This window comes from Cydia pomonella, chromosome 10 (assembly GCF_033807575.1).
Source record: "Cydia pomonella isolate Wapato2018A chromosome 10, ilCydPomo1, whole genome shotgun sequence".
Lineage (NCBI taxonomy): Eukaryota > Metazoa > Arthropoda > Insecta > Lepidoptera > Tortricidae > Cydia > Cydia pomonella.
In genome coordinates, this window is record NC_084712.1 from 10,295,678 (window position 1) to 10,367,766 (window position 72,089).

Sequence of the window (72,089 nt, forward strand, 5' to 3'; positions counted from 1 at the left end):
TGTCGTGTCCGTAATTTTAGACTACTCTATAACATATATAAATATAAATCAAATCAGAACCGGACAGTTGGGTACCTTTCCTTGTAAGTAGAGAGACGTACGGGTGCAATTTTAAGCAAAAAAGCTGTCAAATAGGGAAAGACCGAGGCGAATCGGATTAGGCTAAAAATTCTGTTGATATTTAAAATATTTCTTATAATTCACATCACAGACTAGTTAGTTAGTTAGTGCTTCTGGACATTTTCCGCAAATCGACAACCATTGTGCCTATTTTGCGTGAAACGAGGTAGCGCTACTCTAACCACCCCAGCTCCTCCACGAAGCCTAGCAAAGTTTTCAGGTTGCTAATTGCCTCTCCTAGTGTGCACGGAGTCCCTAGGTATTTGTTCCTGTATACTTCTACCTGTTTGCAGTCTAGGAGAATATGTCTTGTTGTTTCTTCTTCTTCCATGCATGCTCTGCACATGGGGCTGTCTGTTTTACCCATATTGTGTAGGTGTTTGTTAAGTGTGTTATGTCCTGTAATTAATCATACTATTTTACGTAGTTGCTGCCTAGGTGTTTTCAGTAGTATTTTGGTGAGTTTGTGGTTCAGTTCCGGTAGAAAATCCTTGGTCTGCCTGCATGTGTCCATTTCCTTCCAGTATTTATTGTGCAGTTGTCTGTGATGTAGGTCTAGTTGGTTGTGTATATAGGATATTGGTAGGGGTATGATGGGCTCGGGTCCATATGCCGGCGTTTCTGAGCCTTTCCTGGCCAGTTCGTCCGCTGCATCGTTTCCTCTTGATCCACTATGCCCCTTTATCCATTGAATTGTTACTTTGTTGCCTTCTTTGCTCACTTCCGTGAGACTTCGATGACATTCGAGTATGAGCTCTGAATTAAGTTTGTCGCTGCATAGCGCTTGTAGTACTGATTTACTGTCTGACAGTATTAGTATATTTTCGTGTTTCACTTGTCGTCTTGTTATAGCGTTGCAAGCTTCTATTATTCCCACACATTCAGCTTGGAATACCGTGTTATGTTCTCCCAGGGGTTTTGAGATGTGTATGTTCAGGTCCTCCGAGAAGACACCACATCCTGTCCCTTCATATGTTTTTGAGCCATCTGTGAATATTCTTAGGTTGGTTTGGTCTAGTCCTTCTTTAGGATCTTCTGTTAATGATATGGCGTATTCTTTCCAGAAGATCATAGTTTTTGGTGTTTTGTCGATGGGCGCCTCCAGCATGGGTAGTTTTGAGATCATATTTTCATAGATCTTCTTGTGCGATGAGCTGAAGGATGTCCATAGGTTTAGCTTTTTCAACCGAAGAGCCGTGGCAGCCGCTTCTTTTTGTATGTATATGTGTAATGGTAGGAGTCCTAGCATTATTTTTAGCGTCGCAGTCGGAGTAGTTCGCATACAGCCCGTCGCAGCCACACATGCTAGTCTTTGTGTTTTGTTTAGTTTGTCTATTACCGTGGTTAGTTGGGTGCGGGGCCACCATACGACCGCGCCGTAGCTGATCATTGGCATTATTACCATTTTGTATAGCCACAGTATGATGTGAGGAGCAAGTCCCGATCTCTTGCCCACCATCCTCCGGCATTGCCAAAAGGCTACTGTTGCTTTGTTTAGTTTATTGTCCAGGTGTTTGTTCCAGTTCAGTCTATCATCCAGGATTATGCCTAGGTATTTTACTTCCTTTGAAAGTGTCAATCTTGTGCCAAAAAGGGTTGGCAGTTCGTATGTACCCAGTTTTCGTTTGTATGTGAAGAGAATTGTGTCGGTCTTTTTTGGGTTAACCGATAGGTCATTCTCCTTGCACCATTTCTCTACTATTTTCAGTACTGTCTGTGTGAGATCACACAGTGTGTTTATTACTAGGCCGCTGATTAGTATTACTAAGTCATCTGCGTACCCTATAGTCATAAAGTGTTTGTTGTTTAATTTTGTTATCAATTCGTTCACCACCAGGTTCCAAAGCAGTGGTGAGAGTACTCCTCCCTGGGGGCATCCTCTCATGACTAGTGCTTGATGAGTTTGGTTTTCGGATAGTCTTATTATTCTCTGTCTTAACATATTCATTATCCATTCGGTTACGAGTGGATTGGTTCCATGTCTTTGTAATGCTTGCTGAATGCTGCTAAAGTTTGTCTTGTCAAAGGCTCCTTCTATGTCGATGAAGGTGCCTAGGCATGAGTTCTTCCTTGCTAGCGCATTCTCTATGTTGCTTACTACAGCATGGAGAGCTGAGTCAGTAGATTTCCCTTGACTGTAGGCGTGTTGATTTGGATGGATTTCTATGTTTTTTAGGGCCGTGTCCTTCAGTACTCTGTCACATAGTTGGTCTGAAAGATTTGGGATCCGAGTAATCGGTTTTGCCTGGCTTTGGGAGGAAAATCACTTTCACTTCCCTCCATTTATGTGGTATATATCTAAAGGCTATACAGCTGCACAGTAGATTGGATAGATGTTTGATTAATGTATGTCCACCCCATTTTACTAGGGCTGGGTAAATTCCGTCTGTTCCCGGCGATTTAAAGTTATCAAAACTATTTACCGCCCAGGTCGTTTTGTTATGTTCTGTTATACATTCTGCTGTTCTCCATTCGCTTTCCGTTGGATTATGGTTCATTGTATCCTGTTCTGGGTCTTGCTCATTTACTACTTTGCATCCTGGGAAATGGGTCTTCACCAGCAGCCTTTCTGTCTCAGCTGGGCTGCTGGTGGTACTATTATTTTGTCTCCTCAGGGTACCCAGTAGTTGTCTTGGTTGGTCTGCAAGGATTTTCCTTGTTCTGTTTGCTTGAGTTACTGTGGGTTATGTTGTCGCAGAAGTTTCGCCATGTGGCTGATTTTCTGTATCTTAGTCTTTTCTTGTAGTCTGTTTTAGCTGTTTTGTACCTGTCCCAGTCCTCTTCAGCTCTTGTGTTCATTGCTCTGTTAAGTAACCTTCTCATTCTTGTTCTCATTCGTTCCAACTCCGGTCCCCACCAGCTGTTGTTGTTATTGTTACTGCCTTTTCCTCTAGCTGATGGAGTCGATAGCGGACATGTGTTTTCGTAGCTTTCAGTTATGTTTTTAATAAGTAAGTTTACCTGTTCCTCCAAATCCTTCGTATTGCTAGGTCTGTCAGTGTGTGTGTTATTGTGTAGTTTACCTTCCAGAAGTTCCTTGTACGCCGCTATGTCCGTGCGTCTCGGGTTTCTTCTAGGTGTGGATGTTTGGATGTCAGCTGTCAGGTCATACCGAATCCATCTGTGGTCGAAGCAGGATAGCTCGTCCGACACGTGCCAGTTGGATATGTGTTGAGCTGCCAGTCCTGTGCTTAGAGTAATGTCAATAATAGTATTACACCTACGAGTGACAAAAGTTGGTTTGGATCCTGTGTTTAATATATCTAGGTTAGTTGACATAAGGTATTCAACAAAATCGTTACCTCTTTTGTTTTTGGTTTCCATTCCCCATAGGTTGACATCACAGACTAACATGGAAAGGTACCCAGCTGTCCGGTTCTGATTTTATTTATGTTTATATATGTTATAGAGTAGTATAAAATAACAGACACGTATTTTTTTTAGCTGCCCAAAATCAACCTATTGGGAGAAATCGTCCTCCAAAGTACTAAAAAATTACTAAATCTTTTAACTCCTATAGAAAGTGATGCTCAAGCAACTTGCTAGTTAATGGCTTCTTTGAGTATATTTTGAGAGCAGGAAAAAATAATGAGCACGTGTTTTGTTATATCGGCTGAAACTATTTTTGTCCTAAAAAAAACTACATTCGAAGTTTTATAATATCTTATCGCTAAAGATACACATAAAGACGGGTGTTTATTTAGGAAAACTTAAGTTTAAGCCGATATAACAAAACAGGTGCTCATTATTTTTTCCTGCTCTCAAACATATACTCAAACCAGCCATTAACTAGCAAGTTGCTCGAGCATCACTTTCTATAGGAGTTAGAAGATTTAGTATTTTTTTGTACTTTGGAGGACAAGTTCTCCCAATAGGTTGAGTTTGGGTAGCTAAAAAAAAACGTGTCCGTTATTTTAGACTACTCTATAACATATATAAATATAAATCAAATCGGAACCGGACAGTTGGGTACCTTTCCTTGTAAGTAGAGAGACGTACGGGTGCAATTTTAGTGTCCTTGTGCAATATTTGAAATATCAACGGGTTTTTCATGATCCTCGTGATCGCCTCGGTCTACCCTAATGATCAAGGTAACTTTCTTTAAATTTACTTTCTTTTAAAATATTTATTGTTTGAAATGCATAATTGAGTCATCAAATGCTCGTAGCGTCATTTTTTAAATATTTCTACTTTGCCTTTAGCTTAAATTTTTATTTTCACCTACACCACTTGCCTTTTTTACCCGACTGCCAAAGGGAGGAGGGTAATGTTTTTCGAGTGCATGTATGTATGTATGTATGTTTCTTTGTGGCCTCCTGTAGCCTAAACGGCTTGATGAATTTTGATGTATGAGGTATCGTTAGATTCGTCTTGATCACGAGAGTATGATAGGATTTTTTTAAGGATCCCCCTCCCTCGTTTTGTTAGGATCGTCAGGTATAAACGCAAGGAGCCACCTTGAATCTGGTCGTCGTCGTAGAACTTTCAAATGGTACTTACTTACATAATAACCTACAAAATTTTCGTTAAATAAAAACAACTAAAAAATTATAAGTAAATATTTTTTTTTAATAAAAAACAAAAAACCCGACTGCACACTAAAAAGAGGAAAACAAGCCCCACAAGAATATTGTGGGGCTTATGGTAAGTATCGCAGGCGGGGACTGACTTGACCGCCACCAACGAAAATACCTACCTCAGTAACATTCTGCTAAATGATGAACTTAAGAACTCAACCAACAACCAAAATGACTATCTAACCCTCTGTTGGTCCCCGCCTGCGATACTTACCACAAGCCCCACAATATTTTTGTGGGGCTTGTTTTCCTCTTTTTAGTGTGCAGTCGGGTTTTTTTTGTTTTATAATAATTAATTTTTTGATCTCTCTTATACAACCAATGCACACAATACTATTCAAGAATACGGTTAATATCTCTATTTTGTAACGCATTTTTCAATAGCAATACTTCCATGAGCCTCAGATACATTAACCTCGTCCTGCCCAATGTTCAAAATTAAGAACATCTTTGATTTGGTGGTTCCTGTCCGAGATCTTATTGTTCTGGTAAATATATTTGTAATATAACACCACTTCCAACACGGAAAGTTTACCCAATGGCTCGCCAGATGGCGCTAGCGTCGAGTTAGATCGCGCAAGCGTTAGTCTTTCACAGTTTTATGGCATGTATTAAAACATTAGTATGCAAGTCGTTCGCTAGATGGCGGTGACGTCGAGATAAAACGCGCATACGTTTGTCTTTCATAGAATAGTTAAGTTCTAAGTTAGATTTTAGACTGGAACGCGCCATCGATCCCGCCATTTACAAACTTTTAAAACATTTCCCTACTTCTTTACTGTTATCTGTCAATTATACATTCATGAACACGAATATAAGAACCTTGTACAATCGCTATAACGATACTGTGACTAATGGCTACTAACCTAACAAAATAAAATGTAATACAGTTACAAAATATTCATTTGGTTGCATAGTAGAAACAATTGCTTCATACGTCAGAAACACGCATGTGATATAGCAACACCCATAGACCATGAAGACCGCTTAGCGTTGCTTGTTAGTCTCCATAGGCTACTGTGGCCAAAATCTAAAAACAAAACAGTCCATACATTTAATTTAGCAAAGAGCAAGTCCTAAAAGAGGCCTCATGACTTGAGACGGTGTCGACTGAGTAGACTGAGAAGGTGTCGCAGACCAGCCGGGCCGGGCGCGTAAGAATGTATGCTCGCGTATCTTAGCTGTATACTTTTAATTTGTCTACCTATATGATTCTACATTAAACTAGTATTATTTTTGTTGACTCGTAGGAAAATTATTGTATGCAACGTTGTATAAGTAGGTCAAAAAATGCTCGTGGCGTATTCCTTTACAATGTTCGCCTACGCTTTCGGCTCCGGCTCACATTGTAACTGCCACTCGCCTGTTTAGACCCTTCTTGTACAACTGTTGCATAAAATATTATTAAAACACAATACACTTAATCTAAAGTATCCAGACTAATCTTAATATTTCATAAGAACGGTCAGTTTTTGGGGAACAGCCCATCTCTAATTACATACGATTGTCTACGTACCCACAATACAAATACAAATGTGGACAAACTCACGAATTAAATTACTTTAACCCTAAACTCTTCCTTTCACACAAGGATTCATGACATGTCAGTTACGTCGTTTTGTGCAACAAAAACTTGGGTATCTATTCACAGTAGTTTCTCTTAAGTGATTAATTAAGCTCCAGGAACACAATACGCAACGGAGCAACAACATTGGTTTTAAATCAGGTACTGTATGCTTACTGTATGCTTGTCATAGTGCCTTTTGAACGAGGTGAGTAGAAATTTTTCTAAACCCCGCCCTAGAAAATAAAATGCATGTTATCTGGTCCAGCCGTTTTAGAAGAGAGCAGAAGAGCTAGTTAGTGCTTCTGGGTATTTTCCGTCAACAACCATTGTGTCTATTTTACGTGAAACGAAGTAGCGCTTCTCTAACCACCCCGGCTCCTCCACGAAGCCTAGCAATGTGTACAGGTTGCTAACTGTCTCTTTTAGTGTGCACGGAGTCCTTAGGTATTTACTCTTGTATACTTCTACCTGTTTGCAGTCTAGAAGAATGTGTTTTATTGTTTCCTTCTTCTTCCATGCACGATCTGCACATGGGGCTGTCGGTGTTAACCATATTGTGTAGGTATTTGTTGAGTGTGTTATGTCCTGTAATTAATCCCTATTTTACGTAGTTGGTGTCTAGTTGTTTTAAGTAGTATTATGGTGAGCTTGTAGTTCAGTTCCGTTAAAATATCCTTTCTCTGCCTATATGTGTCCCTTTCATTTCAGTAATTATTGTGCAGTTATCTGTGGTGTAAGTCTAGCTGGTTATGTATGTAAGATATTGGTAGGGCTTTAATGAGCTCGGATCCACATGCCGGTGTTTCTGAACCTTTCGTGGCCAGTTCATCCGCTGCATCGTTTCCTCTTGATCCACTATGCCCCTTTATCTATTGAACTGTTACTTTGTCGCCTTCTTTGCTCACTTCCGTGAGGCTTTGAGCTAAGTTTGTCGCTCCGTAGCGCTTGTAGTACTGATTTACTGTCTGACAGTATTAATATAGAATTTTCGTGTTTCACTTGTCGTCTCGTTATAGCATTGCAAGTTTGCAGAGGAATAAAGTAGCTATTATGTATGTATGTATGTATGTATGTATGTATATACTTTATTGTAGATAAAAATAAAAAACACGAAAGACAGTTACAGAGTAAATTAAATACAACAAAGGCGAAGTTATCCCTGTATGGGATCTCTTCCAGTTAACCTTTGAGGAAATGAGTAAAACAGAAGTAACGGTGAATGAATGACAAACACAAACAAAAGTGTACAATCACTGAAATTAATGAAATGCACGTTTTGAATACACATTGATACAAATATACATAGATAGAAAAATAACCATAAAATAATGCATACATATACATATATAAATAAAAATAAATAAATATTCAATATAATAATATAATGACGACCGGTCTGGCCTAGTGGGTAGTGACCCTGCCGACGAAGCTGATGGTCCCGGGTTCAAATCCTGGTAAGAGCATATATTTGTGTGATGAACACGGATATTTGTTTCTGAGTCATGGGTGTTTTCTATATATTTAAGTATTTATAATTATATATTATATATATCGTTGTCTAGGTACCTACAACACAAGCCTTATTGAGCTTACTGTGGGACTTGACTTGACAGTCAATTTGTGTAATAATGTCCTATAATATTTATTTATTTATTTATTATTATTATTTAATACAAATAGATATGAATTCGAACCAGAAAAGTAAAGGAAATTAAAAAAGTAGAAGTACTCAATGGAACTCGGAAGTCGTAACCAAAGTATCGGAAAGCCACAATTTTTTAAGCTTCTCCTTGAGTGATACTACAGATTGGGATTGCCTCACGGACACCGGAATCTCGTTCCATAACTTAACAGCATGGATAGTAAAGGATTTCTTGTATGTGCGCGTCGTATTGGAAGGAATTGTGAGTGAAAGATTGGTGCTTGGTCGAAGGCGATGACCACTATCAGCAGCTAAATAACTAAACCTTTCGGAAAGATAAGGTGGCGAAGCAGCAATCCTGCTTATAGATTTGCTTTACATTGAAAAGCAATGATAGGATATGCACAGGCTGGACAAGCTGAGATCGAAACTGGGATACATGATCAAACTTACGTAGACCGAAAATGTATCGAATACAAATATTTAGCAATCGCTCGAGTTTGTCCAGTTACTCCTCACTAAGCTCCAAGAAAGCAGTATCAGCGTAATCTAACAACGGGAGTAAAAGTGAACAAGCTACAGTTATTTTGGTTTGAAGAGGAAGGAAATTTTGAAGACGCCTCAGTGAGTGGAGAGACACAAAAAGTTTATTGCTAATGTCAGAAACATGAGCTGACCAGGACAAGGTTTGATCAATGATGATACCCAAGTTCTTAACTGTAGAAGAAAAAGGGATAATTGTTCCGTCAAAACACACTTTGGGTACCACCATCTCCGACAAATTGGACACAAAATATGGACCACCTATGACAATTGCTTACGATTTTTTTGCATTAACTTTCAAACCAAACTTATTCGCCCAGCAACGAATTGACTCAAGGTCGCCATTTATTCTATCAACTAAAGATGAAAAATCATCAATGCTAGCCGCTGCGTAAATCTGCAAATCATCCGCGAAAGGTGGAAGTTACAATTTAAGGACTCAGTAATGCCATTAATGAAGATTGAGAACAGGAGAGGAGAGATTATCCCTCCTTGGGGGACACCAGCAGAAAGGTCACACCACTCCGAGACCTTGTCGTCAACCCTGACATGCTGACGCCTCCCAAAGAGATAGTTACGGAACCAAGACAAAGCTGCATGAGAAACATTAAACGTATATAGAATATCAAAATCCACCGTATTAAAGGCACTACTGAAGTCTAAAAGTACCAGGACCGTGAGCTTTTTATTCTCAATATTAAAACGAATATCAGTGACCTTCACCAAAGCCGTGACAGTGCTATGCCCGGGGCGGAAACCTGACTGAAACCGATTCAACAAATTATGCTTGTGGAGATGTGAAAGGAGGCGACGATTAACAAAATGTTCGACGATTTTAGACAAAACTGGGAGAATGGAGATGGGCCGATATTGAGAAAAAGATGTGGGATTAGAAGTTTTAGGAAGAAGGATAACATGAGCAGGTTTCCACATAGCAGGGAATGTACCAGAGGAAAAGGAAAAATGTATAATTTTTATAATTTATAATTTTTTATGTATTTGAATTAAAAAAATACAACTCATTGACAAGGACGAAAATGATTTTAAAAAGAGCATGTCATTAACGAGGTCAATGTTGACAGAGTCGCGAACACTTACAAAAAAAAATAGTAAGAGCTATGTCGCAATTAGTATGTAGTCTTTCAAGATAAAACTAAAAAAAAACGAACCCATTACCTACAAAAAAGCTCAACGACGCTCTGCCTAACGTAATCCAGGATTAATCAAAAATCCTATCAGTCCGAGGGCCGCGTCTTTTACAAAACCAGATTGACGTCTCTGATAGCGTTTTCAGATGGGCAAATACCATCTCTATGTTAACGAAGACCCGATTCATTGAGTGGGCGCCGCCTACACACAGATTATTTGCAGTATCGCATTTCAAATAATATGCGGGAATGATGTTATTCATCTACTGTAAAAGGATACGAAATGTGTATGGAAGAGCAACAATAAGATCAAAATATGTTTTATTATCGCATGCCCACGCTTAAGTACTCACGGAGACCGATTCTGATATAATAAAATAAATAAATAAAAATAAATATTATAGAATATTATTACACAAATTGACTAAGTCACACAGTAATCTCAATAAGGCTTGTGTTGTGGGTACTTAGACAAGGATATATATAAATAAATATTTATAAATACTTAAATACATAGAAAACATCCATGACTCGGAACAAATATCCATGCTCGTCACACGAATAAATGCCCTTACCAGGATTTGCACCCGGGACCATCGGCTTCGTAGGCAGGGTCACTACCCACTAGGCCAAACCGGTCGTCAAATATATAATATATATATATATCTTCTTTTGATATGACCTTGACGTCGTGATCGTCTTGGTGGTTGGTGCGCATCTCAGGCACGACTTTTATTGCATTTCGCATACACCAATCAGTGTGAGCGATCTTCTTAGTGTCTACGACAACAAGTGACCGCGCGGGGCGCGGGCGCGCGGGGTACGGACCCCACCACACTAGTGATGGGTAGGACATCAATTTAAAATGAGTTTGTATGAGTACCTCATTCTCTAAAATGAGGTGTTACAATGTCTTACTTCAAATGAGGAGAGGTACTAGCAGTTTTGCAGCATCGACTATTCCATCAACTCCAACGGCAGCAAACCATATTTAATGTAAATACATATTTAGGCATTGCTAAACGTCCTTTTAAATATTTAATTGGAGTGCAATTCTGGAGGTTTAAAACAGAACTTTAACAACAGAAGACATACATTTAAGAATCAAACTAAGGAGTTAAAGTACATACATCCTATTGCAACTTAATTTGATGCTTTTATGAAACTTGTTCTAATTTAGCAGTTCATTATTTTTATTGTTAGATTGTTCAGTATCAATTTTTGCTACTTGATATCATTTTAAGTTTAACATTCATATATTGAAATAAATACTAACCATAAACTACCAAACAAACAATTAACAAACTAAGGAGAACACGGAGAATCCAATATTTTTTGTACCATTATTATATAGAAATTACTAACTTACTCATAATTTATCAGTAATAATATCATTGTAATATGATAACAAACGAAAGCCTCAATAACGTTCGCGCGGTAATGCCACCGGCGTGTAATATACACTTGATTTTTGTATGCAAAAGACACAACGAAAGACCCACAGGTATATTTTATCGCGAAAACAATGTTAATATATTGTTATTTTGGCATAATTATAAGAATGGTCACTGATCACTATTTATAAAACACAACTAAAGATTACGAACAACTTTTTCGAGTTTCTCGTATTATAAATATGTCAAAATCATAAATGATCGAAATAGTTTACGAAGCACGTTAACAAAAAGTATTACAAATTCAAATCGTTAAAATGTACATGTTTATTTCACCTATACAAATTATATTTACTTTTTTTATTAATAAAATAATGTAAATTATCATATTTTGTGTACGCCACTATATTATATTTCAATAATTTAAATAATATTTTGGTCTCTTAAACGATAACTGTTTTTAAGCAAGCTTCGTAAATGCCCAGTGAGACTTGGTTGGCATTTCAATCGCTTATCAAGTAACCATTTCACTGTCCAGTCTAATTGATTCAGATTATACATGACACCAGCAATATGAGTCTTGAGGTCAGGTTATACTGGTATGCGCGTTAGTACAATAATAGCTAACAAATATGGAGGCCTACCGCGAACCACGAAGTTTTGCTTTGCTGTCGCACTTACGTATGAAATTACAAGTGCGACAGAGAAAAAAAACTTTCTTCGGTAGGTTCTTTGATGACTTAGATTTTTCGCTTTTGACAAGTAACTTAGCAATGCTAGGATCAAAATGGCGTAATATGTATGTAAGCTTGCGGACGCTTACGCTTGTTTTCTTTCGTGTTTCATTTTTAACGTATTTTCGATGAGGTGTTATTGAAGCACGGCGCGTGTCTGTCTCACTCCCTCTTTCGGTAAATCCAATTCATTGTTTCATTTTGAAAGGATTTTTGAGAGGATGTCACAGTGAGGCGAGTGAATGGTACAAACACAACGCATTTCTCGGTGGACCTTTTGTCCTTGCAATAAGGTTTGTAGTTGGGCAGTTGATAGTATGAGCGATGAATACGATGACGTCAATGACTCATTTCTTCATTTGAATGTCGGCGAGCACCGAGCGCCTCGCGACTCTTGCGAGTTGTGAGGAACGCGAGTGAGTTTGAAAGGCTGAGAGTTTTTTTTTTAAATTTGAAGTGTTTGAGTGGTAAGAGCTGTGTGTGGCAGCAGTAAAATTAATTGAGGAGTGATGTATGACATTTATGCGGTGTGAAGTTCTGCGATAATTTAACAAAGTGAGTGGTACAAATGAGGTGCCTCACAAGTGAGCAACTCAACACTACACCACACTCCATTAGCTCCAGCGGCCGCCACAACGCCGCACGCGTCTTACATACCTATTACTCGCGAATACCAATTTTGTATCAGTTTCGGATATTAAATCCATATTAAGTATACATCAAGATCTTTTACTTGCACCATAATCGCCTGCAAGTTTTTGGCGACCGTGATACGACGAGTTACCTCAACACATCTGCGCGTACGCGACTTAGCAACAAGGAAGGCAGAACGTTCGAGAAGCGCGAACAAAGAAACTGCGGCGCGTAACCTTTGGACTGCATGCCACGCGTGTCTCCACGGCGATCTACTTCCAGGGGAGTGCCCAATTGTTATCCTTTACCTCTTTACCTTACGTAGTTTTGATTTTTGTGCTTAGTGTACTTTATTCCAAAAGAAAATAAAATCGACATTTATTAATTTCTTAGAATTCCGGTAATCATCTTTCTTATCTTGTGTGCATTCTTCGCCTATGTTGCTACGCGTCTTTACATAATACAACATTAAAAATTACTCAGAAAAGTAAAACATTTTAAGCCTAAAAGCAATTTATCCGTTGGCCTGCTGGAGCTAATCAACCTTAATCTATAAGTCATAAAGTGCTAATTGCATCGCATCTTGAGTTTGCACTGCTTACAATTATAATTTAACTTAAGTTGTTTACGTAAAATAATAAGTGCTTGTGCACCGAACACGCCTTTGTTCACGCTTTCTTTATACAAAGCATTCCTTAATCATTATTTCGCTTAGCTATTTCATAAAGGCAATTCTTTTAAGTAACTCTGAATTAGTAAAATTAATTTGATACAATTTTTTAATTATTTTCTCACATTATTAAAGATAGTGTTTATTCCTCAAACGTCCAAACCATTAGATACCTTATATACTTGCATTATAGCTCATTTCGATTCGGGCCGATATTTCCAGGATAAATCCTTCGGACTGACTGCGCTCGCGTCGGCTGTGCCTAGCAACTCTCTGCAGTGCCGACCTACTTCGCGTCAGCTGTTCGAGCGAGACTTGACCTACTTTCGCGCGGCGTCTCCGCGCACCTGGAACTCCTGCCTGGTTTGATGCACAGTTTTCTTATCTTGTTTATTGATTGCCCTTCACTAGATCTCGTTTATTACCGTTTTTTTGTTGGGTCATTATTTATCCATTTAAACTTCAGTGTCTCGCGTAAGAAATATTAATATAAATTTACATAATGTCTCCAACCGGAACCCCTCAAGGCGGTGTAGATATTGAAAATGAATTAAAGCTTAAAGATTTAATTAAACAACGCGGTTCAATTAGAGGTAGATTGACACATTTTGAACAATTTATTGAAGAGTTGAAAAGGATAAAAACTGACCAAATTTCCGAAGCGCAATTTAATGAATTGAATTTGCGAAGCGTAAAAATTGAAGCATTATTCTGTGATTTTGAAAATTGTCAAAGTCAAATAGAACTATTTCATCCTAACGTGGATGAACAAATTCAAGAAAGAGAGAAAACTGAAAGCCGGTTTTACAGTGGTATTGCCTGTGCTCAAACATTATTAAAATTACGACCCATAAATAATGAGGATAAGCAAAGTTCGCACAGTAGTTGCTCGCGTCAGGATAATGTAAACGTAAAGTTACCATTTATCAAATTACCGATATTTGATGGTAATTATTTTTTATGGCTGGAATTCCGCGATACGTTCGAGTCATTAATAAATAATAATGAAACTATCCCTGACATAAACAAATTCCATTATTTACGATCGTCCTTAGAAGGGAGCGCGGCACTTGTAATCAAGTCCATTGAATTTTCGTCACAAAATTACAAGGTTGCATGGGATTTGTTATGTCAGAGGTATAATAATAAGAAAATTCTTATTAATAACCACCTGAAGGCTCTCTTTAAAATAGAACCCTTAACCAGAGAATCTCATAAATCTTTAAGATACTTAATTGACCTTGTGACAAAAAACTTGAGGGCACTGACTACACTTGGCCAGCCAGTTGACCAATGGGATACGCTGATTATATTTATGGTGTCCAGTAAACTGGACTCGACCACCAGTGGTAAGTGGGAGGAGCATAGAAATAATCTCTCCGATTTGCCACTCTTGGACGAATTTATCGAATTTCTCCGCAATCGAGCGGAAATTTTAGAACCTACATTAGCTAGACATGAAAAAAGCGTCTCTCATATTCATAGAGATAGTCAACCGAAAAGTGAACATAAGGGCCCATTCACGCTGAATGAACATAAAGGCTCATTTACACATAGTAAATTTTCAAAAAGTTTCCTCACGTCCAGTGCTTCTAAACCAGCAGGTTTCTCGTGTCCAATGTGTAGTCAGGGTCACAGAATCATAGACTGCGAATCATTCAAATCTTTACCGATCGAAAACAAGTGGAGCGAAGCCTTAAAGTTAAAACTTTGCACCAACTGTTTACGACGCGGACATGAAGCACGTAATTGTAAATTAGGAGAATGTAGATCATGTCATAAGAAGCATAATACATTACTACATAAAGAAAATAACGTAACTCAGCCCTTGCCTGTGACGACACCCACGGCTGGATCATCAAATGACCTTGAAGTAGTCAACCAACCGCATAGGGCTTTATCAGTCCGTTCAGGTAGGCAGGTTATGCTTGGTACCGCTTTAGTTAAGGTATCCAATCTCAATACAAATGTAGATTATGTAGCTCGCGCTGTCCTTGATGCAGGCAGCCAATCTTGCTTTATTACTGAAGACCTAAAAAACAAACTTGGATTAGGGAATCCTGAACCCGATTCTTTAGACATATCGGGCATAAAAAATATTAAACTCTCAGTATCCGATCAATGCGACGTAAATGTCAGTTCCCTGTCCAATCAGTTCAAAGTGACCTTAAACTGCTTAGCCTTATCTGAAATTACAGATCAGCTGCCTAACTTGCCTGTAGACCTTACTCAACTAAACTTACCTAAAAATATTCAGCTCGCTGATCCTGAATTTCATCAAGTTTCTGATGTTGATATGTTGCTAGGTGCTGAAATATTTTACGAAATATTAGGTTCTGAGAAAATATCTCTGGGCACAAATATGCCCATTCTTGTAAATACAGAGTTCGGCTGGATCGTAGCAGGTCGTTTAAGTCCAACTCATTGCCCTAAGCTTAAAGCCCCACAGAAGATTAATTGCTTTTTTACAAAGGAAATCAGTGAAAAATTAACCAGGTTCTGGAACCTTGAAGAACTTCCTGAAGCCAAAGCTCCCTTGTCAGCTGACGAGGAGTTTTGTGAAGAGCACTTTAAAGCTCATACTTATCGTTTACCAGACGGCAGGTTTACAGTTCAGATGCCACTGAAAGGGACACCTGAAATGTTACTAGGCGACTCTTACCGAGGAGCTGCCAAACGATTTTATACCTTAGAGAAAAAAATAGATAAAAATCCCGCTGACCTGGCCTCGAGAGGAGTAGCTCCAAGTCTCCTTGTTGAGTCATCTTTGTGGTGGGAAGGTCCAGTTTTCCTGAAACATGACGAATCTCAATGGCCGCAAAACCCCACCACTAAGACGGTTTTACCTGAAATAAGAGTGTTACAATCAAAATCAAATATAAATCAAAACAATGAAACTAATAACTTGATTGACATAAAAAAGTATTCAAGTTTATTACGCTTAAAAAGAATAATTGCCTATGTACAAAGATTTATAAGTAATTGTAAAATCATAGAAAAACATAATCGATCAGTTGGACCCCTTAAAGAAAACGAACTTAGTTCAGCCTTAACTTACCTTATAAAAATAGCCCAGTCAGAATCATTTAAAAACGAACTTAAATTAATAAAAAACAATAAAAAACTTACCTCGTCCCATATGTTACAGCTGTGTCCGTTCCTTGATGACGTCGGCTTGCTGAGAGTAGGTGGTCGGCTCAATAATAGTGAATATAGCTATGATAAAAAACATCCAGTTTTACTACATGCTAAACATTACTTAACGAAATTGTTGATGCGGGGCGAGCATCTACGCTTACTGCATGCTGGCCCTCAGCTACTCCTGGCAAGCTTCAAGGACCAGTTTTGGCCCCTGGGAGGTAGAACGTTGGCACGAAGCATATATCACCGCTGCGTAATATGCACTCGTCTTAGAGCCGAAGCCATGAAGCCGCTAATGGGCCAACTACCAACTAGTCGAATCACACCTAGCTATCCTTTTTCTATAACGGGAACAGATTTCTGTGGTCCATTTCCAATTTCAAGCAAAATAGGACGCGGAAATCGAATTAGCAAATGCTATATTTGTATATTTATTTGTTTTTGGACTAAGGCAGTCCATTTAGAAACCGTAAGTGACCTTAGTGCTAAAGCATTCATTTCCTGCCTTCGCAGATTCATTTCGCGTAGAGGAAGACCCAGTCAAATTTATTGCGATAACGGTACTAATTTTGTTGGTGCAAACAATGAACTGGGACGAGCATTACAGGCAGGCATGAGGTCCATATATAACTACACAGCCGAAGAGCGCATTCAGTTCATTTTTAATCCCCCTTATTCCCCCACTTTCGGCGGACTGTGGGAGGCCAACGTGAAATGCTTAAAATATCATTTAAAAAGAAAAATAGGTAACTCTTGCTTAACGTTTCAGGAGTTAAGTACCCTTTGCACGGAAGTTGAAGCGGTCCTTAACTCCCGACCCCTTACCCCTCTTACATGTAACCCCAGCGACCTTTCTCCACTCTCTCCAGGGCACTTCCTCATCGGGCGTCCTTTGACTTCGCTGGCGTCCCCTCCTGCTGCATCCGGAAAGGGCATAAAGACGCGCTATCAGCTGCTCGAGTCGCTGCGTGACAGTTTTGCTAAGAGGTGGAAAAACGAGTACCTCTCAGAGCTACAAAAACGAACAAAATGGAGGCATCCCTACAGAGATCTTAAGGAAGGCGCTATGGTAGTGTTCAAAGAGGATAACCTACCTCCCATGAGATGGAAACTAGCACGAGTCCATCGACTATACTACGGCAAGGACGGAATCGCCAGGGTTGGCGATTTTAGAACCATTAGAGGGATCGAACGACGGGCACTGAACAAGGTGTGCCCCCTCCCTGATGACAATGATGAGATGTTGGAAGAAGCTTCAGCGCCAGCCAGTACTAACGAGTCGTTAGTAACGACCCTTCAGCTTCCTCCAACGGCCCCCCAGCATGTCTACGACAACAAGTGACCGCGCGGGGTACGGACCCCACCACACTCCATTAGCTCCAGCGGCCGCCACAACGCCGCACGCGTCTTACATACCTATTACTCGCGAATACCAATTTTGTATCAGTTTCGGATATTAAATCCATATTAAGTATACATCAAGATCTTTTACTTGCACCATAATCGCCTGCACTTATTACAAGCGGCCTAAATAAAACATGAGCAGCATTCCGATTTTACCGGAATTCTATATTAAACTAGAAAGAGTGGAACATTTGTAAAACATGAACTTATGTGGTCGACTTCTTTTTTTTCAACTGTTGAAATGATAGCACCGGACATGTAATGTAATAACTGTAATAAGGAACAGTGTTGTCACTAGCTTGTAATGTCAACTTGCCTACACTCGGTAATCTTTTTTAAGTGGCCTATTTTATCTTAAAAATCAAAGAAAATTAAATTCTTAGGTATACCTAGGTATTTTTTTATTTTATTTGGAAACCAACTGTTCATGTAAAAATATCAAATCTAAAAATATCATATTCTAAAGGGTCGTAAGTGTACAGTAGTATGACGGCATTACTAATGCTGATAAGCTAAAATAATATTTTACTGAAAGAAAGACCCCGCGAAGTAACGTTAACACAGAAACGTCAAAAACCAGACACAATTCATTTTTTTTTTATACATAAAATATTTTATTTTATACAGCTATAGTACCTAATGGCGTCTCACTTGCAGTTTACACTTTTTGGCGATTTCCAAAAAAAATGGAGAAAAAACATAACTTACTTATTACATACAGGAAGCATATTTATCGAAATATTATCGATTAAGCCGACTTCACAAATTTCGAAATAATATTAAGAAATTAAAACTAGTGATTTTATTTTTGATTGTATCCAAGCGGTTTTTTTTTGTCAATTTTCCTACTGTTTACAATATAGGCACTGCGTAACTGCGAACGTGGTATTACACCTTTAATTTATTACATCAGGATGTCGGTGTTGTCGCAAGCGGCCCCATTGTGTTAAATAATAATGCAGGGACAGGCCTTTCGGAGGCGGGATTGTTCACGAATGAAAAGACCGCAAATTTGAAGTCTCAGTCAGAAATTATTATGCTTATTTTTAAGACGGCCAAGGATACTTTTGGTGCGCAAATGAACCGATCAACAGTTTTTGTACCTATCTCTTAGTAAAAGTTTACCCAAGTTAGGGTGGTTCAAGTTATAAAATACGTCAAGTTTTGTAACTTTATCTCAACTATAAGGAGGTGCTCCTGTGCTCAACCACTTCGAAAATATTCAACGTTCTATGAAATTCATTTATTATTTTATTTTAGTAGTTGTTTTCACATTATTTGAAACTGTGATTTATAAGTTTTTAAATAAAAAAATATATTTGTTACTATTTTTTTATGATTTATTTAGTTGAAATTCAAAAAACTAAGATATGAAAAATTGTTCAAAATAGAAATAAAAATGTTTTTCGTCTTCAAAACTTATAAATCACATGTTCAAATAGTGTGACAACAGATTCTTAAATAAAAATACAAAATATAAATACTTTGGATTAAACATAAAAAATTTGAAAGTCGTTGAGCACTACCTTGTAATTGAGATAAAGTTTCAAAACTTGGTGTATTTTTATGAGGCTTATAAGTGTGTTAATACTACATTATAATACAAGTGTGCTAAGTTGGTCATTGCACACGAGGCGATATTTTGCGCGCGAGCTCCAACCGAGCGCGCAATAAGAAAGCCGATGTGGGTAATGACCAATGCACACGCGCGTTTCATACGACGTTTTTCAACACACTTGCAAGGAAAAAACAGAACTTATGAATTAGACTTTTTTTTGTCAAAACAGTAAAAGTACAATTTTCAAAATGGTCTATGAACTTACATTTGAAACCTAATAGTTGGTTAAAAAAATGTATTACTCGACCAAATTAAGAAGGCTCTGTTTCCATGCATATTATTAGCAATCAGTTACCCTCTTAACTCAGTCGGATAATATAATGAATAAAAACCGGCCAAAAGCATGTCGGGCCACGCTCAGTGTAGGGTTCCGTAGTTACCACAGATCATATAATACTAGTAGTAGTTACTCTTCCGTCACAATAAGCTAAACTGGAGCTTAAAGTATAGTAAATTGTTAACCAAGGGATGAAACGGTACCTTTCACGCGAGTTAAACAAATAGGCAAATTTGCATAATCAGTACCTAATTAAAGTAAGTCTTTTACTATGAAGGGGAATCTTTTTACGATAATTAAAAATCAGCTTAACTGATCATGTCCGCTATTGTTTACATTTAATGTCTTTCTTAAGCTCTACTTCCACGATTTTTTTCATATTTTTTGGATCTATGGTTCAAAAGTTAGAGGGGAGGGACACATTTTTTTTTCTTTCGGAGCGATTATCTCCGAATATATTCACTTTATCAAAAAATGTTTGTTGAATACCCCTATTAGTTTTGAAAGACCTTTCCAACGATACCCCACACTGTAGGGTTGAAGCAAAAAAAAAAATCATCCCCACTTTACGTGTAGGGGAGGTACCCTAAAAAAATTTTTTTAGATATTATTGTACGACTTTGTCGGCTTTATTGATTTATATATCCATGCCGAATTTCAGTTTTCTAGCACTAACGACCACGGAGCAAAGCCTCGGACAGGCAGACAGACAGACAGACAGACAGACAGACAGACAGACAGACAGACAGACAGACAGACAGACAGACAGACAGACAGACAGACGGACATGGCGAAACTACAAGGGTTCCTAGTTGACTACGGAACCCTAAAAAGCACGAGTGTTATTATTATAACTTATAATACAAGTGAAACTAACTGAAAAAGCACGCGTGTTTAATATCTAGGATTATGAGCCAAGAATCGGTGGAATAAAAAAGTCGTTTTGAGCAAGTGTGTTGAAAATTAAAATAAGGGGTACCCAGTCTGAATATAAAAAAAAAGGTTTTTGATCCACTCTAATCTGGATCCACTCTTTATGAATAAGCACACATAAAATAATAATATCATAGATTACAGATTAGCCAGTTTTATCTTTTTAAATATTTATTCCAGATTTACGACTAGCGAGTAGTATAGCCGAGTAGAGGCCGCGTAGCCAACGTGTATATCGTTCACGCTCCGTGGCGAACGAAACGCAGCTGACACAGTCGCACTAATGGGGAAGAGTGATAGAGAGAGATAGCTACGATACGCTACGGACCGTGAACGATTGCGTTGGCTACGCGGCCTGGTGTATTTTAAAACGCCTCGTTCCATATAATTTCTGCTCACACCATGCTTACTGTTTCCCGTCATATATTTACCATTTTTTTAAGTGTATACTAATTAATAAGCCGTTATCATTGCTCTTAAATTTACATGGAGGGGTGACTTGTTATTTATTGATGATACAATTCAAAAATATATTGTAAATGACTTATGCTCTCGATGAAAAAGTAAACTTAAATATTTTTCATTTCGCATGCTTTGAAAGTGGATCGTCTTTGTTCTAAAAAGTGTGCATAAAATAATACGTTTCTGCTCTATAGCACTGTACTGTATAAGTACTTCTTTTACGATATGTAATTACAATTTTTAAATGGATTTTTTGTTCTTAAGTAATATTCGATAAATAAAAATATTTTTACCTAAATTGTTACTGAAATTTATACTTAGCCGTGTTTTTTTTATGCACGTGTATTTTACATTCCTCGGTGTCGAAATGAAAAGTAGAGTGTTTAACTCGGGTGAAGGCACCTTTAGTCCTTTGGTTAACAATCTACTATAGCACGTTCAGATTTATATGATGCACCCTCACTGAAAGGCCTGTATGACTTCCCTATAGATAATTATCTATTGTTATCTATTCTGCGGTTCCCGCCACGCGATTTTATTGATGATGGGTAATATCAACTGCATTCAGCAAATTAGTGTTTAGATGATTGGTTGTGCGTGATATTGGATGCGTTTGACATCCATCCACTTGACTATATTAACATCAATTTTGATCACTCGTAGGAATTGAAAAGGCTCACTGCCAGTGAAAATAACCTAATTATATAATCTTGATGGTTAGAATGCGATTAGATCTAATAAAGGGAGTGTTTGGGCAAAATTTACGGTTTATAAAAAATGGCGTGTTTGATTATATTTTTGCTATGAAGAAGTGTGGAATAAGGATTTTATTTGCCTAGCTAAATCATATATATCAACATTTTTAAATTAAAGTTCATAGTTCACTTCATAAATACATCCTTGGGTCATAAGGACCAATCCTGCAAAAGAAAATCTTTTGTTCACGAAACGCCGTATTTCATGAGCTGCAACTACAAATATTTGCCAGATATCTTTAATATAAAATAAAAATGATTTATTCAGTATCGTAATTAAATTACAATGTCTGACCTGGTGACTCTTTAAGTATTGTAAATACTTGTGTTAAGTACACGAAGCTAAAAGAAATTCTGTACACTTTTTGGCAAATACATAAACTATTTTTATTTTATATTATAATTCAGTAAGTAAAACCTTTTTCATCTCTTATCAACCACTTGTCTGGGCATTTTAGTCTGTCAGGATGTACTCAATTCCATGATTTTCAGTATATATGCATAATTATTGAAGAATCACATAACATAATAAGCTAGCAGCTTTTGAATACAATCTACCCCGTTTTGTCGTTTTAGCGGCAAGTCAATTTGAACTTACCGTAACGAAAATATTTTTTCTCTTCATTAATAATTTCCTCTTCCTAATGAAAATATTATGAGGAGGGAAACTCCAAAAGGTGAGTAGAATAAATTAAGGAAAAGAGCCCAACCGTCGACCTTTTACTCAGATGTACCTACGTAACGCAACATGAGGCACATTTAAATCTGTCCTAATTTACATTTGACGTGGAGAGGATTCTATCACTAGTTTCACTATTCGAGAACTTTGTGAATTGCAATATTGCGGCAAAAATGGACGAAGGTTGATTTAACGTGATAGGTTGAGAGCTATTGAATAATAAATTGAAATTTTCCAGGAAACCTTGCGACACATGTCGGTCCCGTTGTCAGACGATATGTTGTGGTTCCATGGTTGCCTCGACGGCGCCGGACATGACAAAATAGGTTTCAAGATCTTACTGCACGTTTTATAAAGATGCAATCCAAAAATATTAAATAGGTAACGTAGGTACTTATTTATTTTCCTCGTTCTTGATTATATCGTTTCCATAAACCTACTTGATTTAGACCTGCAGTGGCAGCATGGTTCCATTTTTATCGCTTGTAACTATACCCGTCACTTTCGCATTTACACACTTGTTAAAATGTGACAGGCATGGTGACAAATGATAAAGAGCCGACCATCTTAGCCCTACTGGCAGATTTGTCCCAATAGTTTATATTCAGAAAGTAGTTTCGAGGCCAGTATGGGACCATCATTAGAAATAAAATATTTTTTAATACAGTTACTCAAAAAGTGCTACTTTATGTAGCTGTTTAGCGTGCAGAACGTGCGGAAGGTTTCCGCGAAGCACTAAGCATTTCACTTTTCCATTTTTTTTTAAATTTATACTTGTTCCAATACATGACTACTTATTGATGAGTGTTAATGTTAGTTTCCTTTAAAAGTCGTAACGAACATAAAAACCTCCTGTAAATGTAAGAATAATAATAATATATATATATATATCATATTTTATTACATACCTCTTCATCATTATAACACGTTTATTTTTTAATATTGAATATTAAAAAACCATTCTTAATAAGTTGTCTGAATGGAACGGAATAGCTGCCGAAATGCTTGTCAAAGAAGAGGCGTGTTTTCTTACGGCAACATTATAATTAATCAAACAAATAATATTATAAATACTCATAAATAACGATACTTAGCTAATAATAATACAATGTTCTATATTTACAATTGTTTATGACTTATAGAACGTCGTAATAAAAAACGTCGTTCGATACATGTGCGGAAATGTCATTCTTCACTCGTCCTCGTCGTTCACTCGTCCGTCGAGATATCTCGGTGATCGTAAAGTAATGACATACTTTTCGCACTAGCATCGAAATGTACTATTATTGAAACCTTGCCAAGTTTCAGTTCCCTACTGTAACAGCGTATGTATATTTTATACACTCTCTTGCTTAGCATCACGCCGTTCATTTTACATATATTCATTAGTTTAAAATTAATTCTATATATTAAGAACTAATTTGTACACTTTCCGGTGTTTTAATGACCTAGGTTTTGGTAAATTTTCATAACTTTGTTGAAAATGTACTTAATAATATGCAATCATGATCCTTTCATGACGATTCGGGAGCTGATTTCATGATTAAGTCGAAATATTGCCAAAGTTTTGGCTGGTTGGTGGTTTAGTAAAGTCTTGAGGAGGAGCCTGAGAAGGAGGATAAACGTTAAAAGTATAATTATTTCTTCAGTTCGCGTCCGCTAAAACAAAAAAAGTAGTCAAGTGGCGCCGCGAAATTGCGCAAACACAATCAAGTGGCGGGGCCCCGATTCATTACCATCCACATAAATATATATTTGGAAGGTTTAGACAAAAAAATGCAAATGTACGCATTTGGTAGATACGATATTGTAAAATTAACGTAAAATTTTATTGTTTTAAATTAAAACGTTTAAATCAAAATGCAGCAGAAATGAATTTATCATTATTGTTTTACACAAAAATTTAGCAAACTTGACCTGACCACATAGCAAAACTTTTTTTTTTCAAATTTCAATTTCAAATTTTGGGGGCCTTATGACAAAATTTGATTGGCTCCCCTTTCATTAATCAGTCTGTGAATTAAAAGGACCAAGATTGCAAAAGGGTATTTTATCATCATCATTTGCTAACAACAAGTAAGGGTACCCAACTGTCCGACTCCGATTTGATTAATTTTGATATATGTTATAGAGTAGTGTAAAATAACGGACACGTATTTTTTTTTAGCTGCCCAAACTCAACCTGTTTTGTTATATCTGCTTAAATTCAAGTTTTCCTAAAAAAATACCTGTCTTTATGTGTAACTTTAGCGATAAGATATTATAAAACTTCGAATGTCGATTTTTTTAGGAAAAAATCAGTTTTAGCCGATATAACAAAACACGTGCTCATTATTTTTTGCTGCTTTCAAACATATACTCAAACCAGCTATTAACTAGCAAGTTGCTTGAGCATCACTTTCTATAGGAGTTAGAAGATTTAGTAACTTTTTAGTACTTTGAAGGCCATTTTCTCCTAACAGGTTGAGTTTGGGCAGCTAAAAAAAAATTCGTGTCCGTTATTTTAGACTACTCTATAACATATATCAAAATGAATCAAATCGGAGTCGGACAGTTGGGTACCCTTCCTTGTAAGTATCCGGGTGCTTTACGTGACAAACAAATTTAATTAAAAGTTTCATATCCAACTCTTTCGCTGCTGCCCGCTTTAAACTTTATATAGATACAGCGTTAATTGCTTTCAATTTCGTAACTCTAGAACTTCAGGATATTGACAAGTTTATTCATTATGTTGGAAAATATATTTACATTTATCTGCCAGATTGTTATGTAGGTACCCTTTTTCACGTAACATTTTGAAAAATAAGCAGGTGTATGCAACTTGAAATTGACTACAAAACCAGCGAATGTTACACACTCGTTGCTGTTGGACGAAAATGCATTGTACGGAACGGACTATAACAATTATTAAAGTTTAGAAATTTTACGAAATCGAATAGAAACAGTAATTTCAGTTTATGAGAAAGTAATAAAATGTTGATATAACGGGCCCTATACAAATATTGCATAAATATTTTCTTAAATACTTGTAGTTCAACTATTTCCCCATTTCATGTATCTAACATATTAATACAAAGATATTAAGAGATGCAAAACTGAATTTGCGTAGTATATTTACGGAAATACAGTTTTGCAACTCTCAATCTCATCTCAAGTGAGTGGCCAGCCTTATACAAATTTGATACGTAATATACCTTAAGTGAATTTTCGATACGCTGTGAGGTACTTACTTACCCACTTAACTGCCTACTAATACTTAACTTCGGTTCGGTTCAAACATGTAACTTCGCTCGTAACTGAAGTTTCTAGTTCGTGACTGAAGAACTAGTTGCTAGGACAACTTTATTTTTACTGAGTGACCTTAATACGGGATAGATGCAAATGGCAAATTGGGAAACAGCTTGGGAATGAAATCTTTCGTACAATGTTTCTATTCATGGCTTTCGTGGTGGAAAGCCTAAGACTAAGGCCCACCCGATGATGATGAATGTTTATTTTGTCAGTAAAAGCGATATTTTTTTAGGGTTAGGAAAAAACGGAACTCTTGTCTTATAGAAAACATGCATGAACTGTAAGCGTCAGCACAGAAGCCCCCTGTCTATTAGCGTGAAATGTAAATATCAAGTTTAAGCTTCCAATGTAGGCCACAAGATAGCAGAACCTACAATGCACAAGAAAACATACGTGGGCTGTAGAAGGCAGCAATTTCATTGGCGTGAAATGTCAATGTATAGTTTATGTTTCCGATTCAGGCCACAAGATGGCAGATCCTCCAATGCGCACGACCCTTATAGGATCATTTATGCGTCTGTCTGATCTGTTCGTCTATCATAGCCTAGTTCTCAGACATTACTAGGCCTAAAATTTTGGAAAATACACAGAAACTATTTATTTTTTCCTTTCCTTTTTCCTATAGATACGAGTACATAGAAGCACCCATGACTTAGGAACAAATATCTGTGTTCATTACATAAATGCTCTTACCGGGATTCAAACCCGGGACCATCAGCTTCATAAGCAGGATCAATACCCACTAATCCAAACCGGTCGTCTTAAAATTTATGGCAGAAAACCCACATAAAATACTTAAAATATCGTAGGTATTGGTAGTTAATTAACTGTTGAACTTGTGGGTCATAGCTGTAGTACTCGTATTGGAGTATTAGTTGGGTTGGGTAGTTTTACGGTAATTAAATTTATTCTCTTGTTAAGCATGCCTTTTTAAAAGAGTTATGGACAAAATGAAATTTAATATTATCATAGAAAGTAACTTTATTTGTTCTTAGAGTGAAGAGTTATAGAGTTTTTAAAATAAGATTAATTACGATACGATTACGAAATGTTTGTTACAATACTGGATTTTACATAATCTGGAAAATGTAGCTAAGTTTTATACTTAAAATAATATACGCCTGAGTTTTCTCAGAAAGCCTGATCGAATAAAACAAAAACTAATTTAATTCATTCAAAACATATTTTAGAAAATGAAAGTTTAATAATAATATGCAGCCCTGATAAAATTACTGGCAGCATAGATTAATTTTCCTTTTGACACGAAACAACTCTCATAAATTCCATTAGCTCCTACAGTTTTCTATGGAGAAGGATAAATTGAGTCAGATGAATCACATTTTAGCTGACTCTCCCGATCAATAAGGATTAGACCCTAATTAGTGCGCCAAGATGGGATGAAGCGTGACTTGTAATGAACTCACATTAAAGGTCAGAGCTGGCACATTGAAAAAAGATACCAAGCGCCGCGTTGATAAAACAGCCTTAAGTTCTTTATAATATAACATATTGATATCCCTACTATTTATTAAATAGGTAAATAGCTCAACCTTACAAATGAAGTAGTCTACTTAAATTTACACCTTATATTTGAATAAATACGCTTATTATTATGATATATACCATCTGAATAATCTGATAATGTAAACCGAAGGTGGGAATAGTATACTCTAAATATCTATTAGATATCTCTAATATGAGTAGAAAATGACTGTAAAAATAGTGTAGTTAAATAAACATTTTTGTTAAAAAAAATTAAGGTTGACATGGCATTATCAAGAGATTGTAACGTACAACAAGTATGTTGACTGATATGATATCGTTTGAAGGGTCGCGTAAATTACAGAAAATTACATCAAGGCTAATTAAGAAGAATATTATATTAATTTCCCGCTACGTTCAATGATAATTTAGCCTGGGTCCCGTTACAAACCATGTTTAGAATATTTATTATTTAAACTAAAAATGCAAAGCGCAGCGATTTTCAGTATTGTCGTACTGTGCTCTAGATAAAAATGTTTGAATAGAAAAATTATAGAGCAATGAGGATTATATTTGCGTTGGAATACTTGAAGGAAAAATTCAAAGAACTAAATCATACGCTACCATAGGTAGTAGCAGCGTATGATTTACTTATTTGAATTTTATACTTATATTTACGCTATTTTAAAACTGCGACTCATTAAGACATTTTTGTGATCTTTACTAAGAATTTCATACAAAATTATGACCTAATATATTCACGTATGTATATTTCGTTCATTATTACCTACTAGAAGATAATTACTGAATTATGAAGATAATTACTGAATTATCTTTTAGTGACGAATGGAAAGTGACCATGTTTGTAAGTAGGTACACCCTGACTCCACGTCGCGGTTATCCACGTATTTTTTATTTAAAGTTGGTTTTTAAACTTCATTAATTGCTACTTTTACTCATATCTATTCGCATAGGAGAGTAGTGCAGATTATCCAATGGGAAGTCTGTATTTAGTCACAAAAAAGGTAATATTTAAACGAACTGCCCGTTCAAATCTCACCGCGCGAGTCAAGTTACGCGTAAAATAGATTACACCGCATCTTTTTAATTATTTTTACGAAATAGCCGGGTCGAGTGATATGTTTATGTTAGCCGCACTGGCTAAGCTAGAAAAAGATTAAAACAGACCACGTCGATACTCGATGTACAATGACCGGATTTATTCCTTGAGTAACTGCGTTAACAGAGTTTTAATACATATATGTGACCGCGGCCGTCAAAACATACATAATTAAGTCAGGAGTTATTTCACAAAATTGCAGATGAGATTATTTATTAGGAAAATGTTTATCTCTGCTAATGAAATCTCATATTAACATGACAAATAGTGCGTAAATATTTGAATTTAACGTTTGGTATGGTTGGCCTTTATCCTATTAATTAGTTATTGACCAATTGAAGTTTAATTATTTTAAACCATGAACAATATAAAGTATTATTCAATAGTTGAAAAATCCTAAACCGCAGTCTACAGCAAATTTTGGACACGAGTTCTAGTCACAAAGATAATGTACTTACTTTAATATTACAAAGAAGTGTTGCAAATACTACCTTGCGTTTCTCAGTTCAAAAAAGGAGCTGATTTGACTTGTCAGTCGACCCATTGGGTTCCATTTGGTTGATATTCAAATGAGAACTAGCAGCCAACACAATTTGTTAGTTTAGTAGGTCATTGTGTAATATATGTAGTCTAGCGTATACACTACATTGTTTACAGCACAGTTCGTGTCCACAGGACAGCGCCCGAGATTCCCCTAAAGGATTTCTCTAGGTATGGTATACTCGTAATACAACTTCTCAAGCCCCAGGGAACCAAATGCACTGTACCTTGTTTTACATTGTAATGCGAAAGCGTTGAGACGTTTCTCTGAAAACACGTATTGCTATTGATATAATTCCTCGGTAAAATAGGTGAGCGATGGCAGAACAAATTAAACTTCTAACTGTGAAAGTCCCGTGACATTCGAACATATTAAAATTACTTTAAACATGTCGAGCGTTCATTCGACTTAATTTAACGTCAGATTTAACTTGAAATTAATATTGTTAATTTAAAGTTAGACTTTACTAGCATAATGTTAAAATAAATTGTAAGGGATATGTAGGAAGAACACAAAGCCAGAGAAACAGCCGGCTATTATATACTAAGCACCCCGATAATAGGCGTGGAACCGGTAATGGGACATAAAACCACAAATCCTGTACAATAAGTACCTTTAACAATCAGTTTATTAAGGCAATATTTTATTATAAAACAAGAGTTATAAAGCTACTTAAATTTGACGTTTCATTAAATTCTATTTTGTTTTGAGGAATAAGTGATAATTCTTTAGAGGGAAGAATAGATTTGCGATCCTATCGAAATAACGGTACTTTTTCTATGAAATTCAATTTCGGGAAAAAAACGGTTTCCACTAACAAAATCTTAACCTAAATCTTAATCTTGATTTTGATGTCGATCACTTCAGCATAATATATTCTAGGTTTGTAGGTTTTACTTTAAAAAAAAAAAAAAGTGTGTTGCAAATTTTGAAAAAAAAAGGAAAACCTATATACCTACAATACATACATAATTAAGTCAGGAGTTATTTCACAAAATTGCAGATGAGATTATTTATTAGGAAAATGTTTATCTCTGCTAATGAAATCTCATATTAACATGACAAATAGTGCGTAAATATTTGAATTTAACGTTTGGTATGGTTGGCCTTTATCCTATTAATTAGTTATTGACCAATTGAAGTTTAATTATTTTAAACCATGAACAATATAAAGTATTATTCAATAGTTGAAAAATCCTAAACCGCAGTCTACAGCAAATTTTGGACACGAGTTCTAGTCACAAAGATAATGTACTTATTTTAATATTACAAAGAAGTGTTGCAAATACTACCTTGCGTTTCTCAGTTCAAAAAAGGAGCTGATTTGACTTGTCAGTCGACCCATTGGGTTCCATTTGGTTGATATTCAAATGAGAACTAGCAGCCAACACAATTTGTTAGTTTAGTAGGTCATTGTGTAATATATGTAGTCTAGCGTATACACTACATTGTTTACAGCACAGTTCGTGTCCACAGGACAGCGCCCGAGATTCCCCTAAAGGATTTCTCTAGGTATGGTATACTCGTTATACAACTTCTCAAGCCCCAGGGAACCAAATGCACTGTACCTTGTTTTACATTGTAATGCGAAAGCGTTGAGACGTTTCTCTGAAAACACGTATTGCTATTGATATAATTCCTCGGTAAAATAGGTGAGCGATGGCAGAACAAATTAAACTTCTAACTGTGAAAGTCCCGTGACATTCGAACATATTAAAATTACTTTAAACATGTCGAGCGTTCATTCGACTTAATTTAACGTCAGATTTAACTTGAAATTAATATTGTTAATTTAAAGTTAGACTTTACTAGCATAATGTTAAAATAAATTGTAAGGGATATGTAGGAAGAACACAAAGCCAGAGAAACAGCCGGCTATTATATACTAAGCACCCCGATAATAGGCGTGGAACCGGTAATGGGACATAAAACCACAAATCCTGTACAATAAGTACCTTTAACAATCAGTTTATTAAGGCAATATTTTATTATAAAACAAGAGTTATAAAGCTACTTAAATTTGACGTTTCATTAAATTCTATTTTGTTTTGAGGAATAAGTGATAATTCTTTAGAGGGAAGAATAGATTTGCGATCCTATCGAAATAACGGTACTTTTTCTATGAAATTCCATTTCGGGAAAAAAACGGTTTCCACTAACAAAATCTTAACCTAAATCTTAATCTTGATTTTGATGTCGATCACTTCAGCATAATATATTCTAGGTTTGTAGGTTTTACTTTAAAAAAAAAAAAAAAGTGTGTTGCAAATTTTGAAAAAAAAAGGAAAACCTATATACCTAGTATTTTATTGTGTCAATAATATTTAAAAAAAATCATGGATAATAGAAAATATTTAGAAGTGGAATTTTTTTTTTCTCTTTGTATGGACGAGTATTGGTACTCCAGAGGAGTTACATTCTCGTTGCCGACCCTAACACTCCGCACCCTCGTTGATGAGCTCTGGCAACCTTACTCACCGCAGGAACACACCACTATGAGTAGGGTCTAGTGTTATTTGGCTGCGGTTTTCTGTAAGGTGGAGGTACTTCCCCAGTTGGGCTCTGCTCTAGATCTGGAATGACATTCGCTGTGCTGTATCCTACAATACAAAGTGACATGACATTCACACTATTCCCAGTGCCCATACCTCTGTTTATATATCTCTAAATATTAAGAAAATGTTATCAATAAGCTACAGTCTTTGGATTCTAATTATCATTCAGTGCAATTTCTGTTCACAGGAGCCCACAATAGCAATCGCGTAGCCGGAATTCAGTTTCCCCTCTCATGCATATTTATCACAATCGGTTAAGTAATATGAATCTGGAAGCTAAGATTTTTTCTTAATAAGGGGAATAAGCGCTTTCATACGTTTAGCAAGAAAATAAATGATATCGGTGTTGTATAACACGTTTCAACTAAGATTAGCCAGCCAAATGCAACTATGAAGCCAATGCGACTAGTCTAAAATACAGGAAGCGAGTATTAGAACTAGAACTAGAGGCACTAAAATAACAAATAAATATACCATAAATGGTGGGCCATAAATTATGTGCGGAGGCCAAAAAACTTGCTAGAACTTTGGGGCGGCGTTTGAGGGATAGGGGCAGCGACCTCCATTCCGACTCTTTCCTGGTCCAGCAAACATCGCTGGCTGTGCAACGCGGCAATACCGCTAGCGTTTTTCGCACTTTTGGATCAGGGGACAGTCGGAACGGGACATGGGTCTTTTGATATAGAGTTAGTTTGTTTTAATTAATTAATTGTTTGGGTTTAATTATAGTTTTAGTTAGTTATTGTCCTTCAAATTAATTTTTTTATCATTTTCATGGATTACTTTTTTTATAACTGGCGAAAGTTTGCCATACAAATGGATCTATCTCTAGATTCACTTCTTGTATTTTTAGGGTAGTTGCATTTGCCCCGTAGTTGCATTTATCCTCACTGACCTTATCAGTATGACAAATGTCATGCAAATTCATTATGTACAGTCAAGTGTAAAAATACGGGTCCACGCAACTTACTCAAAAATATGTCCCATAGCTCTTAATTCGCCGACATAAGAGCTATAGGACATTTTATCTGTGTACGAAAAGGATCCTGACCAAATTATTAGGCAACTTTTACGTTCATTAACCCATCCAGCGCCAATTACGACACGTTGTCGTTATGCCTCTACAAAGAATTTCCGCTACATACCGGGAAAGCCATGTTATTGGCTAGGACAGAGCGCTACAACCGTAGCTCAGCGGAGAATATGTCAAAATCTATCCACACAAACCTTTCACATTATATCATAATTCATATAAATGTTTATTTTATGTTTCCCTGTGTTACTAAATTTGTATATTGGTTTCCTTAGCGAATTATCGTGGATTGCTTAGAGCTTCTGAGACAAGCTTCTTAAAAATACTCTTTTGGAAAAACAGCACTCTCAGTTTTTACTTTGGTTCTGGGATAACTTGAAAACTAAAGATCGTGCCACTAAGTGTTTGAAAAACTTCTCGATTTGCACACGTCTTCGATAGCTCGGTTGGGGATTCTACAAAGTACTCTTTTAAGCTTAAACTAGATGTCACTACGTCTTGGCAGCATTTCAAGATGTACATTCTGTGAAAGCTATCCGTGGAATAGTAAGTAGGGAGCTATGATATTTTAAAGGTACATACATTCTAAAAAAAAAACAGAATTGATAATATAATATAAATTCTTGAGCACTTAGCAACCTATTTTTTATACTGTTGATTGATCACTGCACGTTAAAAACGTCGAGTTCAAACCGATACATGACTGTAGTAATATTATACCTAATTTTAAAATGAATGTAAAAGTGACGTTTGAGTTTTAACTGCAGCTGCATTACTGTTGCGGTATCGTTCTTCCCTCCGCTGTATCTGTCAATTTCCTTGATAAAATGAGTGTCGGAATGAACTTCATAATCGCGGCAGTTATGCGACAGCGTCACTGTCACTGAACAACGACGCCGTAACAGTAATGCAGCTGCAGTTGACATCCGAACGTCACCTTAATTACTCGTAGAAATTACATTAATGCAAATACTCGTAATAAAAATAATAGAGGCAAAACTGTTTTTAATGATTCAAACGTGTGAAACTATATCCATAGTTTAATATTATAAAAATTGGCTGTTTTAATTTATTTACTTTATTTCTTAGAAAAACTTAGGTACAGCTAAAGTAACAAATAGGTTGTGAAATAGAAACAGTAAGCCAGTTACAAGTTTCCACATGAAGAAACTTATCACTTACCTTATTTTTGTGATTACTTATCTTATTTTATCGACTACCTTTTTCTAAAACTATTTGAAGTGGATTATTTCATAGAAAATTGTAGATAACAAATTTTTCAACACACTTGTTTTTATTCCACCGATTTTTGGCTCATAATCCTAGATATTAAACACGCGTTCTGTTTTTTCATTATATTATCCGACAGAGTTAAGAACGTAACTGGTTGCTTATAATATCCATGGGAACACAGCCTTCTTAATTTGGTAGAGTAATACATTTTTTTTTACCAACTATTAGGTTTTAAATGTTAGTTCAAAGAGGTTTTATCACACTAAAAATAATTTATATATTATAAATTATCTCGTAAATTACATTAATGAATAAACATAACATTTCATCGATTTGATCTCCATCCGTCGAACAGAAATACGAAAATATTGGCTTTTTAAAAAAAAAATAATTGGCTGTTTGTCGATTTCGTTCGCGCCTTTGCATTGCGCGCGCATTTGAAATTTTGAATCATGCGTAAAAAAAAATAACGCGCCCGCCATGTTCCGTATTTGTCATAAAATTGGAGTAGTTTTGCATGTTTTTAGTTTATATATTGACGAAAATGTCATTTTCAAGCATTGAAAATTAAGAACACATAAAATTGACGCTGCCAGTAATACTAATAGAGGCAAGAGCCGAGAACGGTAGCCTTTTACCATCAAAATCGGGTGAAAAATAATTAGCGGCATATGAAACTTTTATACAATGGAAAATCAGCAAAAACGCCCAGTCTATCTTGGAAAACGTGTGAGCTTACTTCAATGAACCGGCGAATAAGTGCCTACAAGCCCAGCACGCTTTGGTGCAATTATTAGATGTTAAAACGGTAAGCCACCATTTGAAAATTGTATATACTTTTACTATTTTGACTGATCTAATTTATAAGTTTTGTTTTTTCCCCGCAAGTGTGTTGAAAAACGTCGTATGAAACGCGTGTGCATTGGTAATTACACACGTCGGCTTTCTTATTGCGCGCTCGCTTACAGCTCGTGAGCACAATGTCGCCTCGTGTGTAATGACCAACTTAGCACACTTGTATCATAATGTACTAATAAATTCCTATTTCTAAAGTTCACAACAATTGGAACCCATAAATAACCTAAATACATCATCAAATACTATTCCTTATCGTAGGATGTGTGTGAACAAAGTTGTGAAAAGTTTAAGTAAAAGGCTTGGCAGCAGACAACCCATAAATCAATAATGTTGGCACCGTTACAGTTCAATCACGAGTGGTAATTTTCTTTTATAAGAGACACATGTTTCGTTTAAAAATTAAAACAGTTTTCTTATCGGTTGCGGCGTTGCTGTCTTCACTGCGCTTCACATTCTCTACATTCAAATTTCTCTGAATGTATAATTTATTTGGCTGCATATCTGATTGAGCGAACTGACGTCGTAGTGTGGAAACACCCCCAACGAGATGGATTGATGATCTGGCCAATGTAGGGACCGATGCTCATGCATGCCTCCCTACATTGCATTCCTCATGGGCAGCGTACTTATTAGCAACGCAATTTTCACGTTTCAATTTCTGCTGGGGATTAAGGTACTGTGGCTTCAGTACTAGGTAGGTTACGTATGCGTGGCAGTATAGGAATCAGTTAATACATCGAAGTTTTGATCATTGCTTGGAGTTAATTGCTAAAGGGATGCTACAAATAAATACTAACCTTTGGACGTTGTTGATGGCTTGATTAGTACATTATTTGTACCTAAAAGTAAGATGAAATATGTGAATTTTGGCTCGTGTAAATTACTTTTTGAGTTAAAAATATATTTATTAGCCTGATGTATATAGGTCAATACTGATCTTGTATGTCAAAAACGTGTGAAGATGGTCATACTAAACAAATTTCCCCATGAGACTTGTCACAAATTCGTGAATAAAAATGTAATCTAAACCTTAAGGGCTAGAACTGCTGGAAGTATACGAAACGTATGGGCAGGTGGACCAACGATCTGGTTAAAGTCGCGGGAAACCGTTGGTTGAGGGCAGCGAATAACCGTTCGTTGTGGAGATCCTTAGGGGAAGCCTTTGTACAGCAGTGGACATCTTTCTGCTTAGATGATATAGGTCATGCGAAATCTATTCAGATGACCATCTTATTTTTACGACCGGTCTGGCCTAGTGGGCCCTTGTTAGAGCAAAGAGGATTGGACAATTGTTGACAGACTGGCTGGTTTGAATCTTGAGGGATGTTTGAATGGAATGTGACGGTTCTCTGTCGAGCAAAAATTATAATTGTCAGCGGAGGCTGATTTTTGTATTGAGATTTATTTATTGTGTTATTTGTGTTATGTAATAGTAATTAAAGTGTTTAAATATATATAGTGTTTTCCTGAGATTAGTCTACAGGTGAGCGAAGTTCTCACAGGTCATGGGAAGTACGATTTCCAAAAATCTGATCGACCTAATCATGAACGAGGTACAACACTAGTGTAAAACACAGAGAATTAATATTTTGTTGGATGTAGAGGAGAACGGCGGTAAGAACTACCAACCAATAACATCCTACTAGCTAGAGTAACATAACACAATGAGTACCACCATGTCGAATGCGGGACCGGGACTCCCGAGCATAGAGAAATTGCAAGGTAACAATAACTGGAGTACCTGGAAGTTTGACATGGAATGCGTATTGATGCACGATGATTTGTGGCAGTATATAGAGAAAGTTGCTGACACAACAGATGCTACCGCAAAGAGAAACGATCAGAGAGCGCGAACTAAAATCTGCTTACTGATTGAGAGTCAGTGTAAGGTACACGTTCGTAAAGCCACTACTGCGTACGAGACGTGGAATAATCTTAAAGTAGCTTACGAAGATAAGGGTATCAACAACAGATGTAGACTGTTGTCAAGGCTAGTGAGCCTAAAACTGAGCATGTTTAATTCAATAACTGAATATATAACTGAACTGATGCAAGTTAGCAATCAACTAGCAGACTTGGGAAAAGAAATCGATGACGAATTACTAGCAGCACTCATGCTACAAGGCCTACCAGAGGAATATGTGCCTATGAGATTGGCGCTGGAGAGCGCGAACATAACCTTAACTTCGGACTATGTAAAAACAAAACTGCTGCAACTGGATGAGAACAGAATGAGTGCAGGCCCAAGTAGCAGGCCTAGCTCGAGCTCCGCGCTCACTACATCAAAGCATCACAACAATCACAAGAAGCTTGTTCAGAGGAACAAAGAGAAGAAGACAGTAAAATGTTTCATTTGCGAGGGACCGCATAAAGCTTGTGACTGTCCACACAACCCACGTCAATCGAAGAGGAATCATATGGCGACGGCACTAACTAGTGTGAATCGAGAGAAGACTCATCAAGACGAGTGGATTATAGATTCGGGAGCGTCAGGACATATGAGTTTCAGGAAGGACTGGATGGATAAGTTTGTGAACTTTGACAAAAAGGTAGAAGTGAGTTGCGCGAATGGAGGTAAGGTTTTTGGAGAAGGTTTTGGTATTATAGAGAATGATTCACTTGATATTAGCATAAACAATGTGATGTATGTACCAGATTTGTCTTCAAATTTATTGAGTGTGAGCTCTATGGTTAACACAAGAAATAAGGTTGTGGTTTTTAATAAAAAGGGTTGTGAAATTTACAATGCTGATGAATGTTCTATAAAAGGGAACCCATGTGTAACTGGGAAGCATGATAGGGGAATTTATAAACTAAAATGTTCCTCAGAGGCAGTTGCACTGGCGTCTACAATTGGAAGCGAGATGGAGCTTTGGCATAAAAGGACGGCACACTTGAGTGTACGTAACCTGACTTTATTGAGAGACAAAATGGCAACAGGGGTAAGTTTTGAGAACATTATTAACTCCAAAATGGACTGCGTAGCCTGCTTGATGGGCAAGCAGACTAGGCAACCATTTAAACGTAACCAGGCTATGAGAGCTGGAGAGCTCCTCGAGCTAATTCATTCGGATATTAGCGGGCCAATGAGTGGTAAGTCTATTGGAGGTCATAGATACTATATAACTTTTATCGACGACTACTCGCGAAAAACTTTTGTATATTTTCTTGAGGCCAAAAGTGAAGCGTTTGAAAAAATAAAAGAGTTTATAAATTTAGCAGAGAGGCAAACAGGAAAAAAGGTGAAAGTAATAAGAACTGACAATGGAACTGAATATGTAAATAAAAGAGTAGATGCCTTTCTCAAAGAACATGGCATTAGGCACCAGCTCACCATAACATACACGCCTGAACAAAATGGTGTAGCCGAACGTGCAAATCGCACGATTGCCGAAAAGAGCAGAGCAATGTTACAAGAGGCAGGACTTCCCGTCAGTTTTTGGGCTGAAGCAGTCAATACCGCTGTATACTTGAAAAATAGAAGTCCCACAATAGCTGTAAAGAAGATGACGCCAGAAGAGATGTGGACTGGACGAAAGACAGACTTAAGTCATCTTAAGGTTTTTGGATGCAAGGCATATATGCACATACCAGATCAAAAGAGAACCAAGTGGGATCCAAAAAGCAGAGAGCTGGTATTTGTAGGATATTGCGAAGAGTCAAAAGGGTACAGGCTGATAGATCCTTCAAACGGAGAGCTGCATAGAGCCCGAGATGTAATATTTTTTGAGAACCAAAAATATGAAGGAGGCACAAGGGCTTATGATCCTGAGAAGAAGCAGCATGTTACTATCAACCTAGAAGAGAATGTACAGCAAGACGTAGCTCCAAAGCAAAGAGATAATGTTCAGCAACGGGGAACTCTACAGCCAAGAGAAAATGTTCAGCAAGAGCAGAGAATTCAGGTAGAGAACCTGGAATCAAATGATGGAGATTATGATGCTCATACTGAAATATCTGATGGTGAAGAAAACTGGGCTTCGTCTGAAGAGAGACCAGATGGAGAAAATAGAGATACACCAGTAGATATTTTACCAGCTGAAGAGAATAGAGACACTCCTGTTGAACCTTTAGTGGAAGAAAGGAGATATCCACTCAGGGACAGAAAACCTGTTCAGTTACCTGATTACATAACCTACCAAGCGACATCAGAGTTTGATGATCCGCTTACAGTGCAAGAGGCATTATCCAGGAAGGATGCTCAACAGTGGAGAGACGCGATTAAGGAGGAGCTAGACGCACTGAAGACAAACGGAACGTGGACTCTAGTAAAGCCTGAACAAGCAAGCAACGTTGTTGATTCCAAATGGATATTTAGAATCAAAAAGGAGGCGGGGAATAGAACTCGTTACAAAGCTCGCTTAGTGGCACGCGGCTTTAGCCAGAGAAAAGGCATAGATTACGATGAGACTTTCTCACCGGTAGTGCGACACAGTTCAATGAGACTTCTCCTAGCCTTAGCAGCTAATCTCGGTCTACAGATTGATCATATGGACGTAAAAACTGCGTTTCTTAATGGAAGTCTTAATGAGAGAGTCTTCATGCGTCAACCACCACACTTTGAGGAGAAAGGGAAGGAAGACTACGTGTGTCTTATCCAGAAATCTCTATATGGACTTAAGCAAGCACCACGATCTTGGAACTTGAAGTTACACACTGAGCTGGAGAGCCTAAACTTCAAACGATGCAAGAACGAATCGTGTGTCTACATGAGAAAAACAGATAAGGACATGATAATCCTCGCTGTTTATGTAGATGACATTTTGTTACTCTATAACAACGAGAATGAGATGAAAAAGGTTAAAGAAGAACTAAAAGCAAAGTTTGAGATGAAGGATTTAGGAAAGGCCGAACTGTTTCTTGGAATGCGAATAAAACAAGAAAACGGACTTATCCAAATTGATCAAGAGGAATACATTGACAAAGTCCTTCGCAGGTTTAAAATGGAGAACTGTAAACCAGTCAGTACACCAGGAGTTCCAGGCCAACGTTTCCAGAAACCACAAGAGCCATATACACCTGATAAAAGTATACCCTACAGAGAGCTGATAGGATCACTGATGTATATAGCTGTGTGTTCCAGACCGGACATAGCACACTCAGTAAATTTTATGAGTCAGTTCTGTAACTGCTATGAGGAAGTTCACTGGACTGCTACTAAGAGAATCTTAAGGTATCTTAAAGGTACAAAGAGCATGGGACTCAAGTACTCCAAGGAGACATACGGATGTATACAAGGATTTGCCGATGCTGATCATGGTGGAAACTTAGTTGACAGAAGATCATATTCTGGCAACGTCTTCACGATGGCAAAGGGAGCTATTTCATGGCAAAGTACAAAACAAAGAAGTATAGCTTTGTCAACAGCCGAGGCTGAATATATGAGCCTATCGGAAGCTGCCAAAGAAGCCATATTTCTTAAAAGGTTCCTTATGGAAATTATGGGAAAGGAGGAGTCTCCCATAACAATACACACGGACAGCCAATCCGCTATGGCAATTGCACAAAACCCAGTGCAACATCAGCAGACTAAGCATGTTGATGTTCGCTACCATTTTATAAGAGAAGCAATCGAAAATGGTGCAATTTCGCTGGCATACTTAGAAACGAAGCGAATGGTTGCTGATGTCTTGACAAAAGCCGTTGTTAGAGAGAAGCATGAGTTTTGTCGTAGAGAGATGGGTGTGTGTTGAAGGCTGTTCGTTAGTGAGAGTGAAAGGAACCGGGAGAGTTTGGATGAGGATAGAATGTCTGAGGGAAAACAATTGAGGAGGAGTGTTAGAGCAAAGAGGATTGGACAATTGTTGACAGACTGGCTGGTTTGAATCTTGAGGGATGTTTGAATGGAATGTGACGGTTCTCTGTCGAGCAAAAATTATAATTGTCAGCGGAGGCTGATTTTTGTATTGAGATTTATTTATTGTGTTATTTGTGTTATGTAATAGTAATTAAAGTGTTTAAATATATATAGTGTTTTCCTGAGATTAGTCTACAGGTGAGCGAAGTTCTCACAGCCCTGTCTATAAAGCCTGATGGGGTCCGGGATTCGACCCGGTAAGGGTATGTATTTGTGTAATGAGCACAAGTATTTATTCCTGAGTCATGTATGTTTTATATCAATTTAAGTAATCGTTGTCTGAGTACCCACAACACAAGCCTTTTTGAGCTTACTGTGGGATTTAGTCAATATGTGTAATTGTGTAGGAATGTCCCTATAACATTTATTTATTATCTTAATACTTTTTTGATATTTCGGATCACAACCAGGGACCGGAAAACCCGTTCATTTGGCTTACCCGTTCGAATGGGTAACCCCTTCATGTGATAAGCTAATCGTTTGGGTAACCCGTTCAACCGGTTACCCAACAATAATGATTAACCCGTATTATTCAGATTAACCTAATCGTAACAAGTGGTTACCGCTTACAGGAGCTGATTCGGTTTGTGTTTTGCGTGTACTAACCGGTAACCTTTCGGTTTAGGGTAAGCCTTACCCCTTTCCCGCGCCTTTCCCCCGCCGCTGCGGCACCGCGGCAGAGATGGGCATTACGTAATTGATTCGATAGTTATATTGTAACTACCGACGTAAAAGTACTTTTCGTTAATGTTGACTTAATATATAGATGCTTGTTTGTATCCGGTTTTAGTAAGATGGCGGCCACACACTTTGTCATAAAAATCATCATTTTTAGGTTTTAGGGAGTTCCGATTTCGAAAATGATGACGATTTTGGAATCCAAGATGGCGGCCATGCAGTAAGTCATAAAAGTCGTCATGTAAATCGGTTTTTAGGTTTATGGGAGTGCAGATTTAGAAAAAGATGACCATTTTGGAGTCCAAGATGGTGACCATGTACTATGTCATAAAATCGTCATGGATGTCGTTATATAGGTTTTAGGGAGTGCAGATTTCGAAAATCATGACTATTTTGGAATCCAAGATGGCGGCCATGCAATTTGTCATAAAAGTCGTCATGGATGGAGTCCAAGATGGTGACCATGTATTATGTCATAAAAATCGCCATGGATGTCGTTTTATAGGTTTTAGGGAGTGCGGATTTCGAAAATCATGACTATTTTGGAATCCAAGATGGCAGCAATGCAATTTTTCATAAAAGTCGTCATGGATGTCGTTTTATACGTTTTAGGGAGTGCGGATTTCGAAAATGATGACCATTTTGGAGTCCAAGATGGCGGCCATGCAATTTGTCATAAAAGTCTTCATGGATGTCGTTTTATAGGTTTTAGGGGGTGCGGATTTCGAAAATCATGACTATTTTGGAATCCAAGATGGTGGCCATGCAATTTGTCATAAAAGTCGTCATGGATGTCGTTTCATACGTTTTAGGGAGTGCAGATTCCGAAAAAGATGACCATTTTGGAGTCCAAGATGGTGGCCATGCAATTTGTCATAAAAGTCGTCATGGATGTCGTTTCATACGTTTTAGGGAGTGCAGATTCCGAAAAAGATGACCATTTTGGAGTCCAAGATGGTGACCATGTACAATGACATAAAAATCGTCATGGATGTCGATATATAAGTTTTAGGGAGTGCAGATTTTGAAAATCATGACTATTTTGGAATCCAAGATGGCGGCCATGCAATTTGTCGTAAAAGTCGTCATGGATGGAGTCCAAGATGGTGACCATGTACTACGTCATAAAAATCGTCATGGATGTCGTTTTATAGGTTTTAGGGAGTGCGGATTTCGAAAATCATGACTATTTTGGAATCCAAGATGGCGGCCATGCAATTTGTCATAAAAGTCGTCATGGATGTCGTTTTATACGTTTTAGGGAGTGCGGATTTCGAAAATGATGACCATTTCTAAGTCCAAGATGGCGGCCATGCAATTTGTCATAAAAGTCTTTATTGATGTCGTTTTATAGGTTTTAGGGAATGCGGATTTCGAAAAACATGACTATTTTGGAATCCAAGATGGCGGCCATGCAATTTGTCATAAAAGTCGTCATGGATGGAGTCCAAGATGGTGACCATGTACTACGTCATAAAAATCGTCATGGATGTCGTTTTATGGGTTTTAGGGAGTGCGGATTTCGAAAATCATGACTAATTTGGAATCCAAGATGGCGGCCATGCAATTTGTCATAAAAGTCGTCATGGATGTCGTTTTATACGTTTTAGGGAGTGCGGATTTCGAAAATGATGACCATTTCTAAGTCCAAGATGGCGGCCATGCAATTTGTCATAAAAGTCTTTATTGATGTCGTTTTATAGGTTTTAGGGAATGCGGATTTCGAAAATCATGACTATTTTGGAATCCAAGATGGCGGCCATGCAATTTGTCATAAAAGTCGTCATGGATGTCGTTTTATAGGTTTTAGGGAGTGCGGATTTCGAAAGTCATGACTATTTTGGAATCCAAGATGGCGGCCATGCAACTTGTCATAAAAGTTATCATGGATGTCGGTTTTAGGGAATGTGATTTTCAAAAATGATGAACCTCAACCATGTGTATCGTAAAGAACTCGTCATGACATTTAAAATGAGCTTAAACTCGATAGCATTATGGGATGTCATCGATGAGTTCCATTGACAACTTCCGATTTCACTATCAGACCTTCGTCACCATGTGTATCGTAAAGAACTCTTCAAGACATTTTAAATGAGCCCAAACTCCATAGCATTACTAGTAGTTATCGATGAGTTCCATCAACACCTTCCGATTCCACCATCAGACCCTCGCCACCATGTGTATCGTAAAGAACTCGTGAAGACCTTTACAATGAGCCCAAACTCGATAGCATTACTTGTAGTTATCGATGAGTTCCATCAACACCTTCCGATTCCACCATCAGACCCTCGCCACCATGTGTATCGTAAAGAACTCGTCAAGATATTTAAAATGAGCCCATACTCGATAGCATTACTAGTAGTTATCGATGAGTTCCATCAACACCTTCCGATTCCACCATCAAACCCTCGCCACCATGTGTATCGTAAAGAACTCGTCAAGACCTTTAAAATGAGCCCAAACTCGATAGCATTACTAGTAGTTATCGATGAGTTCCACTGACACCTTCCGATTCCACCATCAGACCCTCGCCACCATGTGTATCGTAAAGAACTCGTCAAGATATTTAAAATGAGCCCAAACTCGATAGCATTACTAGTAGTTATCGATGAGTTCTATCTACACCTTCCAATTCCACCATCAGACCCTCTCCCCCATGTGTATCGTAAAGAACTCGTCAAGACCTTTAAAATGAGCCCTAACTCGATAGCATTATTAGTAGTTATCGATGAGTTCCATCGACACCTTCCGATTCCACCATCAGACCCTCTCCACCATGTGTATCGTAAAGAACTCGTCAAGACCTTTAAAATGAGCCCGAACTCGATAAAATTATTAGAAGCCATTGACGAGTTCCACTGATACAGGAGATGTGCACAGACAGCTAACGATAAAGAAAGTGACTATAATAGGAGTAATAGGTACTAAACAAAAATATACCAAAATCAATGCAACGCCTTACCATATTAGGTAATTTTCCTTAAACTTTAGCATGTGTTTTGAAATCTACGTTGTGCGCTACTTGTCTTAACGTACACTTTTGTTTGAATTAGCAATATTAGGTCGGCAAATTACAAAGCCTTTGACAAATACCGACTGCCGCCGCGCCGCGCCGCGCACTCGCACGTGCACGTAGGGAATGGAACCGCCGTGTTTCGCGTCGGGCGCTACGTTAATAGACCATATGCAGTTCACGTAAAAGTTAAAACAGCTTGTTCGTATTTAATCAGCGCTTGAAGCGGTAACCCTTTCCCGGGTTTTTAATATCGGTAAGCGCTAACCTGAATTAATTCAAATAAAAGGATTAGTTTCTTAACCGGTAAGCCAATCAAAAGCTTACCGAAATGAAGCGGTTTTTGGAACACAGCTTTACAATAACCCGGGTTTTTGAACGGGTTAGGGTAAGCGGGTCCGGTCCCTGATCACAACCTCAAAATCACCTAGTATACTCTTCGATTAACATTATATTGGGCTATAATAGTAATCATAAACGTTTATTTGGTGAACGGTCACATAGCGAAGAGTCTCGGCCAACATCTTGAGAGACTCTCGCTAGAAGTTTGGATCAAGGGTCAGATTCAGATGCAGAAGGCGCAGATAGTCCATCGGTTCTTCTCTCTGCGTCCCTGACCACCGGCAGCTTGGACCCTGCTCCGCTGCCGGCGGCACCCTGGGTTAGGTTTTTTTTATAATGTGTTTATATGTAGTTTTTATGTGTTTGACTAACCCCGGTCTACCTTTCACCGTCGCCACTCAAGATTTTTGAAGCTAGTTTTTTGGCAGTTTGTAGCCGATACCTAGAGTAAACAACGACGCTGAGCTCCATCAATGTATAGTTTTAATTTAACATGTGTAGCGTGACTTACAGTTACAGTGTTAATTTTAAGGAATAAATAAAATAAAATAAATACTCTTAATCTTTTGCATTGTCTCTTACTTTGGGTCCGCTGTAACAACAATTTACCCACTCGAAAATAGGTTTTGTCCAGATAATACCACTGAGCTTACTTCGCATAAGGAACTTCTGCTACTAACAGTACCAACAGCCTTTGTTTTGCTTTTGGTGTCTGTTAAAACTTGTTTACTTTTCTTATCTTTTATATGTATGGTATCTCTCGTATTTATTGTACAGAACACACAAAGACACAGATATGGCACAGGATAGGCAGTATAAAGGCGAACTTATCCCTTTAAGGGATATTTTCCAGTTTACCTTTGATTAGATGATAATTGATGAAGAACGGTAGACAAGTATAGCATTGAGTACAATAGATTATAGGAAAATCAATAAAATAAAGTCCTGGAATTGTTTTATGTTGTTACGGATACCTACCTAATGATTTGACAGAGAAATATTAATGGTATATAAATTCGCGAACGTTTTCATTTTCTGCCCACAATCCATTTTTTAAATTTGCTAAAAAAGCTATTTGCAAATTGTGTTATCTGCAAAACGATAATCAATGGAATTTAACTCGGCTAAAAATATATTATAGCACCATTACAGATCTCTTAGTTCACTGGTTCGCTCGAGAAATCTAGTCGCAGCACCCGCGCTAAGCATGGAAATGCACGGTCTGCTCAGATAATAAAAGGAAACTTTCTGTACCGAGTATTCCTTTATGTTGCTATCTCTATTTTATCCATTGTATATGTGTTTGAGTAAAATGACTGCAGGGAAAACTAACAAGAAGCAATAATATTACGCAAGATAAAGCAATAAGATAGATAGTTGAAAAACTGGTTATTGTAATTTGACTAACAAATTTTTACTATGAACTATTGAGCAAACTCTTCAATGTCAACATTAGTTACAAACAGAAAGGTCTAAAATTAAATTTGTCTACAAAACGAGTACATTTAAAATAAACTCTCTTTTTATCGGCATCAAGAAGAGTTCTAGTCAAAGTATACATACATCCATAAACATATTGTATGCATGAGTATTCAAATATATTTAAACAAAATAAGCAGTAAGTAGACTGTTATAATTTTGGATGTTTTTGATTACTTCGTAATACTTATTTACAAGGGTAACTGATGTTCTTCTATGTTTATTCAGTTATATACGAGCATGAAATATGGAGAGTTCGACAATGCTCTAAACAGGGACATCCCACCATTGATGCCCTAAGGGCACCTGGCGAGTGTTCCGTAACACAGCCAGGCATAAATGAAGATAATTGATCATCTGCAGTTTCCCGGCTCGTCCTGGCACGAGTACGTCGTCCCCTGTTAAAGGAACTCATGAATATAGATGGCAGCACTGACGGCGTATTTCCTGTATTTACCTCGGAGGCGGTGACGTGTGGCTCTGTAAATGGTTACGGGCATAGGGCCCGTATTGGATTCCGATATTTTTTTATCGCAATCGAATTTACACTGGGATCGAGGGTGTGAACCGATCGGAATATTTCCTCTTTATTATTTTCGCTGTATAATTTTGAGATATTGGGCATTTTATGAACTTAATCGATAAAATTAATAACTTTTTTAACAAATTTTCAACAACAACAAAAACAAAATACTTTATTGAATGCATTAGCTTATTTTTAAACAAACATACTTTTGGTTTATAAGAGTCCCTTTATGTTGTCCTTATAACTATAATAATATGAATGTGTGAATTTTTAATAATTTTGATGAAGAAAATAAGTTTTTAAATTTTGTTTTATTTACTATTGGTTGATATTAGGTAAATGGTCCTCTTTTATTAAATCACTTGCGCGTTCTGCTATCATTATTGTTGGTCCATTTGTGTTACCACTTGTTAACGTTGGCATTATACTAGCATCTATTACTCGAAGTTTACCAACACCGTATACTTTAAGACGACTATCAACTACTGAAGTTTTATGAGAAGTACCCATTCGGGCAGTGCCTACAGGATGATATATAGTCAACACCATATTAATAGCTATGCACTTCCAATACTCTTCACTGTCAAGATCGAAACTATCACAAGCTGGCCATTTTAGTCTGCCCAAAAATCCGTTGATGGATGTAAAATATGAAGTCCTAACTATTTTCGTCAACATTCGAATCCCATCAGATGTAGCCTGCAAATCTCTCGGATCGTCAAAATAATTAGCGTATATAAGAGGGGCATCTTTTGGATCACTTGTACTTAGAGAAATATTTCCTTTCGAATACGGATGCAAATTATGAAAAAGATACAAATAAAGAGCGTTATCTTTACTATTTTTGACTATGGAGTCAACTACCACAGATTTGTATAGACTTTTAAAATAAAGTTTTACCTTTTTGGAGTTTTTCGGAAATACGCCTACAAGATTTTGAAATTGTGGAAATTTTGAATCTATCGAACGGCCATAAAGCGAAAGTACATTTTGTATAGTATTTGATGCGAAGTAACCAGTACTATTTTTAAGATAGATCTGATACTGAAGCTCGTTATATGTCGAGTCTTCTTCTCCAGGATGGTTTCCGAAGATTATAACTGGTACGTAAATATGGTCCTGGAGATTTTGACCTACAGCCGGTGAATTTATTAGACTGGTAATTCCCTTGGATTTTAAGTGGCTTCTAGGACCAATACCAGACAACATCAATAATTGGGGGGTATTAATTGCCCCAGCGCTCAATATAACTTCACGTTTTGCATAAAAAATCATTTCTTTTTTATTAATTTCCACCTTTACTCCTTTGGCTGTTAAACTTATGTCGTCTATTATTATTTTTGTAACTAAGGTATTTTTTAATAATTTGAAATTTTCTCGGTTCTGTATTGGATTCAAATAGGCCTTCGCTGTACTCTCTCTTCGCCCGTTAACTGCTGTTCCTCCATAAGGGCCGGCTCCTAAAACGTTTCGTTCATTGATATCGGCGACTGCCTTAAATCCAATTTCATCCCATGCACCTAATATTGACTGCGTGAGCTCTTCAGATGTACTGTTAAAATAATTAATGCCTAAAGGCCCATTTTGTCCATAAGACCTTTTAACGGCAGGATTCTTCAATCCATTTATGTCCTGGAAAGATTCAGCTTTCTTGTAATATTCACGAACAATTTTTGGGTGCCATTCCTTATTTCCTTGATCATACCATCTTTGGAAATCAGCGTCGTTGCCTTTGACATAGATCATGACGTTCATACTGCTACATCCCCCTAACATTTTTGCTCGCGGCCAATGCACTGTTTCATTTACATTGGCTTGATTCGTTTTTCCAGTATTAACTGTAGTATAATTCCAATCGTATTCCGTATTTTGTAACTGGGTATATAATGCGGGGATCTGGAAACAAAAATTTATAAATTATGCATTTCCTGAACTTTTTTAGGGTTTATGCGGTGCTTGACTGAGCACATAGGCTGTAAATTTGCGCTTTAGGCAACGTATTAGTGTAAAGTATTTACCTAATTCCTAGTTAATTTATAAGTTACGAGTATTGGTCTGAAAGTTATTAGCTGCTCCGGATATTTCAATGCTAATTATGGCTATGAACAATATTTTAGCTAATGCGAAATTGTTTTTATTTTATTATTTAGTTTTTTACTATACGAATTTCGTACTTATTGGAATCATGGAATCTATCAAACTTAAAACTACAAATACTTAGAATCTATTCTCTCTGTCCCTCCCATGTCGTTAGCAAAAAGAAGGTTTACAAGCAGAATAAATAATTCTACTTTTAAGGATCTCTAGAGTCGTAATCGTAAATATGTCGATTGGACTCTTAGTTGATGTTCGTTATTTCCACATTATTTCACTAATATATCTTTAGTTTTTTTTTGTGTTTTATTACGATAGTTAATTACCCTGAGAAAAACGAAAATGAGTGATAGTTCATTGTGCAACGAGGGGGGTAAGTGAAATTTTGGATACGAGGGTGGTAATTCCCGACAGCCGCAGGCTGGAGAGAATTAAAGACCCGAATTTGTAATATTCTTACCCCCGGAGTTACACACAATGTTTTTCATCACACTTGTGAAGAAAAAACTATATTTTAAGGGAAATAATTCTTAAATGCGGTGACATATCAAACATTCGTCCGCCATTTTGTAATTTCTTGACATTCGGCATTCAGCCGCGATTGAAAATTATGTAAAAATATTTTAAACGGCTGTTAAATTAATCAAATGAAATAATTTTAAACATAAACAAAAATATTAAATTATAAACGTCAGTATTTTAAAAGTAAAACTCACGTATGCTACTTGGTTCGTATGAATAAGTGAAATAATTAAAAAAAGCCTAGGGAGTTATAGCTTTTTTTTCACAATCCATACCTCCCACGGAAACAAAATAAGCCTTTGTCCTTCAGCACACCTGAATGAAATAAGATCTTTTTCGAGCAAATGTGATGAAAAAATATTAAGCATTGGATAAATACATATTATTTTCAGTACCCCTAGTGTAAATTTAGTCGATAGCGAAACGTGACGTACGCGTTTGCGTTAAGTCTCATTTTGTATGGGTTTTTGAACAGCGCGCCAAGCGGGACGTTTTGGAAAGTCAAAAAATCTCATACAAAATGACACTTAACGCAAACGCGTACGTCACGTTTCGCTGTCGAAAATATTTACACTAGGTCGTATTTTCCCTGATATATGTGTTGTATGTACTACACGAGTACAACATTATTCAGATACATCTCGTGCTTTTGATTCAAGGTTCAAGACGAAAAAAAAAATGTATCTTCTCTTTAGTCATAAAACAACTTACAATGCTCTCCACCGGTGGATCACCTCCAGCCTCGATGAGCAATATTTTCCATTGCTCTACCTCGCTGAGTCTGTTTGCGACCACACTGCCGGCTGATCCTGCGCCGATTATAATGAAGTCAAATTGCTCGAAATCTGGAAAAATCACATTGCAATCAGTTAACAAGTGTTTATTTTTATTAAGTCTAAAATCATCAGTTGCATGGTTTGCAATACACTAGCAAGGCAATGCGAATATGCGCCTGACATCAAATCATATTGGAGTCATATCAGTTATTCATTTCGCTCCGACTTGTCCGTACATGTATTAGTGCGAGCAAGACGCACGCGCAAATGACAGCTAACTGATATGACTCCAATATGATTCAAATAGCGGTTTGATGTCAGGTACATGATCGAATTGGCTTATAGGTACCTATTTTTTTTTTTACGTAATGGTCTTAATCGAACCTGTTTGTTTTTAAGGATCAAATGTCTTAAGTAGTGGGACCAATTGACTTAAACAGAATACAGGAGCAGAATACAGTGCCAACAGCATACTAAATATGTTAGCGGACAGGCCAGAAAATGATAGTCTTTTGCAAAGACATTGGATGTCTGCGCTAATAGGGGTTCAATCTGATGAATATTTATTTTTTAAATTAGATAATTAAATCTAAGAGTATTTTTTTAGTCTAAGGGTCTGTTTAACAAAAGCTGACTAAAGTATTGAATAGCTAATAAACATTAAATACAAGTCACTCAAAAATATTTGGGTTTAAAAAAAAACATTATGAAACTCTAAAATTCTCATAGGTGACGTCACAGAATGCGTTCTCATGTTAACTGATATGTAATAACAGAATCCTTTTGACATTTTATATTCAGTAGTTAGCTGATGTGATTAGTTTGCACACTACCCTATTGTATTATTTATCTTATTTGAATCACAAACGTATGGCTAACTCATTAAGACAAAGTATCTTGGACAGAAATTCTAATACCACAAATCGGCCTCACTTCGTCTAAATCACTGCATAAAGTATACACTTTATATTTGACAAACATGTATATGCATACATGTTTGTCAAACATTGCATTACCATGCACAATTGCGTTTGGTGGCCAGTTTTCGGTGATCTCGCAGTTGGCAGCAGCAACAATTGCAGCAAAAACTAATATTTTAAGAACTACTGCCATGTTGTACTGCATGTTATTGCTGAAACAAAAAGGTCAGAATTTCGCTATTTTATTTCTGATTGGTTATAAGATATTCCTATTTATTTTAACAATCATTGTTATTTTCAAGTCTTGAGAATTTTATACAATGGCTTATAGGGATGGGCAAAGTTGACAGTTGGTGATGATGATTTTAGCGTGGAAATAGTTTAACGGAACTATACAAATTTGTTATTCAAAAACATTATTTATTTTTTATTTTTATATAAATAAAAACAATTTCTACTGTCAATGAAAGCAGTGTTTTTATTAGGAAGTCCTTTCTATAATAAAAAAAAACTTGTTTATACAAATAAATAAGCATCCAATAATACTTTTAAAAGTAACACATTTTAGGCCGATTCATTGTAACTTTTAGAATCTCTATAAATAAAACCAATAATAAGTACATTTTGTTTAATAATAGTAAAGTCACTGGTAACTAATAAGTTGAAACTAGAAGTTTATAGAGTAATAAGTAGTGTTTATTAAATTTTAATGAACTTAATTTGACTTACCGTAGAACCGTCACAATTATATAAAAAAAATTTTTTAACTATACTAACTCAACAGACATAATAAAACATCATCGACGTCTTATTCCTACTTATTCACTAGTAATTATGCTCTTGAGAACCAAAAGATAAACCGTGCCAGAAGTTAGAGACCTACGCCAATGCCAAGTGATTAAAGTTTAAGGTTACCCGGATTTAGCATATTGAGCATAATGCGTATGCATCTTAGAATTCATGGATGGTTAGTTCATAAAATTACACTTTAAGTCCGCTTCATAGGATCGCGTATTAAACGTATGTTCTACAACTTTGAATGTGAGTGAGTCATCTATCTACTCATCTACTTTGAAAATAGGCACCTACTCTATTAAAAAAAATATTATAATTTTAAACATACAAAACAAATTCATGTCATATTTGTTCTGGTTTTGACATTTTTCGCCCGCGCATCCTGCTTACTCGTATTTATTGGTACGAGCGAGCGAGGTGCGCTGCAAGTGATGCTGAAGTTTAAAATGTCGCTCTTTCCTACGGTAACCCAAATGAAAATCGCGATGCGACATAAAGTATTAATATTTTTCACATGCAGTACGGTGACATTTGTCATCTCCATACAATTTATAACTTTAAAAATAAAAAATCGTCAAAATTATGTATAGCACTACCTATCGGATTAGGACCAACCTCGAAATCCCTGGAACAGTCATGAAATTTGGTATGTATATAAATTAAAGGCCCCATTTTCATGCCCACACCATTTGACATTTGGGGACCTCGAGGAATCGCAGCCATCTTGGAAAAAGTGTACCATCCAGGAGAAATTCGCGTTTGACTCAAAATCTACGTTCTTTATGAATATACGGTGTAATGTAAGGCAACATTAAAGCGTATTATATTCTACACTAAAAAGCCCTTGATATCTTGCCAACAGACGAGCGGGCAACGCCTCTGTTTTTGATATTTCATGATGCAGTTACTTGCTTTTGTAAAGTTCTTTTGTTAGTTATACTTTTTTTTTTAGTCAGTTCTTTTGTTAATTATCTTAGCATTCTACTTTTAGCCGATGACCTTGGCATGGCTGATAAAATAAACCAACTTCTAAATAAATCAAATTAAAAACAATAAAGATGAGCCCTAATAAATTATGAATCCAATTAGTAAGAATTGACATTTTTAAATACTTAGTGTAATTTTATTTTATATCTTTCTACATAAACATAGGTTACATAGGTAAAAAGATAACAGATAATATATAATTACACTTTTATGGTGATTTCAATATTATTCATAATCAACATTTAGTGCGATTAAAGTAATTAAAAAGCCGATGCTCAAGCTACGTATTATCATTTATCAGTTCAGATGAGCAGTTAAACCTTTTTTATACCGGCAAAATTTTAATAATACGGGTTTTCAGCAAACATTGCATCAAATAAAGTAATTTTGCCGGCCTATGTTTACTTGAGCGCTTCATGAAAAGTACTGAACCTTTTTTATTAGCAATGTACACATTTTTTATTAATATTAAAGAGGTTGTTAAGTGTCTGCGAAGTATTTTTTCATTCAACCTGTTTTTATAACGTCCGTTGTGATGTTTTTGTCTACAGTTTTAAATTGGACGTTTATTGGCTAAAGTTCTTATGGTAATTTAAATTAGGCAGGTGTCTACCTACTCTTGATATATATTTAGGGGTATATAAATATAATAATAATAATTCAGCCTATATACGTCCCACTAATGGGCACAGGCCTCCTCTCTTGCGCGAGAGGGCTTGTGCTATAGTCCCCACGCTAGCCCAATGCGGATTGGGGACTTCACATACACCTTTGAATTTCTTCGCAGATGTAAGCAATGCAGGTTTCCTTCACTGAAAAGCTAGTGGTAAAAATCAAATAATATTTAGTTAATTTAGGGGGTAAGTATATTTAATTTAATTACTATGAATAATATTTTAAAACAGGTATTTACTAATTCTTACCACGATTTATAAATATTGACAATAAAAAACCATTTCAAATAAATAAAAGCAAATTGGAAATAAATAACTCCTTACGTAATTTAATTTGACTTTAACACTATATTATTGTTATATTCGAATAAAATTATCCAAACAGACAAACATAAAAAGAGACAGTAATATCCGTTTGTTAATAATGGCGTTCTATGCTGGGTAGGGTAGGGCTGCCCCGTCACCAAAGCCAAGGATTTATTTATTGATCTGAATCTGTGCCATGTCCCACGGATGCACACGCTTGTGACTCTGAGTATGGAAATAGTTATTTTTGATATTAGCCAGCCCATTAGGTATGTCATTAAGGGATCTGTTTCAGTGGTTGGTGATATACTCGGCGACTACGGCGACTCCATTGACGGATGTGACGAGAGCGGTGAACTTTGCGTGACGTTTCTTACAGGCGCTACTGTATCTAGTTATTTTTCCTCTTCTGCGAATTTAAAAAAAACGGATTATATTCTCGACACGCGCATTTTGTATATAAAATTACTTAGTTTTATTAATTTAACTACTTAACTAACTTAACCCATAACTTCCTTCGGACAACTAGATTCGGACTAGGTATCATAAAAGCAATATGAATAAAGAGTGTACCTAGTACTCTTATATTTATCACCAAACAGTTTTTTTGGTTGCCTAGCATAAAGGTACTGGTTGAAATAAACTGGCTTCGGGTTTACCCATAGCATCGACAACGGTGTGTGTTTTTTAGGTAAAAAATTATACGTTTCCTGTACTTTGGCATCACGGCGTGCTCGTAACGTACAACATTGGCCTGTCCGAGCTCATGTAATGTTTTTATTTTCCATGTGTACCTTAGTAATACTTAAAATTTCTTCTTCTTCTTCTTTTCCTTTTCCCACTTTAGGTGGGGTCGGGTCTCCCAATTAATTTACTCCAGGCACTTCTGTCCTGGATTGTTTATTGTGAAATAAAAGAAACATTTTAAAATGTATAGTGACTCATGAGCTCTAACTACATTCTCTTAGAAACGTAACCTTTTATGTTCGCACGTTACCTTTACGATAATAAATTAAAAAGTTTTCCTTTAGCGCAGAGTTAATATTTGAAACAGTAACACAAGAGCATTTTTCAATTTAAGCTGAGAAGATGGGCTTTTTATTTATGTCCCCTATCACTAGTTCAGAACTTTGACTAAGGATATTGCTGTCCATAGTTATGTACACGAATACATACAAAAATCGACCAAATAAATATAATAATTATTGATAACACCAATGTTACATGTCAAAGAAATTATACATTGTATAGCTATAACTAATAATTGTTACATACTATAAACCGGATGGCACTGGATGTGCTAATGCTTTATTCACGTTGTGGACACGTCGCCTCTTGTTTTATTAATGTGTTTCTGGCTGAATTACGAGTTGAACAAAATATTGTGGTATATCATTGATTTAATAGACTCATATATTTTTATTTCGTAATTGACACGCGCTACGGACTAACATAAGACCCTTAAGCCGCGTATTCACTATAAACATTTTGTTTACAAAAATGGTTTCAGAAACAGAAATCCACATGTTTCTAAAACACAGAAACAGTTGCTTTAAACACTATAGTTTATCGCAAAGTTCATTGTATCTCAGCCCGTCCACACTATGTGAGCTGAAAGATTGTTTCTGTAAATATCGGCATAGTGTTTAAGACACAGTGTATCCTAAACATTTTTTATAGTGAATACACACCTTTATATTTTTTAGATGACGAGGCGTATAATTTGATAAAATGTTATGATGGCGTAATTGCTTACTGATAAATACTGATAACTGTTTTTCAAAGGTTGAAATTCAGACGACATTGTAAGCTTAGTAATTCAGTTTATACTGCCTTCGTTACAGTAAAGCGAAACACGATTTTGAACTTCAGCCAATGTTGCCATGCTGCGAGGGAGAGGTGTCGATTACGTAATGTATTTACCTATAGGATGAATTATAAAACGTGAGCAATACCAAACCTACACACTAAGGAAATATTAATGGAACGTTCATCATCATTATATAATATAGTTAGTTACGAAATATTAATTCAAAGGTATTTAGCAGAAGCTTTTGGACAAAACAAAATATCTATATATAATGCTAAGTTGATGGTTCGACTGCCCACTAACTATTTAATTGGACTGGGCAGATCAGAATATAAATTTGATTCTATCTGGTTTTGTACCAAAATGGCAGTTCGATTGGGCAGATTCTTGTCTAGTTTTAATATTTTTATTAATTGAACTGTCACTTTAGTACCTGGAACATTGATGACCGGTTTGGCCTAGTGGGTAGTGACCCTGCCAACGAAGCTGATTGAACCGGGTTCAAATCCTGGTAAGGGCATTTATTCGTGTGATGAGCATGGATATTTGTTATTGAGTCATGGGTGTTTTCTATGTATTTTAAGTATTTATAAATATTTATATATTATATATATCGTTGTCTAAGTACCCTCAACACAAGCTGCTTGATGGTTATGGAATGCTTTTCTGGTAGAAATAAGATAAGCTTAATATATATATTTGTTTTAATATATATGTAAATAAATACGTGTGTTTGTAAGTTTCTCTATTATTTATATTTTTCCTGGGTTAAAATACAATTTTAACGCCATACAAAAGTTCAACGCCTTTTCAACCTCCTTAGCGGTTGAATTTTTCAAAGTCACTTCTTACCTCTCATTCACTTTATAAATACAACCTATTGTGCAAATTCAAACCCAGGACCATCGGCTTCATAGGCAGGGTCACTACCCACTAAGCTAGAAACATTTTTCCCCATCACAAAAAGCGCCGCTAAAGAAGTATTAACTTCAAAAAAAACAGATATTTACTCACATTTCACTGCGATTTACCGGACCGTTATATTTACCCTTAGCCGCGTCCGTGGGCTGGCTGAAAAATCCAGACATCCGTAAAATTGGCAAGTAGAACATAATTTAAACATAAGCAAATGGGAAATCAACACTTAATAATAATCACACTTCAATATTAAATAAGCACATAGTTGTAACAATCTAATAACATGTAATTAAATGTTGCACTTGTTTACTTACATACCTTCTGGAACTAGAAGAACAAAAATGTAATTACGTGCGTTATGATTATTTAGCATATAATTGATAAGCATACAATTTACACTTGCGATGTATTCTGAAACGACACTTCAATATCAATATAACATCCATTAATTGTGAAAACGTATGCTTGGAAGTCCCACGTCTGGGGCTACGCGCTAAAGAAAGTGAGCGTAAGCATGCAAGCTCGCATAATAAAATAACAAAAGTTCCTTTCGATTATATATATGCCACAAATTTTATTTCAATCTTAGGAAAGCGCATAGGTACCGCTTTCATATATCGAGACGAGAGACTGAAAATGCAATCAAATTATTATCGTAGCTTTAAAATCTAAATACAGGAGGTCAATTCGAAGTTACATTTTGATATAAAAATGATTTCATTTTGTTATAATTCGCGCGTGAATTTCGCTCGTACTTGTTTGTACATTTACTTAACTGGTGTGAGCGTAATGCACAGACGAATGATAACAAAATTGCACAATTTTGACATCGGAATGTAAGTTGGAATTAGCCTTCTACTCCTGCTTATTATGATTATTCGTGCGAAGGTCGGGTTTTTATCTTAAGTACACTGCTCATAGTTATATCTACTTATTGTACTTGGTAACGTGGATATTTTAAGAGGAATATGACAGTATCGCTTCTTTTGCCACTAAATAATTAAAATAATTAATACATAAAAAAAAACTGTTTATTTCATAACAAAAAACATATAAAACCTGGCCAGTAATATATGATCACGCCACATATTGCGGAATTTCATTAGAACTTAATTTATCATACTTAACTGAACTATCACCCTGTATATAAGAATAACAGCGCCCTCTTGACAATGATCATATATTTCTGGTCGTGCTTTACATGAGAAAAAAAGCGCCTTCTTAACAATAATTATATATTTCTGGTCGGGATTTAGGTAACGTCTTAAAAATATAATATACAAGAAGAAATTAACCGCGTGGCTTCAAACCCATAACACAACAATGTCTAGACAAATATAAGAAAGAAAAATTAAATAACATGTTTGTCCCGTACCTACTTAAATAAAGTAAATATTTTCCGACCAAACATTTGCTATGGAAATATAGTTTAAAAAAAAAGTGATAGGCCACCTCATTGTTTCATATTTGTCTATTGCAAAACTTATCTAGTGTGGTATATGTTATGACCAAGTGATAAAAGGGGCATTTTCCATAATGCGCGGGCATTATGAAAATTGACTAATATGTTAAGGCAATTTGACAATAACTATTCAAATAATTTAATTGACCGATCATTATACATAATGTCTATCACCTATAATATTGAGTAATAAAAAACATATATATATTTATATGTGTTTTTATTTTTGACATTAAACCTCAATTGAAAATGAAAATAACATAGTATATGGCGTTTACCTGATCTGGGGATCCCAGTGACGTCAGCCTCCTACCAACATGAGGGGAAATAACAGTGGATGTGATGAGACCAACGTTGTACATTATGAATAGGAGACAGAGGATTCAGTCAGGTAGAGTTTTGATCAATTTGTTAGTGATTACGTCAGACCTTTGTAACTTGACAACTTGAGTCTTCAGATCTGCATCCTCACTTTTGTCATACTTACAATCCATGTACGATGTCTTATTCTAAGATCGAAGATAAAACGTCTGTCTAAAAGTAAAGTTGGTGAGCAAAGCAAAGTTTAAACCAGTTGTAAAAGAATCCTTTTACACTAAGAATAAAATACTTAAATCGCAGTACTGAATGCAGTGATTCTCGAGACGTGGTGAAAGAACGAACTGTTCACCGTGAAAGCAGCTTTGTTTAATGCAAACAATGCTCTTTTTGCGTGCAGTCGGTAAATAAGTTCAGATTAAGTTTGGTTGGATGTGCTTTATATAGGGAAATGAAAGAAAATAAAATAAAGCAACATTTTTAATACCTGTTCAACAAGCGAGCGTCATAGGTCAAAATTACTCAAAATGAGGGCGCTGTCGTCCGCTAAAATTTTATGCAAGTATTGGCTACGTGCTAAGTGCATGGTGAAGGTATAGTAAAGCGATGGCAGCGCATGTTAGCGTCTCGTAAAAATTATATGCACGAAATATAATTTTTAATTTACGATAACTTCTATGATATTAATTTAAATTTTATGGTGTAAGGTAACTATGTAATCTGTATGAAATGCATAATATAAATAACGTTTAACTTCATAATGATTAATTCTGTATCCCTGTAAATACCTTTACAAATACCACATGTTATGTAATCTTTTTCTCGATGAAAGGATTTTTTGTGGACCAATGAAAGAGAGATAACCCTACCATACATTGTGTTGTTATATTGCTCTAACAGTTTAGGCAGCGTTTTCGATGAAATAACCCAGAGAACGCGATTTTATTCGACATCGTTAGCAAACATTGTCATATGTCAACCAATTTTATAAAAAAAAAACCTTAAGATTTAAAACATAGTTTGTAAAAAATGTTAACCTAAATGGTCGCGCACTGTGCGGTTTAAGAGGAATTTCCTCCCACGGACGCTTCGGCTGTGGAATGAGCTTTCTGCCGAGGCTTTCCCGAGGGGCTGCAGTATGGGGTTCTTCAAAAAAGGAGTGTACAGGTTTTTAAAGGGTCGGCAACGCGCATGTAATATCTCTGGTGTTGCAGGCGTCCAAAGGCTACGGTGACTGCTTAACATCAGGCGGGCCGTATGCTTGTTTGCCACCAACGTGGTACAAAAAAAAGTTTAATGTGATTACATGACTTACAAAAATCACAACAATTAACCCGGGCAAGTATTTGCGGAGTTCTGCAAGCATTTACGTATAATTATAACTATAGTCGTTCGATTTGTAGCTGGCCCCGAGCGGCTAATCCTTTGTTTATTGTTAATTAAAACCGCACGTGCCACTACCTGTAAAAAATGGGTCGTATAATTCTAATTGGCACCTGAGCGCGTGCCAATTAGAATTATATGACCCATTTTTCTGGACTAGTCAGTCCAACGCTCAAAAAACCAGTGTAGGTGCGCTCTCTGATAACGCGCTTTGTTACGCATCTCGAGGACACATTTTAGACTGGTTCTGTAGTGTTCGACTCGCCGGCACTCAGTAACCGTGGAAGGACCACACAAGAAATCGCAAATTATTTTTCTATTTCTTCATTTTGCATCTTATTGCAATTTTCATAGAACTTGTAATTCAATAACCGGTTAAAGCGACTGGACCATTTTTGCAGGTAGTGGCACGTTCGGTTTACTTCGTAGGTATACTTCGACCTCGACCACATGAAGTGAATAAATTGGAATCGTTTACTTCACAATGAACACTAACATTAGACAAAGTAACATTAGATCTCCTTCTCATTATATTCAGTCTACGTATTTTTTTTTTGTAATTTTTAATGCAGTTTTGTTTCTATTTAAAAATAAAATGACAGTACTAATGATAGTATTGTTTAAGTACTGACACATACTGAGAACTGTATGTCAAAAGTTGAAATTCAAACGAGCTTAGTAACTCAGTTTATACTGCCTTCGTTACAATAAAACGAAACACAATTTTGTACTTCAAGTAATGTTGCCGTGATGCGAGGGAGAGGGGTCGATTGAGGAATTTATTATTTATACATAATTATGTATATTTACCAATTCCACGTTGACTTTGAGATGAATAAACGACCTTGTTAATGTTTACTGTTGGAGAAGCTGATGAGTCAAGTCTTACATGTTTAGATACATTTAAAAAAGTGCAAAACGAGGAAAGTATTCTTCGTTACCACACAACCAGTGGGCTGAAAGAAATTGGTCAGGCGCAGGATCAAAGTTAACAGAATGTTTTAAATATATTCCCGGCATCGTTTCCGGTAAAATTCAGCTCAGTAAACCGCTCAGTATTGGATACCGTAAGTTTTCGTTACAAAAGTATTTCAATAGTAATTACGATACAAGGGCGAAAAACAGTAAATTCGAAACGAGTGGCGATAAATTAAAACACGACCGAAGGGAGTGTTTTAAATCGTCACGAGTTGCTAATTACCTATTCGCACATGTATCGTACAACGTTTTACAGTACATATGGGTCTTTAAATGTTCGACACAGTAACGTATATGCTCATTTTTTCACTAGTGCGGTAAAGTAGCACCATTTGTACTGTAGAGGTATTTTATTACAACAGAAAATTTAATTAATATCAAAATTAAATAAACTGTCACCTAAATTTAAAATTACTTACAAACCTAAATAAAACAAATACCTAATTATTTAAATTTTGACGTAGCGTTGACGTAATTAATTTGTGACGTAGCCCAATTACCAAAGATTATCTTTTGAAATCAGAATTTAAGAATATATTGAATATTACCGGGAAATTTCCTAGTGCTGCCGGAAATGTTTTCCGAAAGTTGCTTAAATTTATTTTTGTTTACGAAACTTGGAACTTGACTATATTATTGTCCTATAGAGTGTTTTCCGTCGTCAAAAATTCACTGCTCAGTCGTTAAATAAATAAATTAGTTTTCCCTTTCTTGCGGAAAATTACCGGGTAATCTTTCCGGAAGTTTACTCGTGCGCAATATTTCCCGGACATGAATATTCAGCGCCATAATCTATTTGTGTAACTTTGTGTCATCAAAGCTCTTATTGATACGTTGTATGCCAGATTTTGATTTAATTTTGAATAAAAAATGTCGAATAGGTAATATTGTTAATATTAGGTAGAGTCTGTGCGGAAAGAGAAGAGTCCTGGACTGTATGGGGCAAAATACATTAAGCAACTCTTGTTTTTCCAAACAGACTCCATATTATTTTGTATTTGTTGTGTTGTTGAATAACATACTGTAAATATACGTATTATCCCATCCGAAACATTTTCATGTAAAACGTTGCCAAGACGAAACCATAAGGCTCGCACTGTCAAAAATTTATCAGATCTCGCCAAAGCTTCTAACTCTACAAGCCCTAATTTTACAAACTCTACACCTTAGTCAAAATATATGGCTTGGCCGTTTCGCTACCGTCACATGGGCGTAAGGTGAAAAATTTATTCACTATTAATTATTTTTTATTATAAACTACTTCTTGTAGTAACGAAACGACCGAGCCACATATTATGACTAAATTGTAGAGTTTGTGAAGTTAGGGCTTGTAGAGTTAGAAGGTTGGTTATATGAGATCTGATAACTTTTTTACAATATACAGAAGTTTTTATCAATTAAAAAAAACAATAATAAAATAAATCATTATCCAAATCACTATAGGTACAGTCAGCATCAAAAGTAGCGGATGAAACAACGCGCCAAAAGTATCTGATATACAGGATAACTTTTCCAAAAATAGATACATTTCTAAAATACGCGTCCAAAAGTATATCTTTTACAGTTTTAGTTGTTCTATATTAAAGACATCACTTTTTTTAAGCTGTTACAGAATGGTAGATACTTATGAAGCGTTTTTTGACGCGCTACTTTTGTTGCTGACTGTACTACCTATAAATTTAATATAGTATGTAGCTATTTTAAGAGTAAAGGGGACGAAGTCACGTAACCGCTTTTCGATACAAATGTAGTCCTCGTTTTCCTCTCTAGATACATACACAGATACACATACAGTTTGACTTTATTCGGTTTTAAAAATTTTGACGGGATTCGTTTTTTGCTCATAACTCTTATAATAATCAAAAACTCGAAAAAAGTCATATCTTTTAACGTGTGCATAAAATCAATATCCATGGAGGAAAATGGGGACTACGTTTGTATGGAGAAGCGGTCGTCCATTATCGTCTTAATTCATTAAAACATTTAATTAGGTAATTGTAATTCGTTTGCTTGATTCACATTAAAACTTCCGTCAGCCCCTGTACTAGTTTCTAAGGAGTTCATTTAACAACTTCACAACTGAGGTCAAGAAGTTCTGTCTAACATAGTTGAGTCCAGGAAGGTGCAAAGCTGGTATTTCCATCGCCTGCACTCTCACACTCGTTCGGCGAAAAATGGGTCCTGTGACACTTCGAATGACGTTTTGGTTGATACAACCTTGTAACGACGTCTTGTCACACAGATACTTTTAGACGCTTAAAACAAATATATACTTAGCACATGTTTTCATGTAAAAACTTGAAATAACGACTTGTTGAAATAAACCGATATGAACTCGCGTGGCGACGTCTAATCTAACATAAGTTACTTCGTTGGTCAGTGTCGACTAGAGAATTGATATATCGATAAAATAATGTTGATAATAGATTAAAATAATGTCATTTTTAAATAAGTCAAATTAGAAGTAGTAAATAAAGGAAATATTTGGTTAATAAACTTTTAATCTGAATCTGATGATACGTTAATATTTGTATTTATGAAGTGGTAGATGCCGCCAATCCAGCCAAAATAAGTGACAAGCTGATTTTAAACTCATTCGCCACTAAAAATAACATAAGTTTGCTATGATAGAACGTTTTCACTGACTTGACTGTTTAATTCAATACAACCATTGCCCAAAAAAAGTAAAATTATCGATACTTTGACATCACTACAAGAAATGTCATTTGAAGTGTAACTAGCACAGGACCCACCTTTCGCTGACCGAGGTATAGGCGAGCATATTCCCATTATAAGCAAAACTTAGCATCTGTGATAGCTATAAGCAATTAAAGATTAAGTATATTTACACTGAACCTCTGACTTATAGTTATACTCCACTGATTCTCTTGAGACACGCTAGCCTGTAGTGCCTGTACTCAGTAACTAACTGGAAATATAGTTCTCACAACAATATAATAGCAATCGCTTGCCAAACATAAAATGCGATCGTTCGGTCTATAACCGAAATAAAAGCATTCTATTAATGTACTTAGAAAGCCACGAATTAGAGCTCAAATTACAATGGATCGCTCTAGAACTACATTCACTCAAGTTTAATCAATAATACCAAAAGAGGTCGAACTCCGACCAAGTAGGTAAAGTCTTTTGTAAGAAACTTCCATGTTTTCCGTGAACGTCCAAGTTGTGATAAACCTTCATACCTTTGTTCTTCTTATTGTTCAGTTAATAGGGTTGTTAACAGCTGTTGTCGATTCATAATAAGTAAAAGTTGAGTATTGCAAGTATTTGCTCGTTAGAGGAGTTTTTACAAGAAACACGGAAGTTACGTATACCTACGTTATTTGTACTTCTAAAGAGTAAAACTTTTTTATAAAACAATCTTTGAAAGTTGCCCATAGGAGTGCTTACATAAGTTTTTTTCGATTATTATATAGGAAATCGTGTCGTAGGTAAACTTATAGAACACAATTAAAAGGAGAAAAATAATTGGCACTTAAAATGTGTATAGAAATTTTGAAATTTTAAAACAGCATTCTAAATTATTTTACCCAAATTTATTTTTTCAGAGATTTGAGATTTTGATATTAATTGTAAAAGTTAATTTACACTTGAATCTTAATTCTTCTTCTTTTTCAGTCGGCCCATCAATGCTGAGGATCGTGATCATGTCCTTCTGATGAAGACCAGATTCCTCCATGGGCTTCTATTCCTCGCCAAGCGCATGGCCTCGTGCAGTTTTAATTGCATAGGTGCAGTGATTTGAGTACACCATCTAGTAGGGAGAGGGCCCTGAGGTCTGGTGCCTTCAACTTTGCCCGTCATAATAACTCTCTCTAGGCTATCTGGGGAGCGGCGTGAGAGATGTCTGAAGTATATGAGAGTTAGGTCCTGGCACATTGTTGATAACCGGCGTTTTATATGTAGCTCTTCCAATATGGACTTATTAGTTCGCATAGCACTTACACTTATTACTATCTCATTGTTTTAAAGTTTTAAACTTAAAACTAAATATATAGGGAAGTTTTGACACATTATTTAAGTGTAAGTAACAAGCTTAAATATTAATATTAAACATGACAAATACAAATTTGTGGAGCCCACCATGCAACACGTAGATATACTAAGACTAGAACAATACACTACGGGGTGAGCAATACATACATTTTGATAAAATAAAATGTCTTTCTATTAACATTAAAATTACATTTTGACTGTCATCAGGAATTGTAAAGTTATTTGAAAAATAAAATCATTTAAGTTGCTCGATTGAGTGCAATGGCAATAGAGTTCTATAAGCGCCCCACCACTGCACAGTTATTTACCATATTGAAAAATAAATCTATATTATCACAGAATTCCATTGAAACCCATGTGAATGATACAATGTTTATTCTAACCGGCAAAAAATGACAATAAATCTTTGGATATCTGTATAGTGCGCCTCAATCTCGCTAACCGCGTCGTCGACACATTTCCATCAAGAACAGCAAGTATTTTGAGAAGGGACGTAAAGGCAGAAAAGTAGAAAGGGACAGAAGATACGACGCGCCTCGTGAAACTTGCGACGGGAAATTTGGCAATGGCGCGGGTTTGAGGAAAGGGGACGGCCGATTCTCCATACAAACGTAATCCCCATTTTTCTCTCCGGATATTGCCATGTTGGTAAATATTTTTAAGTAATTTGTTGTAGGTATATTAACCATAGCTATGACCCTAACGTTTGACTTTTTTTAGATTTTTGTATTACTATAAAAATTAGGAGCGAAAAAAAGGTTTCATACAAACAATAAAAAAATAAAAAAATATATAAAAACATATGTTGATATACAACATTTTAATCAAAATATTTTCAATAATATTAATATCTAGAGAGGAAAATGAGGACAACGTTGGTATGAAAAGGTGATTTCACGCGGGTCCTCCACTTTCATCTTAACGTTTTTCCTCAATAACTCTGAAAGTATATATTTGTTTAAAATTTTGCCAGTCAAATCCCTTGACTATATTACTAGCTATTTTATAACCAAAATTACACTACTAATGTAATGACATATAATTGAAAATAAATGATAATTAGACATGTTTACGTCATTTTTATCTATCGAGGCAACCTCTAAATATTTCAAGATGAATACCAACTCAGACTCTAGCTCGTGCTAATGGCCTATAAATCATAAAAATGAAAAAATAATGTCTGCATTTTTTTATTGGTAAATGTCAATTAAAAACATAATTCATGTTGATGTATAGGTATCGCCAGGAGAGCTGAGGTGTTTGAGATGAATGATTACACACACTATTATTACACAGAAACACTACAAATCGCAAGAACAGTATTGAATCAATAAAATTAATGAGTAAATGTAAGCGCACGATACGATATTAAGCTAAAAAAAACCTTGGAGAAACTTTTTGTCTCATCTTGCAGTTAATGATTCAACTTGCTGTCAATAATACGAAAAATGAATACTGATTTCAAAAACTCCTCGTCTTGTATAATAGTATTGTTGTGTGATGCCATAGCCATCGATCTGATCATTTTATTTCATAAGTCGCGTTCGAAAATATTGATCTCGAACAAATCCGCCTCCAGCTATTTACGCCGCCTGATTTGTCCATAGATATTACGGCCTTTAAAAAGGGTGATTTTGCTGTCTGATCATACTCTGATGGGTGAATATGTGGGTAAATTTAACAACGGCCAACCCCGAAATCGCGAAAAAAAACCGCTGTTCCATAGAAAACATTGACATTTGATTGACCGAAATGTACGCAATGGCAGATTTTTTTCGCGATTTTGGTATTGGCCCCATAGTAAAGAGTATTAGTGTATGGTCTTATATAAAGAGTTGATATATTTTGCACAAAAATAACACTAACAATTAAATACATTTTGTTTTATTATTTGCTGCAATGCCAAGCTGTATGTTTCAATGGATAAGCGTAAAAACTTCCTCGGCGGGTACGCATGGCGAAGCGACATTTACAAATCGTCCCATTTTTCACACGCATCTGATTAAAGTTTTCGCCAAGATCTGTGGATGGGTTGTTTTTTCCTTACATGCCTTAAATGTCCAAGAAAAGGATGTCATAGACGGGATTTGGGCAGAAAGCGGTGCAAACGACGTCTTTCAATGAAAAGATTGCATTTCTCGCCTTTTGACACAATAAAAGCTACAACAATATTGTATGCTCTGTAGTGCTCAAAAATATCTAAGCATACGTTTTAACGTCTGAATTTAGAGACTTTGTTCACATATTTGTTAACACGATATAACTACTGGCGTCCGTAGATGCATCTCGGTTCGCGACATGAGAGATAGGACACTATTTTATCTATAAGGTCGATATAACCAGTAGCGCTAATACGGTCGGTGTTTTATGTCGTCATGCCTGTCACTTTCTAACAAGTATGTAAGTGCGAAAGTGACGCATAACATGACAAGTGATAAAAATGCGACCATGATACCGCCGCTGGTTTCAGTTTATATCATATATCACAATAAGACGAAAGCCGAGCTACGGAGTAGTTATTTTTTTTATTTTTACGCACTTTGGCTATTGATGCTAGGCATACGAATAGCATTATCAGAATTTTACGATTATAAATACGAAACGGCCTGGCTAGCAACATTGACATCAAAGAAGTACCTATAAAGATTTACAGTTTTCAGATTTCTCCCTTAACTTGCGCTATAAGATATTCTTGTCTAATTTCATGTTCAATCGGATGCATCTTATAAGTTTTTTAAATGCTGGTAAATGAAATAAACCGGTGGCAACTTCCCGACATTTTGAGGGAGTTCTAATAAAGTACGCTCTATCTACTCTTACATCAGTCTATTCTACGAACATTCAACAGTCAGTATATTAGTCTACGAACGTTCTTTTTCTATTCTTTACCAACACAAGGATCAGAAAAAAAATCCACAACACAGAATCCGTTCAAATGATTTTAATGAATGATTATCGAGATAGTTCACTTTCGTCTCACTAATACTTGGATATACCATATTAGTCAAGTATAAAATGAATCGAAATATTACATAAATAACCCGAAAAAATCCCACCAAATACCACCCGTGAATAAATTTAAAATTCAACGCTAATGAACATGAGGTCTATGAGATCACGACTATCACGAGTTTATTGTTTGCATTCAGAAACTTGCGATCACACCTTCTTTTAACCAGAATAAGTTTGTTCTGTGATTACTCACAGTTATAACGGATTTAGAGCTCCAATTATATAAAACTTGCGAGAAAATGTGTCGTTTTCAAGAATGGGACTCTTGTTGAAATACAAATACGACAATTCCCGATACAGGAGTGTACCGTGCTAAGGTCTGTTTTAGCTAAGACGACACAAATGTCTCGTGAATTACGTAGAAGCACGAAGGGCCATTTACTGCCGTATTTGTTGTAGGAAGGGTTTCGGGTCGGTTTAGATTATTTGCCTACGTTATATAGGTAAAGGGACACAATATTGTCAAATATACTTACGGTCAACTAAACGTACCTACAGAATTTTTATAGTGATAAGTTTCCAAACGAATGCATTTGTAATCATATGGGAAATACAGTACCACTTTTACGCTTTTTAACATCGTCCTTTTCAATTTTATATTATGCATACTATGAAAAAGGCAATTTTTGTAGGCACTTAGCGTTATTAAATTGGTTATTGGATTTAAGGAATTTACAATAAAGATTTTTAGTGCTTACGATTGTGTATATCTGAACAAGCTCATTTTAATTCTAGAGAAATTCAGTTACGCGTAGAAAACAAGAAGCGCCTATACATTTTATATTTGCAAAGGTTTTATAATTAACATTCTACGGCAGTTTGTTGCATAAATTGTTTAATAACGCATTGTTACTAAGGAATAAATTTAACAATTTAATATAAGCCATAAATAGCGCTCCATCTTAGAATATGTCTGGCAACGTCGCGCAACACATTGAATTTAAGAACCAGCGACGTTGCCAGAAATATAAGATGAAACGTTATTTACACAAGCGAAGTCACGCAATTACATACAAGCGCTAATCGCAAGACATGCAAAATATTTGATCAAGATTTGTCGCCATTTGCACCAAAATCGTCTGTCACCGTTATTGTAGTTTGTAATAGGCACAGTTGAGTTCACGAACATATTTACAAGCCAACGTTGCAGAAATATATTTTATTTATTTATTTATTTTATTGGTATTCAGGACAACAACAGCCGTAGATATACAATTTACATAGGTATTTTTACATAGTATTAGGCCAATAACAGTTATCCGTTGGGTGCAAAATAATATACAAATATAATTAGTTAAACAAAGTAATAATCAAAGTGAAACTGTGCAAGTCCACAGTAACAGTAACAGTAGGTGATAATCAACATGAACATTGAAGTTAGAGGTAGGTACACATGCTTGTATAAAGTTGATAGGTGTGCATTAACGTTAATAGTTGATTTAATTTATTTATATTGCTCTTGTAAATAATTTAAGTGATCACGCTTTTACCCAAAGATCACTATTTAGCGCTCCTGTAAAGTAACTGTTTTACTTACTACATGGGACGATCCCTTGCATAAGATACCAAAATTTGTATTATGCCAAGACGCCAATGATGAGTACTCCTACAGTATAATATAGGATTAACATTTACAACAGTATTTGGTTAATCTTTAGAACCTATTAAAACCCAAAATAATTATTATATTCATCTTTTTTTGTTAAGTAATATATCTAATACGTCATTTTTAAACTTATTTTTAGGGCCATTAAAAGGATCCGTTGAGTCAAATTCTTGATTGTAAAGATGGGGAATGCGAGATAGTACGGCATTTGCGCCGTAGTTAGTGGAGTGTAGTGGGACTTGAAAGAGGGTGGTATACCTGGTGCGACGTTTAGGAACCCGAAATAATATGCAAGACAGTAGCTCAGGGCAATCAAGACGGCTTCGAACGATATCAAAAAGGAGGTTCATGTCTGCCAACTTGCGTCTATTTTCAAGTGTAAGAAGATTGTATTCATGGCAGCTGTCAGAGTAAGAAGCAAATGAATTATTAAATTTGTAATTTAAATGGTTAATAATATTTATGGTATTTATGGTTAATAATAATATTTAGGTACAGTCGCCAACAGATATATCGGAGCGGCAGAGGTGCTCAAAAGTATAAGTACGCACTCTAACGCCTTGACAATAGAGGCATGTTCAGATATTTGGAGCACCTTGGTCGCTTCGATATTATTGATGGCGACTGTACACACCTCTAAGACTAAGACAAGTAAGACACTGACAATAGGGACGTCGACTGTATTTAAAATAAATTATTTCTACACCATACATGAAATAAAGCACCAGTTATTTTTGAAACAGTTTCAACTTTATAAATCGTATAGCACTATAGAGCGTAGGCAATTTGACCGTGTCGTTATTTGCTAGTATTTCATATAAATTCCATAGTGGCAAATCGTTTTGACAGTCCAAAAAAACGGATTTGACTTGTAGTCAAATACCCTATAATAATGTGGAAATATATTTTTGGAACGTTGGATTGTAGAGCTTTTATGTCTATTTTCAAGTATAATAAAATAAGTAAATCAAGCATCCAAGTCCTTCCAAAAGGAGCAAGTTCTGTGTCTATTTTCATCCACACAGCTGCTCACGTTGGTCATGAAGTATTTTAGACCAGTCTACAAAGAGTCAATCTACAATTTACACACCAACATCTACATCTACACATCTACATGTTTTATTTATTTAGAAATGTAACCTTTTGTATTGTTTGGTTGTAGTTAAATGTAATACCCGTGTGTTATTTAATTTTATGTCAATAAATTTAATTAATCAGAATATATCTAGAACATAAAGTTAAATCAAAAGACAGCGAACTGCAAAGTGTATGGACACATTATGAATAGAATACATTTTGCCATGCACTTTTGGAGTTAGGCGTACCTACTATTGTTATCGTGCCTAATGGAAAATGTGCAATAGAGTTAGATCAAGATAAGTTTACAACGAGTTTGATAGCACACGCAGTGTAGAGGTTATTAATAAGTCATAATTTCATAGAAGTATAACGTTTAAAATAACACTTGTACTGCGGATGCTATCAAAATCGTTACAGATTTGTCATGGGCTGACTCTAGGTACCTACTTTAAATACATACTATGCAGTTTAAGGCATTTTCTTCCATGCGAAAATAATCTAACTAAAATTGCTGTTTGGAACTTAAATACTTACTCAAAAATGAGTATGGCTCTCTAAAACAAAAAAGTGTAGTTTACGTACCAAAACACCGGTATTAAAAAAATAAAATTATACTCAACTAAACTAAAACCGTGTTGACGCAACCTTCCCAGTGAAGTAACTACAGTTGAGGTCTCTACACGGAAATTGCACTTGTTGATCGGGCTATTATCGTTCATTATCTACCTATAGTACTCATCCGACCGTGTATCGAGTAGTGACCGCAACAAAATTTTCGGATATTCGGTGCTACGCGTGGCTTATGGGTGAGCACAGTGAGTGGTTCCATGGAAACAGTTGGTAAAGCTGGCTGCAACCATTAATAAACGACTAGCTTTAGCTTTATCTGGAATGGTTCTTTCTGTTTGTATTTTGGAATGAGAAAACGCAAAACAATATAGCAACCGACGTTGAAATGTCTAACTCGTACTTATTATACTTAAGGTGACGTTCGTATAGCAACTGCACCTGCATTACTGTTGCGATATTAAGAACTGCATCGTCGTGCAATACCTAACGAACAAGTTAGAGTTCATAATGAAAGCCACTGGGTCCAGCAGACCCATTAATCCCGTTAGCGACTGCTGAATTGTTAATAATATCACACTTATTGTTACCCTTCGGGTACGGAACCCTAGAAGTAAACTATTTGAAGAAGAAATATTTTACTAATATTACTTTTATACAAAATTATGTATATAATTAGAGAATATTGCTCCGATTGGATTACGAGTAACACTGAGCTGATATGACTCAATAGAATGTTAATAAGTCGGTACATATAGCGCAAAGTAAAAATAGGAACAAATAGCGATTGGAAAAATCTGTCCTTGAATGGATTAAGAAAGGGGTTGAAAGATTGTATTTTTATACAAACTTCCAACCCCTTTCTTATTATTTAACGTATCAAAGTTCGTTGCTGTATTTTTGCAATTGTAAAGTTTAGAGGTAAAAAACGGATATTAGGTGCCTAAAAATATGAAAGATAACACGTATTAGCCGTATTTTGAAAATATAGAGAGAAACTAGAAGCGTAAGGAATAATTAAAATATTCAAATATTTACAGCATATTACTATCATTATCATTATTAATATTGTAGCAATCCGCGCGCCTTACTGTGCGGTATACGCCCGGATTTAACTTCAGGGTTAATATTAGCGAGACCCAACTGCCAACACGTGAGAATTTCTGCTACTAAACTCCTGATAGTTATGTAGATTTGAATTCCAAACTGACAATGATAATACCGTAGATTTACAATTCAGAACTAAAATTTATATTTACTTTAGAAGCTATTTTCTTAGAGAAATCTTTGATTATAATATTCTACTTTTTCTTTGCCCGGGAAGGGATAGGCCCTTTTTGGACGACATAAAAATTAATATACTAAATTGCATAAGCTTTACGTATGTGGCGCTCCCTAACAAAAGAGTCCGTATACTTCAAGGGCAATAAAGTCGTCGATTCCTCATGGATCCCATCATCAGAACTGAATTTTGACAAAAACGGGACCAATCTGTATATATATAGATTCAATAAAAAAAAATCATTTTCAAAAACAAAAGGAGTTATAAAGTAACAAAC

At 36.2% G+C, this 72,089-nt stretch overlaps 1 protein-coding gene across 3 annotated transcripts; it reads right to left on the bottom strand.

Annotated features, from left to right (window-relative positions):
• Nucleotides 1-46,463: 46,463 nt before the first annotated feature.
• Nucleotides 46,464-57,286, bottom strand: LOC133522060 (ecdysone oxidase-like). Of its 3 annotated transcripts, none has more exons than XM_061857252.1 (5): nt 56,422-57,286; nt 56,204-56,260; nt 50,714-50,829; nt 49,633-49,766; nt 46,464-48,201 (listed from the first exon to the last, which is right to left on the bottom strand). In XM_061857252.1, the coding sequence occupies exons 1-5, from the start codon at nt 56,493-56,495 to the stop codon at nt 46,624-46,626; spliced, it is 1,959 nt and encodes a 652-aa protein (XP_061713236.1). In that variant the 5' UTR covers nt 56,496-57,286; the 3' UTR covers nt 46,464-46,623. The 3 variants fall into 3 exon arrangements, with proteins under 3 accessions (XP_061713236.1, XP_061713237.1, XP_061713238.1); XM_061857253.1 differs by having other exon boundaries at nt 56,426-57,285; XM_061857254.1 differs by lacking the exons at nt 56,204-56,260; nt 56,422-57,286 and adding an exon at nt 51,347-51,722.
• Nucleotides 57,287-72,089: the final 14,803 nt, after the last annotated feature.

What these genes read in the sequence shown, in the direction of transcription:
- LOC133522060 (XM_061857252.1), bottom strand. Translation starts at nt 56,495, where the DNA reads ATGCTTATCAATTATATGCTAAATAATCATAACGCACGTAATTACATT. An exon ending in CTTCTAGTTCCAGAAGGTAT is followed by an intron (nt 56,261 to 56,421) that starts GTAAGTAAACAA and finishes TGGATTTTTCAG; the next exon opens with CCAGCCCACGGACGCGGCTA. An exon ending in ACCAAACGCAATTGTGCATG is followed by an intron (nt 49,767 to 50,713) that starts GTAATGCAATGT and finishes TGATTTTTCCAG; the next exon opens with ATTTCGAGCAATTTGACTTC.